The following is a 72,089-nucleotide window of genomic DNA, read 5'->3' as shown; positions in this document are numbered from 1 at the left end:
CCCTCACACATGCGCACCTACTGCATCCCTATCAGCCAAACCCCACTCACTCACGGCGTCACTCTCTCTCTAACCTGCTCACACTTAACGCGTCACCATCACCTTGACACTCCCTCACTTAGTGCATCAATATCAGCCTGACCCACTCACGCTTACTGCATCACTACCAGCCTGATCCCTTCAAATGTACTGTGTCACTATCAGACTGACCCACTCATAATTACAGCATCACTATCACCTTGACCCCCCCAAACTTAGTGAGTCCAGATCACACTGAACCTTTCACTCTTCTTGCGTCACCTTCAGCCAGACCCTGCACACTATCACTCTGACCTCCTCATACTTGCTGCATCACTATAACTCTATCCCACACACACCGTGTGTGTCACTATCTCCCTGACAATTCATACTCACTGCACCACTATTATCCTGACTCCATCACAATTAGTATATCATTATCAGACTGACCTCTTACACTTACTGTGTCACTCTCATCCTGTCTCCTCACATTTCCTGTGTCACTCTCAATCTAACATCCTCAAAGTGTCTGCGTCACTGTCACCCTGAACACGTCACACTTACTGCATGGGTGTCTACCTGAAACTTCACGCTTATTGCGTCACTATCATCCTGAGTGGCTCACACTTACTGCATCACTATTAGCCTGACCCGCTCACACGTTTTGCGTCACTACTACCCTGACCCCCTCACAATTGCTGTGTCGCTATTAGCCTGAGCCCCTCACTATCACGCTGATCAAGCTCACAATTACAGCATCACTCTCAGCCTGACCCCCTCACACATTCTCTGTCATTATCACCCTGACCCTCTCACACGTAATGCGTCACTGTCACACTGAGACACACACATTTTCTGCGTCGTTATCAGTCGGACACGCCAGCACACAGCGTCACTATCAACCTGGACCCTCACACTTGCATGCCTCAATATCAGCGTGAACCCCTCACACTTACGGCATCACTGTCCATCCGCCAGACAGTTACTGCACCAGTTCCACCTTGACATCCTCAATTTTACCGCGTCATTATTAGCCTGACAGCCACACACATATTGCGTCATTATCAGTGACGGCCTCGCACTTCCAATGTTAATATCACCCTCACTCCTAAAACCTACTGCATCACTATCAGCCTGACTCCGTCACACTGTTTGTGCCAGTATCAGACTGACGACTCACGCTTACCATGTTACTAAAACTCTGCCCCATCACACTGACTGCGTCACTATCAGCCTGACCCCACAGACGTACTGCGTCAATATCACCCTGACCCACTCACACTTTTTGTATCAGTTTCAGTCTGACACCTCGCACTTTCTGTGTAACTAAAACTCTTCCCCTCACACTGACTGTGTCACTCTCAGCCTGACCCCTTCCTACTTACTGCATCAATATCTGTCTGACCCCTCAGACTTACTGCGTCACTCACACTCTGGTCCTCTCTCATTTACTGCGTCACTCTCACCCTGACCCACTCACACAGTCTTTGCCATTTCACCTTGCCAGCCTTATTTTTATTGCGTCCCCATCAGCCTAACCACCACACACATATTGCATCACTTTCAGTCACGCCCTCACACTTCCCATGTTACTATCACCCTGAATCCTTACACTTATTGTGTCACTATCAGGCTGAACCCTCACACTTACTGTGTCACTATCAGCCTGACTTCATCACATTTATTGTGTCAGTATCAGACTGACGCCTCACACTTATCTTGTCACTAAAACATTGCCCCGTCACATTGATTGTGTCACTATCAGCCTGACACCCTCACATTTACTGCTTCACTATCGCAATGCCCCGCTCTCACACACGACATCATTCACACCCTGACACCCCACACTTGCTGTGGCACTATCACACTGAGGGCCGTACACTTAGTGTCACTGTCATCCTTACCCCTTACACTTACTGCGTCACTATCACACTGGTATCTCACATCCACTGTGTCACTATCATCCTGAGCCGCTTGCACCTATTGTGTCACTATCACTTTGACCCCAACACACTAACTGCATCAATATCAGCCTGACCGTTTCACACTTACTGTGCCACTACAATGCTGACTCCCTCACATATACTGCATCATGATCAGGCTTACCCACTCATGCTTACTGCGTCACTATCTCCCTGACTCCCCACTCTTACTGCGTGAAGATCATTGTGCCCCCATACACTTACAGCGTAACTATCATTCTGACAACATCACAGTTACTGCGTCAAGATCAGCCTGATCCCCTCAAACGTAATGTGTCACTATCAGCTTCAACACTCACATTTACTGCGTCACTTCTAGCACTACCCCTGCACACTTACTACATCCCTAACATTCTTACCCCCTCGCATTTACTTCATCACTATCAGCCTGAGACACTCACACTTACAACTTTACGACAACCTGGCCCTGTGAGTGCATCTACATCACAGTCACCCTGACCCCTTGCCCATATTGCGTCACTATAAGCCTGGCCCCTCAAATGTTCTGCGTCACTATCACACTGACATCTCACACTCACTGCGTCACTATCACCCTGACTCCTCACAATTACTGCATCACTACAACCTGACCACCTGAAAGCATCTGCGTCACTGTCACCCTGACCCCATCACACCTGCCATGTCACCATCACAATGACACATTCACACAGTCTGTTTCACTGTCGTCCTGACACTTCACACTCACTGGATCACTACCATCCTCCCCCTCATACTGACCTGTCACTATCATCCAGAGCCGCTCACACTTATTGCATTCGTATCACTCTGCTCCCAACACACTTACTGCGTTACTATCAGCCTGACACTCGCACACTTCTCGCATCACTATCAGCCTGACACCTCGCAATTTCACTGTGTCTATCAGTCTGACTCCTCACATTTCCTGCATCACTATCATCCTGTCACTTAACTCTTACTGGCCAGTATTAGCCTGACGCCCCCAACATACTGCATCAATATCAGCCTGAACACTCAGACTTACTCTGTCACCATCACGCTGACCCCCTCACACTTACTGCGTCACTATCACCCTGTCCCCTCTCACTTCCTGCATTAGAATCACTCTGACTCACCGACACTTACTGCATCACTATCAGCCTGTCACCTCACACATATTGTGACACTTCAGCCTGACCCCACCACACTTGCTGCGTCTCTATCAGCCTGACCCCCTCACAATTACTGCTTGACTATCAGACTGACCCCTCACACTTACCGCATCACTAACAGCCTGACATCTCAATCTTTCTGCGTCACCATTCCCCTAACACCTCACTTTTATTGGCCACTATCAGCCTGACGCTCTCAACTTACTGTGTCACTACCAGCCTGAACGCACACACTGACTCCCTCACTATCACCCTGACTGTCTCACACTCACTGCGTCAGTCTCTGCCTGACCCCATCACACTTACTACGTCACTATCACCCTGTCCCCTCCCACTTTATGCGTCAGGATCAGCCTGATACAGTAACACTTACTACATCACTATCAGGCTGATGTCCTTCCAATTACTGCGTCACTATCAGCCTGACCACTCACTCTTACTGCGTCACTGTAACACTGACACATCACAGGAAGTGCTTCACTATCACCCTGACCACCTCACACTTACTGCGTCACTATTGGTCTGATCCCTCAGACTTACTGCATTACAATCACTCTGACACCCCTCACGGCATAACTATTGGCCTGATCCACTCACTCAGTCTGCGTCGCTACCAAGCTGACACCTCACCCTCATTGTGTCACTATCATCCTCACTCCATCACACTTATTGAGTCACTCTCAGCTTGATCCCCTGTAATGAAAAATTATCATTTTTTGTGAAATCTGTGAAAGCATGGTTGAAACAAAGAAGTATGGACCCAACTTTGCAAAAAGACAGAAAAAATGTAAAGTTCAACCTAATTTTCAGCTCACTCTCAAGGCAAATAATCTATTATATCAACAGTCAATGATTTAGAAAAAGCAACTTCATGTGTGGAAAGGAACTCGACTGATCCAGGTTCCTGGCTTGAGGTGTGAAAAGGCAAGGCGATATATAGTATAAAGGGAATATGTGAAAACCGTCAGGCGTCCATTTTATGAGGCGTCTTGCAAATGTGTCGGGTCCATTCTTCAAATTTCAAAAATAAACTTTTTCTTTGCTCTTGGTAGCATTTGCGTCGAGTCGATTGAAATTCCACGTCAGTAAACTCAGGGGCTCGCCTGGGACCCTGCGAATGGGTAAGATTTTGAAGATTCCCAGGAGGTGTACGCGCCACTGGCTTGAAGGTCTTTCACTTCATCTCGAGCGCTGAATTGGCCCCTTTGACTGAGAGGACTTGGGATAAGTGGATCGCCCCAGAGTCGCGTTCCGAATCGAATAGGGTCAGGGTAAGAGTTGTAGCTAAAGTAATCCGACATAGAGACTCGTTCGAAGAGAATAGACGAACCAGGAAGAGGGGCCAGTGAACTCTCGTGCGGTATTCGAGTAAAACTCAAGGAAAAGGATTGCCGTCTCTAGAAAGTTTAAGAGACAGCAATATTAACGGTGGTTTGAGACTTGGAGCCACCATGGGCAGCGTTGGAGTCGCCAAAGTTGTACTGGTTACCTGGGTTCTTAGTTTGTGAAAATTAAGGCAATGAGGCAGTCGTGCCCAATGAGAGGGGACCTCCGGAGGTAAAAGCAAGTTATATTGGCAAAGAGAAGATTATGGTATCGTGAGAGAGAGAGAGATAGACAGATAGACAGACAGAGAAACAGACAGAGAGAGATGAACACTTTTCCAATATCCATGAAAATCGGCTCCAGCAAGAGCAAACAAAAAGAGGGTCGACAGACAACTCGGTATGGTCAAGAAAAAATACAATATATGCTAAATAATTATGGCCCAGTTTCTGTAAAGCAGTTAAAAATGTAAATCAAGGAATGTGTTTTTCTGGAGGAAGGAAGTTTCAGTAATATTCAGTTGCAAATGCTGAGGTCACCGTTGGAGGAGAGAGAGAAGGAGAAATGGAAGGGTAAAATAGAACCTGTGAATTGGAGTGCTTATCACATGTTGAAGGCTGAGCCTGATTTCAGGGAAAGAATATCTTGAAATAAAGATAGATCCAGTACACGTACAAACACCAGCGCACACGCACACACACACGGAAAACAACCTAATGAAGCTGGACCGTGTCTTAACACTGGATCAGATCCTGACCATAATGGGTGCCCTCGAAGAGCTACACCCCCCTTACGAGATCCACTTCACGAAGATTCCAAGTCAACAGTCGCCACCTCAGGGTCTGCTGAATCACCAATAGCATATCGTACCCACAATCAATTGAAGCAAGAATCCCAAAAGAAGTCGAGACAATGTCCCAGTACCTTAAGCGCCTCACGAAAGTCGATAACATCTATTGTGGACTGATACCCGCCAAGGACATAACGACGGCAGAGATCACACCGTATGAGGCACACCGGAGGAGCAGCCTCATCAATGGAATGAAGTACGAAACAACAAAATAGTTAATACTATACGTGTATTACCTGGGACACGGGAAAGTTGAATTTGATAGAACAATACGTGATACATGCTGAAAAACTACTGGCTCAAGAGAACCATAACCGGAAATTAAAGATGGAACAGCAATCACATGAACCTCAGCTTATTATGATGCAAATGGTCGTTCAGCCATTGGAAGGAGGAACTGGGGGAAAAGAGAGAGGCACAGGTGGAGTTCGCAAAAGAGGAAGGGATCGTGGAAGTGCGCTCGCAGAGATAGATCTGGCTGGTGCTTTGTTTGCGGAGCAATGGACAACTGGTCAAGACAGTGCACACACAGACAGCCTCAATCGGTCCTGGAGGCTGGACAGCATGGTGACCGACAGGGGGCGACTGAGGTTGACGTGGGCAGGCCACAAGGTACAGGTTAAACTCTGTCCTTTATACTTGGCAATGAAGAATCACTAATGCTAATCACTTCTACTAACCTAACGGGCACTGAGATGTATCCCAACTCTATATTGAACATTGAGATTGTGAAGTGTGGACAATATGTTCAATATAACAATGATGCATATATGTCGATGCCTACCTCTATGTTATATGTGGAAGGTACACCAGTTACCTTTTTGGTAGATACATGGCCAGCATATTCACTCCTCAAATCAAGACAGTTCAGAGAGTTGACGCCAATAAAGATGAGTGGAATGTTCCTGAACACAATGGAGTCATCAGGCATCGTGATATGAAAGAGTTTTACTGCACCTATATTGTGTGAAATCAGTAATGTGTATCCATTCTAATTCTCAATTTTGTTAGTGGAATTGTGTCCTTTACATTTGATGGCTTAGGATCTCAGAGTGAGACTGGGGTTGTATTTGCTCAGTACTCCGACGGGCTTGCAGGTAATTCAAAGGGAAGATTCACAAGTGTAAACTGTAAAATACAACCCACCACCCCTGGTGTATGTCTATGAGTGGCTATTAAGCCAGAGAGCAATGAGTTCAGTGAGCAATTCACTCGCCCTGGAAGCAGGTAACCATGTTAATCCTATTAACACCGATTTTTTTTTTGCGGGAATATGCTGCACTGCACAGCACACATAAACCACGATAGCCCTGAGGAACCATAAGAGAAGTATTAGTTCAGGAGATTGGTTATGCCAGGTCAGTTGTTATTGTGCGAATTTTATTGAAGGGATGACAGACGTGCAGTCAGTGTGAACTTATGTAAAGTACCTGCGACGGCAAGTAAACTCTATATTTTTGATATGGAAGGCTATGCTCCTCGGGTGTCACTGGCCAAAGGTGTCCAGGGACTGGTGGCAGGATTTGGGGCCATGGAGACTAAAGGCATAAAGAACGAAATATTGGATGTTCTGGGACGATGTGGGTATGTAGTTCAATGCAGATGTGTCGACATATAGGAAGAAATTAATTTGTCTAACTCAGGCAATAGAACAGTCGAGGTAACCCCCTCTCGCCCTGAAGAGCTTAGAAGGCTGGCCCGGCGTTTCCCTAAGGTAAACTTCTCAGACCCAAGATTAATAACGGTCCCTACTGAATTATGGGTAAAAGGCAAACATGATGTGCGGCATATACGAGATTGTGAACCAATACGAGTAACCACGAAGTATCGTCCTTGAAGAGCACAATACCCGTTAAATCCCGAGGCCATGGATGTAGTTACTCCGGTCTTTCAGTCCTTCCCAAAGGCTAGAGAGATAATCCGCTGTGTAGACTCACCGGTGAGAACTCCCATTTTTCTGATCAAAAAGGCAATAATTCCAAGTGAACCGGAGGAATGGAGGTTTGTTCAAGACCTGCAGGCAGTCAATAACAGTGTTGTCCCGCGCGCATCAAATGTTCCCAAACCCTATACTGTATTAGTTCAATTTCCACCGGACAGTAAATGGTTCCCTGCTGTGGGTTTCGCAAATACATTCTTTAGTGGAATGGTGCATCCAGATAGTCAATTCTGGTTCACTTGTTCGTTCAAAGGGAAATCTTATGAGTTCACACGAATTTGTCAATGTTACTGTAAGTCACCCACCACATATAATGAGACTCTACGCAGGAGTCTGGAGACTCTTGTTTTAACCCCTGGGTCTGCACTTCTGCAATCTGTAGACGATTGCTTAATAGTAACACGGACAGAGGAACAATTTGAGAAGGATTCCCTTGCGTTGCACGAGGGAAGGGCACAAAGCCAGTCTCGCAAAGCTTAAATTTATGCAACAACAGGTGAAGTTCTTCAGTCACTTAATATCTGAACAAGGGAAGACCATTGGTCAAGACAGAGTGCAAGTAATTCAGCAAATTCCAAGGCCTCACATGAAGAAACAATTGCTGTCCTTTTTGGGCATACGCTCCTACTGAAGAACGTTTATCCCACATTACACAAATCATGAGGCGCCCTGAGGTGACATGGCCCATGGAAAAGAGTAGCAGAACCAAAGTCCGTTGCAATGGACCCCAGCGGCCGAGTTGAATTGAAAAAGACGTTTCAAAGTATACCTACACTGTGGATTCCGAATCCAAACAAGCCTTCTGTCAAATGGTAGATGAAAAACATGGCTGCATGACATCTGTGTTGTTGCAGGATCTTGGGGGAAATTTCAGGCTGGCAGCTAATTTTTCGGCTAAGCTAGAGCTCGTAGCGGCAGGATTCCGTAAATGCCAGCGAGCTGTGGTTGCTATATATTCGGCTATGGCGACTTAACCAAACTGATCGCACATGCAGTATCCTTACTGCTTTCCGAGCAAAAGACAGCACATACGTCGGCAGCACGTTGACTCAGATACAATACTGTGTTCTTGGAGAAGCCTAACATTGTAATAAAACTATATAACGTCCTTAATGCTGCTAGTCCTCTCACTAGAGAAGGAGACGGAGACACACATGATTGTCTCGCTGTAATTAATGAAGTGTGCTGCCTAGACAAGACTTGCAGAATTCACCACTTCAGAAGCCAAATATGGCGGGTTTTTTTGTGGATGGGTCAGCATTCAGGAGCAAGGAGATAGGCCAGAATTGTATTGGGGATGCTGTAATAACTACCCAAAAGGTATTCAAAGCGGGATCACTCCGTTCTCAACTGTCAGCGCAAGCAGCGGAGCTGGTTGCCTTGACTGAGGCATGTAAATTGGCCAAGGGAAAGACAGCGAACATTTAACCGATAGCAGGTACGCATTCGGAGTTCCACATGATGTTAGAACCCTGTGGAAATGCAGGGAGTTCTTGACCTTCACCAGAAAGCCCATCACACAGCGTGATCAGATTTCTGACCTCTGGGAAGCGGTCCTATTGCTTAAATCAATCGCTGTGTGTAAATATGAAGCCCACATGAAAAATAACGATTCGGTTTCTCAAGGAAATGCAAGGGCAGACTCAGCAGCAATGACGGCAGCCCAGCAGCCGGTAAATGATCAGTTTGACATGGGAATGACAAAAATCCTTACCCCAACAGCAGATGTACGGGAGTCACAGTCGAAGTCCAGGCTTGAAGACACGTTTGAGTGGGAAAAAGCAGAGTGCAGTTTGAGGTAAGGGGTATGGTGTGGCCCCATTGCTAAACCTTTTCTACCACGATCATTATTTCCATTCTATGCCAAACTGACACACGGTAAGGAACATGTGTCAAAAGAGGGGAGATATGGCAGCATTTCAGCACAGTGGTACACTGAGGGATTTACTCATTACTTCTAGAAATATTGTGAACGATGTGTTATCTCTGCCACAATAATGTGGGGAGGGGAGTGCAGATGAGTCATGTAGCACTTCCGAAACACCAAAAACAATTTGAAAATTTACAACTGGATTTTACCAAACTAACACCTTGCAAAGGAAAAAGGTATTATCTGGTAATGGTTGATATGTTTTCCAAATGGGTACAAGCGTTCCCCACGGCAAAACAGAATGCCAGTGCCATAAACAAAGCTTTCCTAACTGAAATAATTCCGAGATGCAACATCCCTGAGAGGCTTATTCGTCCCAAGGTTTGTGAAGGTTTATAGCTCCGGTTGAGGTTTAGGGTGTAGGTTTGCTCGCTGAGCTGTAGGTTTGTAATCCAGACATTTCATTACCTGGCTAGGTAACATCGTCAGTGGCGACCTCCAAGTGAAGTGAAGATGTTGTCACCTGCTTTCTATTTATCTGTTTGTTATGGATGGGGTTCCTGTGGTTTTTGGTGATATCATTTCCTATTCGTTTTCTGAGGGGTTGACAGATGGTAGATCGATCTATGTGTTTGTTTGTGGCGTTGTGATTGGAGTGCGAGGCCTCTCGGAATTCTCTGGTGTGTTTGCATATACAGCAAACCGACAATCACTGACAAAATACTTAACTATACCAGCAACCATCCCAATACGCAAAAAGGAAGCTGTATCAGAACACTATTCCAACGAACCACCACACATTTCAGCTCAGACGAACTTCGGAAAACAGAGGAGAACCACCTATAAAACGTATTCAAGAAGAACGGATACTTAAAAAATACAGTCCACAGATTCCTCAGGAACAAGCCACGACAAGTAGACCTAACAGAGCCAGAAACCCTATCGACCTTTCCATACATCAATGAAGTCTCAGAAGTGGCAGCAAGACTATTAAGACCCCTCGGAATCCCACCAACAGTCTCAAACAAAACTAACAAATTTAAAAGACCCAGTACAACCCATGGACAAAACCAACGTCATATACAAAATTCGATGCAAGGACTGCCACAAAGACTACGTAGGACAAACAGGAAGAAGGTTAGCCACCAGGATACAGAACACCAGCTAGCCACAAAAACACACGACCCTCTCTCCCTCGTAGCTCTTCACACGGATGAAATGTAAACACCATTTCGACTGGGACAACACATCTATCCTGGGACAGGCTAAGCAAAGACATGCCAGAGAATTCCTTGAGGCCTAGCACTCCAACCACAACGCCATAAAAAAAATCTAGATAACATCTATCAACCCCTCAGAAAACGAACAGGAAATGGCATCACCACAAACCCCAGGAACCCCATCCTGGACAAATATATAACTAGAATACAGGAGCCAACAGTTTCTCTTCACTTGGCGTTCGTCACTGATGATGTTACCGAGAACACAGAACATAGAAAAATACAGCGCAGGCCTTTTGGTCCTCGATGTTGCGCCGATCCAAGTCCACTTAACCTACACTAGCCCACTAACCTCCATATGCCAGGTAATGAAACGTCTAGATATCAGACCTACAGCTCAGCGAGCAAACCTACACTCTAGGCTTAGTAGTGACAGTGGGACACCATTTGTCCATAATGCCCTTCTGCAGATTAGTGAGTATTTGGGACTAAACATGGGATAACACGGTGCCTACCACCAAACGAGCGGTCGGGCAGCGGAAAGAGAAAATTCTACCTTAAAAAATATATTGAGAAAAGACTGTGAGGAACTAGGGATGACATGGACAAAGGCACTTCCAATTGTGCTAATGTGTATGAGATCTAGGAGGAGAGGGAGAGCTAACATTAGCCCGTTTGAAATTTTGTTTGGTAGGCCGCCAAACACAGGAATTGTCCCGAGACGTAAGGAAAGCCAGATCACAGGCCACTGTGAGGATGAGGTGTTGTGTTACTGCATGAAACACTCTACACTTCTGTCCCAAATACAGAATCAAGTGAAGACAGCACTACCCCAATCAGCAGAAGGGACGATGTACGATCTATAACCTGGAGCTTGAATAGTGGCGAAAGACTTCAGCAGGGAAAACAGGAAGGCGAAGAGGTGGCTGGGACCGTTTCAAGTACGTCTTACAGCACAGATAGCTGTTAAGGTCGCCAGAACAGCCACGTGGATACACGCCAGCCATTACAAACTTGCAGCTGGGACTGAGGAGACATCGCACAACACCAAAGACAATTTAGAGCAAGTATTTATTAGAAGTCTTAGGCAAATGTGGGGCTGCCCCAGTTCACACTGTTGGCAAGCGCCCTGGTAGGACTATTCATAAGGGCAGGGGCGTCTGGGATGCAGCAGCTGACGGTAATCTTAACTGATAGGATGAAGTGGATCTTTACATGCGACCCATAGCCGTTCAGTAACAAGGACGACCATAAATTGGATAATTAAGATTTATGCAGGGATCCATGCCGCGCCAGTGGCTGGCATTTAGTTGTAGCCATCACGGCAAAAGGGGCACCTGACATGGGAAATAGATATTCTATAATCAAATAAGACTCAGAAGAGTAATGAGGGAGTCTCGTGGTGTGGAATAGATAGATGCTTCTCTGACATCTGTAGACAGGTGAATATAGTGGTGCAGTCGCCCCACCCCCGCCCTCCGAGATGCAGTGCAGAATGTACTACAGACGATAGGAGCAGTGGGGCATGGTAACCAATCAAACCAGACCATAGACCTAACCCCAAACCGGGCAAAGGTCATTAATGACACACCTCAATCCGAAGGGAGACGGCCGTGGCGAGAACGCGAATTTAATACAGGAGGGGAATTTGCCTGCTGGATATAAATGGCGTAATTGCGACGCCAGTAGGTTGGGAGCTGCGAAGGGCCATTGTTAGATGTGAAGGGAACAGAGCCTGTGCTTTGGTCATAAGTCAAAACGAGAGAATAGACGTTGGCTACACTTGTTGGATATGTTTGCACACAGCCCAAAGGTAGACTGCCCAGCAAATTACTGAGAGTCTGGCGAGAAATGCCAGCTGTCTGCTTCCACGGGAGGCGATTAGCCTGACCATGATAGTGGGGGGCAATTTGGGCAAATCTCGTGTCACCACCCGAATTCAGGCTAACTACAGCCCCAAGCCTGACACGCTACCGTCTACAGCATTCCAGATAGTGGATTGCAGGGGAGAAACGTGTACTTGCACCAATCGGGGGAGACTCCTTTTGGGTATCTCCCAGTGTACCTGGATGCTGTACTTGAACAATGACTCTTGCACAGCAACATAGAAAAATGGTACGACCATAAACATTGCTTGTTCCTTTATCAATGGTCAGACCATGAGTGGCATGGTGGCACAGCGGTTAGCATTGCTGCATCACAGCGCCAGAGACCCCGGTTTAATTCCCGCCTCAGGTGATTGACAGTGTGCAGTTTGCACATTCTCCCTGTGTCTGCGTGAGTTTCCTCCCACAGTCACCAAGATGTGCAGGTCGGGTGAATGGGTTATGCTAAATTGCCCGTAGTGTTAGGTGTTAGGTAAATGTATGGGTGGCTTGCGCTTCGGCTGGTGTGTGTGGACTTGTTGGGCGGAAAAGTCTGTTTCCACACTGTAAGTAATCTAATCTAATCAGGATGGCAGGTATAATATGCGTAGGTGGCGAGAAAGGGTAGCACCACTCCCCCGAGAAGAAAGGGGTGCTGCTATACCGTGATACTGTCCACCAACACAACAGTGTTCGCCCGAAAAGGCAGCAACTGCCGAACTCGAAGGGGCATCCCTCTGCATTGGAATGGGTACACACTCGCAGAACATCCTCGCATATGGTGTATTCGCAAATGAGATGGAGGAACGCCTAGCACTCATTAACACTGAGTTAATAGCGGTTAGGAAGCAGTGACACAAAATCGATTAGCACTAGACATCCTGACGGCCGAGAGAAGGGGCGTCAGCAAAACTTTTCGGTACTTCGTGCTGTATTAATGTTCCTGATGAGTACCAAAATATTACTGGTTTAATAAATGTTATGAAGGCAACTAAATGACCGCCTCCACGAGCAGATGACTCCTCCTCCCGATGGCTCACGTCCCTTATGGAGGATGGGGGTAATGGCCCCTTATCGTTCTACTAGTTGTAGGACTGGTCTTACTCATATTGCTTTGAATAAGACCCTAGTTGTGTACCTGCCTGCACCACTTGCTTATGAATGCAGTAGGATATGAAATGTTCAACTATCAGTGGCCCCAAAGAAGGAAGATCTGATTGCTTGTCCACACCCGACAGCGACGCTGACGAATGTGACGTGTGAAGATGGGCTGTGTATCGGGCAAACCAGGGAAATGGAAAAACCACCACAAAGCCTTGTTAGAGTTAGGTGGTGCCTGAGGAAATGCCTGGTGTTCATGAATTATTTTTGATATATAGCTATCTGGCTTTTTATTTGGTTGTTGTCCTTGTTGTAAAATGACAAAAATTTGGAAAATGTAATGGAAAATTAACAAAATTAACATTTACTGTGAAATCTGTCAGAGAATGTTTTGCAAAATTTAATACTTCGCTGAAATGTTCAAACACTTTGCTGAATTCTGCGTCGAGGAGTCAGCTTGTCTTTGTGGAACTTTGCAAACATTTCACTTGTCCTTGGGAGCATCCAAGTTCAGAAAAAAGCTTCGGAAAACATAAAGACAATTATGTCCAAGGCATGGGAATGAGAAAATATGAGCTTGAATATTTCCCAACACCTGTCCTTGAGCATGTGATAAGAATAGTAGAACATGAATATGTGAAGTTTGTTCATAGCCCTTACATAAGGTACTTTTGCCAAGTATATTGGCCGCTCTGCATGCACAGATTGCAAAATAAAGCCTTTTCTTTGCTCTTGCTAGCAGTTGATTCGAGTCGTTTAAATTTCCACGACAGGTGTCAGGCAGTGGGAGAATTGTTGGGTATCAATAAATGGGAGAATTGTTGCACAGTGCCATCACACTGGGAAATTAGTACAAATGGCCTATTCATTAAAGAATTGTGGCAGAATACCTCTAAATGGAAGAATAGGGGCAGGGAATCATTGAGAAGGAACAATTTTGCAAGCAGCAGTAAAGTCGAGATTCGAGTCCGCCCACCAAGAAATGAAAAAAAAAACTTTGGAGCAGGGAAGCCAATACGTGGAGGAAGTGTATCAGGAAACAACGTAATGGGACAATTGACGCAGGGCATCAACAATGGGGGAGTTAGTGCAGATGTCACGAAAGTTGAGAATTGGTGGAAGACGTGGGAGAACTGGTGCTGAATAATATTATATGTGGTGGAGGTGCAGTTGCTGATGAAAAGAAGATTCGAGCAGGATTCGAAAATGGGAGAATGGTGCACGGAAGTGAAGCTGTATTTGGGACAATTGTTGCACGAACCACAAAATGGAAAAATTGTGCAGTGGAGCTTTAACAGCGAATTGGGGTATGGCACCACTATCTCAGAGAGTCAGAGTCGCGTTCCCCACTCTGGGAGAAGTTGGTTTGGGTATCAATGAACATGAGAATCATTTCAGGGCAATATTGAATTCGAGAATTGGTGTGGGGTGCTTAAAGCATGCAGAGTTGGAACAGAACATAGATAAATGGGAGAACACAGGCAGGAATCAGTAAGTCGGAGAAATGTTGTAAAGTGCGGGAAAGTGGCCATTCGATGCAAGGCGCCAATAATGAAAAAACTTTGAGCAGTGCTCCATTATGTGGAAGATGTTTGTCAGGAAACAGCAAAACAGGAGAGTTGGGGCAAGGCAATACTCAGTGGGAAAGTTTCTTCAGTTCATGACGAAATGGTGGATTAGTGCAGAATTGGCAATTTGAGAATTTGATGCAGCAAACGCCAAAATTGGATAAATACAGCAGTGGATCACGACATGGGAGAATCATTGCAGCTACATAGTTAATGGAAGAAGTGGTGCGGAGTGGACCTCAATTAGATATTTTGTGCAAGTCACCATTAAAATGTAGAATTCGAGTAGGGCACTCCTAAATGCGAGATTTGAACTCGGGCATCGGAAAATGAGAGAATCATACTGGGATATGAGGAAATGGCAGACTTAGTATCAGAATATGAAAAAGCAGGAGAATTCAGTGTCGGAGTATGAGGAAATGGGAGAATAAGTATAGGGGTATGAGTAAATGGAGCTGCAACAAGATCTCACGGCTCTTAAACACAATCTTCCTGTTAATGAAAGCCAAAAACACCTTATGCCTTCTTAACAACCCTGTCCACCTGGGTGGAAATTTTAAGGGATCTATGTACCTGCACACCAAGATCCCGCTGTTCCTCCACACTGCCAAGAATGCTGCCTTTAGTCCTGTACTCAACTTTCAAGTTCGATCTTCCAAAATGCATCACCTCGCATTTATCCAGTTTGAATTCCATCTACCACCTCTCAGCCCATCTCTGCATCCTGTAAATGTCGTGCTGCAGCCTGCAACAGTCCTGTATACTGTCAATGATACCTCCAACCTTTGTGTCCTCTGCAAACTTGCTAACCCATCCTTCAATCTCCTCATTCAAGTCATTAATAAAAATTACAAAGAGTAGAGGCCCAAGAACAGAGCCCTGTGGAACACCATTCACCACTGACTTCCAGGCAGAATATTTTCCTTCCACAACCACTCGCTGTCTTCTGTCGACCAGCCAATTCTATATCCAGACAGCTAAATTTCCCTGTATCCCATTCCTCCTGACATTCTGAACGAGCCTACCTTGGGGAATCTTATCAAATGCCTTGTTGAAGTCCAGATACACAACATCCTCCGCTCGACCCTCATCAACTTTTCTAGTAACATCCTCAAAGAACTCAATAAGTTTCGTGAGGCATGCCCTGCCCTCACAAAGCCATGCTGACTATATTTAATCAAGCGATGCTCTTCCAGATGGTCATAAATCCTATCCCTCCGAATCCTTTCTAACACCTTGCAGACGACAGACGTGAGACTTACTGGTCTGTAATTGCCAGGGATTTCCCTATTTCCTTTCTTGAAAGAGGAATTACATTTGCCTCCCTCCAGTCCTCAGGTACGAATCCAGTGGAGAGCGAGGATGTAAAGATCTTTGCAAGCGGCGAAGCAATCACATGTCTCGCTTCCCAAAGCAGCCGAGGACAAATCTTGTCTGGCCCTGGCGACTTGTCAATCTTAATGTTTGTCAAAATTTTCAGCACATCAGCTTCCTCAATCTCTATCCGTTCCAGTATGTTTACCTGCTCCTCGATGGTTTCATTCACTACAAGGTCCTTTTCTTTCGTTAAACAGAAGCAAACAACTCACTTATGACTTCCCCTAAATCCTCAGACTCTATACACAAGTTCCCTATGCTATCCCTGATCGGCCCTACTGTTTGTTTGATCATTCTCTTATTCCTCACATATGTGCAAAATGCCTTTAGATTCCCCCTAATAATTCCTGCCGAGCCTTTTTCCTGCTCCCTCCTGGCTCTCCTCAGACCATTTTGAGCTCCTTCCTGTCCTGCCTGTAATCCTCTAGGACTGAGCAAGACCCTTGCTTCCTTCACCTTACATAAGTTGCCTTCTTTCGTTTGACGAGAAGCTGTTCCGCTCTCGTCATCCAAGGCTCCTTTATCTTACCCTTTCTTGCCTGACTCAAAGGAACACATTTGTGCATCACTAGCAATAACTGTTCCTTCAACAGTCTCCACATATCTATAGTGCCCTTTCCATGGAACAATTGATCCCAGTTCATGCTTCTCAACACAGTATAATAATATCATAGTTTCCTTTTCCCCAACTAAATATCCTTCTATTGTGCCTGCTTCTCTCCTTCTCCATGGCTATGTAGAAGATGAGTCAGTTGTGGTCACTATCACCAAAATGGTCTCCTACCGCAAGATCAGACACCTGCCCCAGCTCATTACCGAGCACCAAATCCAAACTGGTCTCTCCTCTCGTCGGCCTGTCAACGTACTGAGTTAGGAAACCCTCTTGAACACACGTTACAAAAACAGCTCCTTCCAAATCATCTGCTGGAAGGAGGTTGCAATCAATATTGGAAAAGTTAGTCACCCATTACAACTACACTATTCCATTCACACTTTTCCAAAATCTGCCGACCTTTGCTTTCTTCAATCTCCCTGTTTCTATTGGGGGGCCTGTATTTAATCCCTAGTGAGGTGATTGCTGCCTTACTGTTCCTAATTTCCACCCATACTGATCCAGTTGGCAGACCTTCCTCGATAATGTTAACTTCTGTAGCTGTGATACACTCTCCGATTAGCATTCCTACACCCCTTCCTCTTTTTAGCTCCTCGCTATTCTTTTTAAATGTTCTAAACCCTGGAACATCCAGCAACCATTCCTGCCCCTGAGAAATCCATGTCTCTGTGATGGCCACAACATCATAGCTCTAAGCTCATCACTTTTATGTACATTTCCCCAGTATTACCGAGCACTGTGAATCCGTTTTGGGGGAGGGGGCGGGGATGGGAAATTGTGTGTCAGTGGTTAGCATGGTTGTTTCACAGTACCAGGGACCCGGATTGGGGGACAGGAGGAGGGGGAGGATGCATGGTGTCTCAGTGGTTAGCACGGCTGTCTCTCAGTACCAGGGACCCGGTTTGGGGGGAGGGAGAGGGGGGCATGGTGTCTCAGTGGTTAGCACGGCTGTCTCATAGTCCTAGGGACCTGGTTTGGGGGGGAATGGGGAGGGGACATTGTGTCTCAGTGGTTAGCACGGCTGTCTCACAGTACCTGCGACCCGGAGTGGGGGAGAAGCGGAGGGGGTCATGGTCTCTCAGCGGTTAACACGGCTGTCTCACAGTACCAGGGACCTGGTTTGGGGGGAGGGGGAGGGGACATAGTGTCTCAGTGATTAGCAAGGCTGTATCACTGTACCAGAGACCCGGTTGGAGGGATGGGGGTGGGGAATTGGGACATAGTGTCTCAGTGGTTAATAGAGCTGTCTCAAAGTACCAGGGAATCGGTTTGGGAGGAGGGGAGGGGGGCATGGTGTCTCAGTGGTGAGCACGGCAGTCTCACAGTACCAGGAACCCGGTTTGAGGGGATGGGAGGGGGGATTGGTGTCTCAGTGGTGAGCACGGCTGTATCACAGTCCTAGGGACCCGTTTTGAGGGGAGGGGAGGGGAGGGTAGCATGGTGTCTCAGTGGTGAGCACGGCTGTGCCACAGTACCAGGGACCCGGTTTGGGGGAAGGGTGAAGAGGGCTTGATGTCTCAGTGCTTAGCAAGGCTGTCTCACAGTACTAGGGGTCTGCTTTGGGGGGAGGGGACGGGGTGCATGGTGTCTCAGTGGTTAATACGGCTGTCTCACAGTCCCAGAGACCTGGTTTGGGGGGGAGGGGGGAGGGGCATGGTGTCTCATTGTTTAGTACGGCTGACTCACAGTACCAGGGACCCGATTTCGGGGGATGGGGAGGGGGGGCATGTTGTCTCAGTGGTTATCATGACTGTCTCACAGCACCAGGGATCCAGTTTGGGGTGGATTGGGGGGGTAAAGTGTCTCAGTGGCAAGCACGGCTGTCTCACAGTACCAGGAACCCGGTTTGTGGGAGGGGTAGTAGGGTATGATGTCTCACTGGTTAGCACTGCTGTCTCACAGTACCAGGGACCCTGTTTGGGGGGAGGGGGAGAGGGACATGATATCTCAGTGGTTAGCACTGCTGTCTCACTGTACCTGGGACCCAGTTTGTGGGGAGAGGGAGGGGGGCTGGTGTCTCACTGCCTTTGACATCTTCCAAAACCTTTCTCCAAACACCTTAAAATTCTGCTCACCTCGTGACAATCATTCGTGGAAGGAAGTCTCTGGCTATTTACTCTGTCTGTAACTCTCACTATCTTGTTCAGCTCTATCAAGTTACCTCTCATCCTTCTTTACTCCAATGAGAAAAGCCATAGCTCCCTCAATCTTTCTTCATAAGGCAGGCCCTCTAGTCCAGGCAGCATTCTGGTAAATCTCCTCTGCACCCGCTCTAAAGCTTTCATATCCTTTCTTTACTGAAGCGACCAGAACATTTCAAATGTGGTCTCACCAGAGCTTTATAGGACTGCAGTATAATCTTGTGGCTCTTCAATTCAGTCCACCTGCTAATGACAACCAACACACCATAAGCCTTCTGAACAACCCTATCAACTTAGGTGGCAACTGAGACACCTACAGACATGGACCCCAAGAACCGTTTGTTCCTCCACACTGCTATGAATCCTACATTTGACCCAGTAATCTGCATTCAAATTCGACTTCCAAAATGAATCCCTTCACAAAATAGGAAATTGGGACAGAATTAGGCCACTTAGCCCCTTGGTTCTGCTGTGCCGTTTAATCAAGGTTAAAATGTTTCTCAGCCACATTCTCCTGCCTTCACCAACTGACCATTGATTCCGTTTTTCATGAAAAACATACTTATCTCTATCTTAAAGAAAACACGGTGTCTGTGTGTGGGCGTGTGCATGTGTTTGTGTGTAAGTGTCCATATCGGTATGCATGTGTGTTGTGTGTTTAATGTGTCTATGTATGTTTGTGTGCATCTCTGTGAAATGATAGCTCTGTGATTTTGGGGGTAAATCCATTGACATTGAGATAAACCCTTACTCCCCTCTTCCACCTCTCTGTCTGTCTCTGTTAAGTTTACAGTCATACAATGCCACCCTCTGCTGGTCTCCCCATGTCACTGCACAAGTGTCAGTCTTTTTTTCTATCAGAGGACATCAAATACTGTGAATCTCTCACATTGCACGGCTGTTTGGTTTTGCAAATATCTTTGGATGCACAGAAGAGTATTGTCTGATACCTAGATATATTACCATCACCACTGGGTGAGTTTCAGGACCTTTCAAACATTTATCACTGACACATTTTAGGGGGTTAATTAAAAAATATTTCAATTTAAAGAACATGTAATAAATTCATCGCATCACCTTACAGATGACTTGGTCAGAGTTGCTTGGATGCAGTTGCAGTGGAAATATTCTTTAAGGTGTACACTCTGTGTAACGAATAATCTTCAAAGACAAATCACTTTCACATTGCAGAGAGAGCACAGATGTTACTCAGGAGCATTCGTCACTCTGAGTGTCCTCAGTACAATTATGATCCTACCTATACTCAACTGTGTGTGTTGTAGTGCATGTGCAGATGGTGCTGTCAGTTTGATGGTGCTATGATCTACCTCCCTCTCCCCAATTCCACACATGGACGGGAGGGGGGAGGTGTTTGGATGGTTTTCACTTCCCGGTGTGCCCCATGTGGTGATCCATGCACAGGGAGGTTGTGTGTGTTGGGCTATTGTTCACTTCCCGATGTGTCATTTAAGATGCTCCATGGACAGGGGTGTGTGTGTGTGCTGGGCTATTGTGCACTTCCCGGTGTGTCCCATGTAGTGATCTATGGAGAGGGATGTGTGTGTGTGCTGGTTTAGTGTTCACTTCCTGGTGTGTCCCATGTGGCGATCTATGGAGAAGGATGTGTGTGTGTGCCGGGTTATTGTTCACTTCCCGGTGTGCCCCATGCGGTGATCCATGGACAGAGAGTTGTGGGCTGGGCTATTGTTCACTTCCCGGTGTGTCCCATGTGATGATCCATGGACAGGGAGGTGTGTGTGCTGGGCTAGTGTTCACTTCCCGGTGTGCCACGTTTGCTGAACCATGAACAGTGGTGTGTGTGTTTGACTGGTGTTCACTTCCCGGTGTGCCCCATGTTGTGATCCATGAACAGGGGTGTGTGTGTGCTGGGCTATTGTTCACTTCCCGGTGTGTCCCATATGGCGATGCATGGACAGTGGTGTGTGTGTGCTGGGCTGTTGTTCACTTCCCGGTGTGCCCCATGTGGTGATCCATGGACATTGGTGTGTGTGTGCTGGGCTGCTGTTCACTTCCTGGTGTGCCCCATGTGGTGATCCATGGACAGGGAAGTGTGTGCTGGGCTATTGTTCACTTCCCAGTGCATACCATGTGGTGATCCATGGACAGGGGTGTGTGTGTCCTCGGCTATTGTTCACTTCCCGGTCTGCCCCTTGTCGTGATCCATGGACAGGGGTGTCTGTGCTGTGTTATTGTTCACTTCCCGGTGTGTCCCATGTGGTGATCCATGGACAGGAATGTCTGTGCTGTGTTATTGTTCACTTCCCGGTGTGCCCCATGTGTTGATCCATGGACAGGGAGGTGTGTGTGCTGGGCTATTGTTCACTTCCGGGTGTGTCCCATATGAAGATCCATGGACAGTGGTGTATGTGTGCTGGGCTGTTATTCACTTCCCAGTGTGCCCCATGTGGTGATCCATGGACAGGGAGGTGCGAATGTGCTGGGCTATTGTTCACTTCCCAGTGTGCCCCGTGTGGTGATCCATGGACAGGGTTTCCGGCAGCTTTAGACACGCCTTTGAACCTTGGACTGTGCGTGGTCACTGAACACCTGTGCTTGTCCCTTTCAGATGATTCTGTCATCAGTAACACGAGGAAATGTCTCGAGTATAATTGTAAAAGAGCAGGCTTCTAAATTGTAGCTGAGGGGCTTCTGACTGATTCGTGTTATTGAAAAGTTAGTGGATGGTTTGCCAGAGGTTGTGCTCAGACATTCAGGGAGACCTGAGGATTTGGTGACCCAATTCTGGATGGACCATAGGGACTGTAGTTACAACACCTGCATCTGTAAGATGAACAACAAATGGAGCAGAGCCTGCACAGAGAGGAAGATCTGAAACCAGGGAGTGAGTGTCCTTGGGGAAACGGATCTGCTGTATCCACGCCGGGTTTTCCAGGAACAGCTTCCCAAGTTACATTTAACTCAGGAACAGAGTGTGTGTGGACACTGATTGAACAAGGAGCTGGTCACAGAGCAGTGTCAACTCCTTCAACACGATCTGCAGCTTCACACCAGCGGTAGGACGGTGCTGCCAGTGGCTGTTAGGATCACTGTTTCACTCAGCTTCTATGATCCCGAATTTTCCAGGCAGGAGTGGGTGACAGATCGATCATCTCCCAGTGTGCCGACGTCAACATCACCATTTGGAGACGGAGGATATATATGGTGGTTGAGAGCAGTGGGGTCCCTGAGAACATCAGGAAGATGGAGAAACACTTCCCGTGTCTGATCGGGTCAGAATGAACCCTCCAGTACACACTGCATCACTAAGTCCTGTAGTATTTTTTCGTTTCAGTAACATACTACCTACTATTCTTCCTAAAGAAAATGACAGATTATATATTATCTTTAATCCCCTTTGCTAAACTTTTATCCATTGACTTCACCTGTCCATATCCAATTACAGACTCTCCACCTTCCCTTGATAATTTAGTTTCCTGGTTATCTTAGTTTAATCGGCATACATAGTAACTGTACATTTGTTCCACTCCTCTTGATCATTGATTCAGATTGGAAAGAGCTGTGGACCCAGCCCTGCTCACTGTGTGACTCCACTGGTAACATTCTGTCAAACTGACTAAGGTTGATTTTTCCAGAGTGCCTGCTTCCTGTCTGATAACCAGTCCTCTCCCATTTATATGTAACACATTCGACGCGCTGAATAAGAATGAGGAGCATCAGTTCGGCAATCCAGCCCCTCAGGCCTCTTCCGACATTGAATACAATCATAGCTGATGTAATTGCGGCTTCAGTTCCGCCTTCCTGTCCGATCTCCATATTCCTTCATTTACTCAATATCCCAGCACCTACTGCACTCTGGGGAGGTGAATTACACTGATTCCCAACCCTGTGACAGAAGTATGTTCTCCTCACCCCTGCTTCACTTCTCCCCCACCTCATCCTAAAACTGTGGTTTTCGGATCGGTCGAGATTGTCCTACATGAGGAAATATCAACTTCACAGCTACATCGTAAATCACCTTTACCATCGTCCAGACCTCCGAAATTTCCTCTCATTTTTCTATACTCCAGGCAGTATTGTCCTGAACTGCTCAATCTCTCTTCAGAGGACAAACTCCACATCTCTGGAGTAAATCGAGTAAACCACTTCTGAACTGACTCCATGGCAAATACACCCCTCCTACAGTCAGGACACCAACACTGCACACAGAACTCAGTTGCGATCTCACACCTCCCTCCCTTTATAATCCATTGTTTTAGAAATAAGTGCCAAAGTTGCACTTGCCTTTCTCATTATCTGCTATACCTACAACGGAATATTCTGTCGAATGGACACGGACAGCCAGATCCCTCTACACCTAATCATTCTGAAGTCTCTCTACATTTGGATAATAATTTGCCTTTCTGCTACACTGATCCAAACGGATACACTCATACTTTTCGTTGTTCAGTTTCTTCTGTCAAATATTGCCCCAAACTATCCATATACATTTTCTAACTTCTTACATCTTCATTGCAATTTCTCACCTGAGTTAGTGTCATCTGTTAATTGGTTATAAAATGTTCTATCCTGTCAACTACTTAAGACCATAGATTGTAAATAATTGGGGCATGGGGACCAAGACATAGTTTCCTAAAAGGTGAATTTTGCCAACAGAAAATTACCCATATTTTTCCATCTCACTGCATGTTGTAGCTTCACTAAGCCTGTACCAAGTTGATAAATTACTTTTACCCATAAACGATCTTATTCTGCAGATTAATCATTTGTGCAGAGCTGTTCAATGCCTTCTGGAAGTCCAAATATTTCATCTCTCGGATCCCCATGATCGAAATCATGTTGATTCTGATGGATTGTGGTTTGACTTTGCAAATGTCTTGTCATTAATTCCTGATTAATGGACTTTAGCAATATTTCTTAAATTTGAACAGTTTTCTCACTACTCTATTCCATCGTGAAGGTGATAATTCTAAATTCTTACTGCTCTATAATCTCTTTGTTTGCTCCAATCCTGTGTAATTGTCACATGGCGTGAAATGCCCTGCTCTGATTGCTCTGTAAGAGGTCGGAGTCGCTGAATGGACTCATTCTCTTCCTTGTGCACAAAGTCGGTGGGCTGATGTCTTTCTGGTGTTCCACATCACACTCTCGATGGTCTGCCTTTCCTCCTCCTGTTGATGCATAAGAGTCGTGAGAGCTTATGCAACCTTCCTGTTGCTGTGTCACAGTTTGAGGGGCTGAAAACACCTTATCATATTCCTCCATCACAGGTTGGAGATACTGAACGGTCTCTCCTGCATCCCTGATATAGGACTGAGGGAATGATTGCCTTCTTCTGTTCCCATACACGAGACAGGTGAGGTAAATTTCTTTCTCCTTTCCCATAAGAAATCTTATAGGTTGCATCCTTCTCCAATTCCCGTGCAACAGGCTCGATGGGATTGAATATCCTCCTGGTATCCCAGTGCACCAATCTCCAGTCCCTCTTCCAGTTCCCATGCTACAGACTTGAGAAGGCTGAATAGACTGATCGTATTGCTGCATAACAGGATACTGGTGTGCATGGCCCTCTCTGGGCCCAGTGTTATCGACTCGAGGAGCTAATTGGCCTCCTCCCGTAACTGTATATGAGGCTCCAGGGACTGAATAGCCTCTTCCTGTGCTGTTGTAACAGGGTCAATGTCCTTTGAGGCAATGCCTCCTAATAAATGACAGAAGACGCTGAACGAGAGAGTGCCTCGTCTCCATATCTGACTGACAGAGATGAACTATTAATATAGACGTTTTTCTGTATCAAGTCCTGAAGCTGAAAGTAACAAAATAGGTCCCTCCCAGATACCTCATATTCCTGGCTCAGCTGCTCAAAATTCATCATGACCTCCCTGTCAAAAAATTCTCCCAAACAGAAAACTCATCTTGACTCCCAGAGCCTAAAGACAGAATCCATAAATCCCGCTAGAATCCTACCAATCCTACAATGGGAGTGAAAGCCGAAGTTTTTGTTTTGTAAAGTGCCCTCAACTTGTCCCACCATTCTCCATGCTTTCACTGTGTTAGGGACAATCGGTTTCTGCAATTCTTCATAACAGTCCTCATCTTGTCCATGAACAACAGATTAATGAGGGGACAATTTGCCGAGAAGGCCTCGATGTCCAGCTAAAGTGACCATGGGTCCTGACAAGTCCAATAAGCCACATCGGAAAGCAAGGAACTTGGTCGGTATTTCTTAAACTATGGAAAATCTACACGCCCCATTCAGTGTGGAAGCTGCAATTTGTCCAGGTTAATAGGCGGCCTTCTGTGACGCCAGATGAGAGATCAAAGCCAACTGTTAATCCTCCGTAGCGCCTGCCTAGGCAGCGTCAAAGGGCGAATTGGCATGGGGTAGCATAAACAAGCAAGGATATTCATTTTAACCAGAGCTAACCCAAACAGAATATTGGATGATTCTGTCTTATATTCTCTAGCAACTGCACGAAGTTAGCTTTATATAATTAATCGAAGGCCTGGATGATAAAAACACCTAAACCTCCTTGTGTCCATCTGGAAGGGAATCAGATTCCACCCCAAGGTCGGGTACTCCAATAAGACCCCCAACAGGGATGGCCTCCGATCTCATAAAATTGATTTTATACCCTGAGAAAGATCCAAATAAATTAATCATTCGTATTAAACAAGACAATTGGGTTAGTTAGAAAGAGAGGAACGTCATCTGATCTTATTCCTTCCTGGTCCTACCTCCTTGCCAGTGATATTGGCGATATTGGGTCCCCTGCATCCCCCCCGGGATGCCACCACCTCAATCATTAATGTAAATGATAACAGTGAAAGGGGGCAACTTTGTAGGATGCCACTGTCAATACTAAAATTGTCAGACGTTATACCAGTAGTGAAATCCGCTGCTTTCAGGTCACTATATAACACTGCCACCCACCTGGCGAAGACCCCTCCAAGACCAAACCATTCAAGGACTTAAAAGATGCACATCTACACCATCCAGTCAAGTGCTTTCTCTGCATCCAGGGAGACTACCGAACCTGGAATCGAACCTTGCTGGCAGACTGGAACCATATTTGCCACTCTTCTAATATTATCAGAAGACCTACGGCCCTTAATAAAAATGGTCCTCTTTCACAATGTACCTTCAAAACCAGCATTTTCGACAAATGTTTGAAGTCCACGTTTAATAATGAATAGGCACATGCAAAGTGCAATCCTCTGGAACTTTCCCTCTCTTGAGAATAAGATGAATATTTCCTTCTCTCAAAGAGGATGGGAGGCAGTCCTGACTGTACGAATAATTGTACATATCCAACACTGGCCCAGCCAGTATGTCTATGAACTCCTTCTAAAACTCACTCTGAAAGTCCATCTGGGCCGGGGGCTTTTCCACTCTGGAGCTGCCTCATTAACTCCTGTATCTCTCTGATTATGAGAGGGGCATTCAAAAGAGACGCCTGCTCTGAACTTACACGTGGGAGTTCCAAGGTCTTAATAAAGGATTCCGTCGTCGCCAATCTGTCCTCCCAGCCCGCTGAATGGAACAACCCTGAGTAGAGCTTCCTGAATGCTGCATTAATCGTTTTGGGATCGCGGGTGATAATAGCAGCAATCTTCTTTCTGGCCAAGTACGCCTCATATCTACCTTGTTATCACCATGGAAAAAGTGAGGAATGCAGATACTGTAGATCAGAGCTGATAATGTGTTGCTGGAAAAGCGCAGCAGGTCAGGCAGCATTCAAGGAGCAGGGGTATCGACGTTTCAGGCATGAGCCGGAGAATCGACGTTTCGGGTTCCTGAAGAAGGGCTCATGCCCGAAACGTCGATTCTCCTGCTCCTTGGATGCTGCCTGAGCTGCTGTGCTTTTCCAGCAACACATTATCAGCTCTGGTTATCACCATGCTCGAATACCTTCTGTTTCGCAAAGGAAATCTCTCTCTTTGCTCTCTGGGCGAGTGCAGCATTCAGAGCAGTCCGGAGGGCTGTAATCTGCTGCAATTCAGTTATAGACGGTCTGACAAAATATGGTGTGTCAGATCTCTTCAGCCAAGCCTCAAGCATACGCTACTGTTCTCCCTTCTGCCGCTTCTGAGTCACTGAGTAAGAAATAATCAAATCCCTTGTATAGGCTTTGGCAGTCTCCCAGAGCACTGTCGGATTACTGGTCGTGCACAAATTCATGTTCCAAAACAAATTAAATTCCCTCAAAAAATACTCAATGTATTTGCTATCCTTCAGGAGGAAAGGAATCACGTGCCAGTGCCGTGAGCCTGTCCCATCGCCACCATCCTTGACCTCTATGTACACTGCCACATGATCAGAAATCGTTCCCAATTCTAAAGGACAGCATCGAATTTGAAAAGACCAATGCGCAAACAACATGCCAATCCTAGTATAGCATTTATGTGGGTTAGAAAAAAAGGTGAAGTCCCTATCTTCAGGGTGAAGACATCACACACATTCACCAACCCAGCTACCTGTTCAGGTCCACCAGCTGGCTGGGTGGCGGGGAAAAACCTCCCATACCCCTCGACATCCTATCCACCTCGGGGTCCATACGTCAGTTAAATTCTCCCCTTAATTATATGACGTGCCCCACGGCTCAAGGGGTTTCCAGCACCTGTTGTTCTCTATCGTGCTGGAGTTGCAGAAGGACCGGACAGGGATACTGGTCCGATCCGGATCTGCACACTGCGACCCGGTGGGCCCGCTCGACCCTCACCCAGTCTGCCCTGACTTCTAGTTTCAAAAATTGTGTGAGCCATTGTTCCAAGAAGCTGACGAGCTGGCATTCTTGTTCCCGTTCCGGCAGCCTGACCAAGCTGATGTTCTGACAGCTCCAATTTTCGAGGTTTTCGACCTTCTGTACTAAGGCCAGGACCTACTATTCTAGGGCTTCGACCCGAACAACTGAGGATTCCGCCATGGTTTCCTAAGGCGCATTCCACTCTTCCACCTCCACGATATGTGGCCCGAGATGCTGGATCACCTGGTCCTGCTTCTGCAGCTTGGCTGAGATCAATTCCAGCATGGTTTAGATCTCTTCCATTGCTGAATAACTAGGGTAAAATTTGGATCCATTTCGAAACCAAGGGGGTAATCAGTATGTGAAACTGGGGATCATTGATAGACTGTAACACGAGAGCTTCACATCTGTTTTAGTTGGGATAAGGAAGATGCAGGTACAGAATTCAAGAAGATGGACTGGTAAACTCTCGAACAGTTTGATATAAGATGCAAGTTGGGATTGATGGTTTTGGATAATGTAAAGTCCAGATGAGTTGTATCGCAGGATGCTATTGGAGACAGGAGAGGAAATGTACTGAACTAAATGTTTTGGTCGAATCTGACCACACAAGGAAGATGCTAGAGGACTGGAGAACAGCTATGTGGTCCCAAGTTACTGGAAAGGTGGTAGAGATAGACCAGTGTCTGGTGGTGTACCACAGCGAGCAGTGCAGTGTATCAAATTATTTGTGGTATTCATAAATGATGTAAATGTGAATGTGGAGGGGGTGGTGGGGGGTGGGGGGCTAAGCATAATAAGTAATTTTGTGTTTGACACAAAGATTGGCCAGGTGGTTGGCAGTAAGGAGGAAGGCCTTATGTTACAGTAAAATGCAGATGGAATGGTCAGATTGTCAGATCAATGGCAGATGGAATGGAACCCTGATAAATATGAGGTGATGCACTTTGTAAGAAATAACCAGACAGGGAGGAATTCAATGAATAGCAGAACACTAGGGACGTCAGAGGGTGTTTCTCCACATATCCGTGAACGTGACTGCACAGTATAATAGCCAGTTAAGAAATCACACGGGACTATAGGCATAGTGTTTATACATCGAGGCGACAAAATATGAGTTAAACATGCCATTGGTTAGGCCATAGATATAATACTGTGTGCAGTTCAGGCAGCCACATTACAGGAAGTATTTTGGTTTCTCAGTAACACCAGAAACTATTGAGGTCTCCACAGCGTTCGACGCTTCAGTGGAAGTCTCCTGGCTGCAACTTTCTCTAAATTTTCACTTCATTTGTTTTCCCTCCTCGATTGGAGCACTGCATTTAGAACTTGTGTCTGCTCTTTCCTTTTTGCCAAGTACATGGATCAGAACACTTAATTATTAATAGAGTCGAGGCCAACGCCTTCAAATATTTTTGAGGAGCTCTGCTGTCGTCCATAACACGTGACTCCTTCACTTCCTGTAAAATTGGTTGGAGGCACTAAGTATGTTATCTCGACTCTTGTCCAATAATGTCATTGAGCTGAATGACTTCCTCATATTCCTGTGAAGCTAGCGTGAGGAGCTGAATAATCTCCTCATTTTAACTGTGGAAATGTGCAATGTCCAGCAGCACTGTTGCATGAATGTTACCGATACTTCCAACAGCACACGCCTGAATGTTGTTTAGGTTGTGCTGCACATGGACACAGACTAGTTCAGGAGCTGAAGGGGGACATTGTTTTCCTGAATATTGTGTGACCTTCAATGAACACCCTCACTTCTAATCTTATGGTGGGTGCAAGACATTTATAAAGCAGCTGAAGATGTTTGTGCTGAGGAAGCTACCTTGAGGAAAGTTTGCAGATTTCTCGAGGACTGCATGGATTTTTGTACCCAAACCACAATCATTGTGCGTTATGCTTTTTAATCACCCTAACCAGGGAAGTTTACAACTCATTCCCATTTAGTGCAATCCTGGTCAGGCTCCTTGAAACCGTCCTTAGTTAAATGATGCCTTGATGTCAGGGCCAGTCACTCTTCCCTGAGCCTTTGTGTTCACGTCTTTTGCTCATATCAATAGGTCACAGTGTGGGGGCAGGGAGTGCATTTTGACCAGTCTGAGTTGAGGGCTCAGACACGAATTGGACACGAAAGAGGATATTAGACCTTATGATCTTATTGTGGGAGAAGATCTGCTTGTGGTTTGGGGGGGTGGGCGAGGGGGGGTGGGTGGCCCGTTGATGAATGACATATCCCTGTTTGTGGCCTTCTCACGTTCTATTATTGGAAAGTAGAGGCTGTTATTTTCCTGGAAGCTCTGGTGTTGAATATCACCAGACTGTCTGGACCATCTCTGGGTGAGGAATGGGGGATGCATTCACAGTGAAACTGGATCTAAAATTTGACCAACAAACGAAGCACAGGTTGCAGAAAGGGGAAGCTCAGTTAGGAGTGATGAGGAGCCTCTTTCATAGCCCTGCCTGGGTTTTACTAATACATTTTAAAACCAGACCAAACTGGGTTTGACAGTTTTGAGGGGCTGAATGGTCTCCTCTGTTTCTGTGAAAGGAGTAAATAGCCTCTAATTGCTCCTGTCCAGCAGGTTTGATGGGCTGAATGGAACACAGAAACATGGCACTGAGGAGCAGGAATGGGTCATTAGACACTTTGAGCCTTCTCTACCAGGGACTAAGATTATGGCTGATCAAGTTGTGGTCTCAGCTCCACGTTCCTGTCTGTGTGCTATTATCCAAGATTCACTTCTCTGTCCAATATTTAACTAACTCAGCATTGAATAAATATAAACAAAGTGACATCTCAAACTTGTGGGGAAGACAATTCCCACTTGAAATGCGTGTTTAGAATTTCTGTTCATCCCTCTGATAGAGTTATAAAGCCTGCAAATGTGTGAGTGCTGACCAGAGATCCCATTATGATCGAGTCTGATTTGAGAGTATTTGGCTCATACTGTTCTAAACCTCCTTGTTCAGATACCCATCAAGATGCCAGACTCCACCACTTCCTCTGGGAGATAATTCCATGTGCACACCTCCCTCTGTATGAAAACATTGTATCTAAGTTCCCTCTAAAGTATTTCCCCTCGTACCTTAAAACAGGCCTCCAGTCTGAAAAGCAATCCTCTACCAACCTCTGTCTCCTCCCTTCAATCTAATTTTGTGTTCAATTGGCTTGGTTGCGCTGGTGTCCATGTGACCTAACCTTACTAACTTGCTTAATATGCAGAATCTTGCCGAACAACTTGTTCCAATCTGTATGGAAAACATCTACAACACTGCCTTCATCAATCTGCTTTGTCACCTCTTTAACAATCTTAGGCAAATTCGTGCAACGCGATTTCTCATGCAAAAAGCCATGGTGACTATCCCCAATCAATCCTTGCCTTTGAAAATGCATGCAATTGGCTATCCCTCAGAATCCTCTCCAACAACTGACCCACCACTGATGTCAGGCTCACTGGTCCAGAGTTCCTTGGGTTGTTGGGTTACTGTTTTATTTTCTACTGACACTGCTCCATTGGTCACAGCAAATTATCGGTGTAACCATTTTGATGATATGGCCAATGTTATAGGTCTCACATTGGATCAGGGTCATCCTCAGAAGAGGTCAGGTTGATTTCCTTCATTTGTTAAAACAACAGATTCATGACGAAAACAAAGTTCCTCAAACTATGATGGCAAGGTGAATGTCAAACAGAATAGAAATAAAAAAAATGTACATTGACATTTCCATTTCTGAAAATACAGAGGAGCACAAATATACACAGACACAAACACAGATGCATACACAGACAAGCACACTCAGACACACAAACACAGAAATATACACACAGACACACTCAAACACACAAAAACACAGACACAAAAACACGGACACACACGCACAAGTATGCGCACAAACACAGACAAATGCATGTACCGTAGACCGTAAATAATTACAGCAGAATAAAAGGCCATTTGGCCCATCCAGTCTACTGAGCTATTGATCATGGCTGACATGCTTTTCAAGCCAATTCTCCTGCCTTCTCACAACAAGCCTTGATCCCATCATTAAGCATACCTTATCTAGTTATATCCAAAGGATGCTAATGTGTCTGTGTGTCCGTGTGGGTCTGTGTGCATGTATTCTCTGTGTGTGTTCCAGTGTCCTGCCCTGTACTCCATGTTGGAGAGTGGGGTTTTAGCAGTTTTGAGGCACATCGTTGTAACTTGCTCTGTGCCTATACATTGAATGCCTGCGTCAATCATTATCTGCTGCTCATGTGCTCAGTAACATGAGGAATCCCAACAACTGTTAGTGATTCAGACCAGGCTTCTCACTTGCATTTTACTGACATTTGACTTAACTATAGTTTTTGTATGCTCGTGGAAGTGCTGGGGATGGTTTCCTGGAGGCTGTGTTTTAAAATGCTGTGGAAATTCAGGAAGACCAGAGACTTTGGTGACTCAATTCTGGATGAAACATGGTGACTGTAGTTACAGTATCTGGATCTGCAACATGACCAACAAATGGAGCAGAGGCTGCAGAGAGGGGAATCTCTGTAAAGTGGAGTGAGGGAATCACAATCAGATCAGTCATGGTTTTGAAGAATGTTGGAGCAGGATTGAATGGCTTGCTCACGCAACTTATTCAGATATTTCTGTTAGTAACAAGCCAATCTCCCTTTTCTCCCAGTGTCCAAGACTGGTGGGTAGTGAGTCACCTCCTCCTATTCCTGGGGAACAGAAATCTAGGCTCTCACTAGCTTTCAGATTTCTCTGTATCCCAGTCTTGAGCAGTTGAGTGACTGCCTCCTGTTCCTGTGTCTCAGTATCGAGCAGTTGAGTGACTACCTCCAGTTCCTGTGTCCCAATCTCGAACAGTTATAAGACTGTCTCCTGTCCCTGTGTCCCAGAATCGAGCAGTTGAGTGACTACCTCCTGTTTCTCCCTGTTCCTGAGCAGCAGTTTGAATGCTCTGAATGATGTCACAAGGTTAAGAAAGGACTTGATAACAGGGAATTTTAAACTTGGAGCAGCATTAGACAAAGGGATCTAGAAACTTCTCTACCAAACATTTTATGCAGCCCGTCTGTTATTTTATTCCTGCCCTCTTTTATAAACAGGGTGAATCATATTCAACAGTGCATTGTACCGACAATACTCCCACATACAGGGAAGACAGATTAAAAAGATTAAAAAATTTATAATCTATCCCTCAGCAACCCTCATCCATTCCATCCAAACCGAGGCTGCATAAAACTTTAAACCGGATATTGTAATGAATTAGTAGAGTAAATGTCACACTTTAACACTACAGTCACTGACTACAGCCCTGCACTTTTCACCAAGATCTTCTTCAGAAAGCGCGCGGGCTGATTGACCACGTGATGCCGATGCGGAATTCCAGTTCTCTCCAAGATATTCCCCTCCCGGTTTGAAATTAATTTCCTTCTAAATGTAGACTACAAATCCCACATTCAAGCTCAGTTGCAAGGCTTGCAGAGCGGATTATATTCCTGCTTTAGCTGAATACACTGAGGGTGCATTTGGCAGACAGAGGGATCCTGAGGCTGGGATTTGCTGTTCAGCTGGAGCCAGAGACAGACTCCCATAACAGTGAACGGGAACTCGCTTTATAATGAAAGGGGCACAATTCACTAATTGTGTTGCAGCGAAATTGCGTTTAATAAACACACCTTTACTGGATAACTGTCTGTATATTGAATGGAAGATCAAAATTGATGGACCAAAGCGAATACATTAGTTCCTATTTTACATGTTCCGATGTTTAAACATACTAACGGATATGAACACTGTGTGGGGGAAACTGAATTGACGAGATTTTCACCATGAACTAGAATGGAGGATGCTCAGTGTGTTGAATGACCTACTCCTTTCCCCATGTTTCTGTGCAGTCTGTGGGAAAGCTCTGTAAATCCTGCCACCTGCTCTCAGATGTTAGGAAGGAACTCTCTGCAGAGTGAACACGGTAGTGTTTCCCATTCCAATACTGATTCTGGTGCCGGGTGGTCTGTACAGGTTTATCCTTTAAGACCCCGAAACAGGATGATACAATTGATTGTCTTGCTTGGCCGTTTCCGAGACCATTGAAGAGTGTTTCACATGTCTGTGTACCTGGAGTCACGTTTAGGCCAAACCAGGAAAGCACGGGAGATTCACTTCCTGAAAGTAAATTGAGGAAGGAAAATGGTATTTACCATCGACATTGGATTCAAGGTCACTGTTAATGACTTCAGGTTTTACATCTCGATATTTTATTAATTATAACGTCCACCAGCTGCCACAGCATTAGTCTGGACTGGATTAGTAATCCAGTGACTTTTCCACAACAACACCATCTCTTCATGGGGACCACACTGAGTTGGTTACATCTGTGCTGCTTGACATCTCTGTCAAAAAGAACTCCCACCAATGTGACTATCATGACAGGACTCAGGGCGTGGTAAATGGTCAGACTGTAGTTATTCCCTTGTTATGGGATTGGACATAGCTGAGATATTTTCCACATTGCCAGGGTAATGTCAGAGTTGCACCTGGAATGAAACAGCTTCCCCAGGGACACGGCTTGTTGTGCAGCACAAGTGTTCAGTCCCATTGCAGGAATGGTGTCAGGGCCCATTGCTTTTGTCGTATCTACTGTGTTAAGCTGTTTCTTCATGTCACATACAGCAAATCAGATCGATTAAAAACTGGCATCTGTGATTCTGCGGGTAGCATGGCGAGGGTGAGGTGGATCATCAACTCAACACTTCTGGCTGAGGACGATGCAGGTAATACAACCATGTCTTTTACACTTATGAACAAGGCTGTCCCGTGATGTAGGATGGCGATATTTATGGAGTTTGCAGTTTGAATGTTACAATCCATGTTGCTTTGAGCATCTTTTCCCACCAGATTATGGACTATAAAAGTTAAGTCAACATTATAATCACTGATCAATAATTTCAGGCTGTACGTTTCCATTTATAAATGGCGAAACTGGTTTATGTTCCAACAGTCCTCTGTCATTACTCTCATATCCAAGGCAGATTGAATGATTAGACACAAGAAATATGCTATTTCCAACATCCTTTCCCTCAGTCACTCCCATATATCCCTTGCTGAATGTATAAATTTTAAACGTCATTTTGAATTTTAGTAAAATCAATTTCGATTGAAAGGGGTTAACTGGAGCTATTTGTTCACCGACTGTGATTCCTGTCAATCTCTGTGGATCCTAATTATCCCAGTGGAGGTTTCCATCGATAAACGATAAATGGGCTCTGTCAATGTGCTATCCCATAGTGTGAGAGGCAGCATCACCGACAGAAGGGGTGGAGAGATCAGAATCTGAGAACATTAGACTCGAAAGTTCCAACAATGGATCAGAATCTGAGAACATTAGACTTGAATGTTCCAACAATGGACAGGAGTTTATCCTTTGGTCTTTACTATCTTTCTCAGCCTTGGATATCATTAGCATGGCGGATCCATGGCATCCTTTGGATTATTCAAGGTGGTTCTTATCCCATCCCCGCTATAGTTGATATCCCTGTTAAGTCATTCTCTTTGACTGCTAAACTGGGTTAAACTGAATGTCTGCTCATGATATGTTTAATTTAGAAAATGGATATCAATGTCTTCACTTCCAATCAAAATTCCTTTCCCTGTGAATTATATAAAGCAAATTTCTATTTACAAATTACTCACTGACATGCGAGAAGGAACCAGACTGTTCTCAAACTACATACCCTTTCTGTCCTGCACAGATTTGCATTTCCATAACCTCCCCACATACAAATCCTGTCCAATACCACCATTATGATATCCCAGTCTCCTCCTCAGCCTCAGTGCAACTGCTGAATGGACCATCGTTTTTGCTTTTGTTCAATCCGATACAGCTGTTTCTTAAATCTCTTCAAACCACGTGTCCGTTACAAAATAATTGCATTTGAGATGTTTAACTTGTTCTCTGCACAGAATCTGTCAGATGTAAAGCAGTGTATCGTGCTCAAGTCATTGACTCATAATCTACTGCCAACAAATAATAATCCAATGATATCTAATGAAGGAAATTGATGTAATTATACTGAAACCATTATCATTTGTGAGAAAAAGCCCATCTGCTTGTCTCATGTCCTTTAGAGAAGCCAATGGGTCATCCTTGCCTGGTTTGGTCTCTGTGTGACTGAAAACTCACAGCAAAGTAGTTTACTGCTAAATGTCCTGTTGAACAGCTGAAACAGCCACTCAGTTTTAGATCGGTATAAAATGCTGGCCTGACCAGGGCTGCACACATCCCGTGAGGGAACAACAAATGGAAAGAGAGCTCCTCCCTCTGCCTGTTTACCATACTCCGACAGTTCATTTCCATTGAGGTAGGTGACCATACCTTGTTTTAAGTGTATTCTATCTCTTTGAAATTCTTCATAAGAATGATGTTCATCTCCATCTCTGGTGTTGGCCTTATTGATGTTGATGTACAGACAGAAGGAACTTGTAAATTTCACGTCAATCTCAGGGCATAGAGAAGGAATGACTTTTTCACACCACAGGAAAGAAACAGAGACGGCAAAGTGAGGGAAGGGAATTATTGTGATCATCCCTGAGAGTGTTGTTGAGGTAGTATTTAGGGTATTGTGGGAAGATTTTCACTCCTTTATAAGGAATGATCTCCTCGTCACAGAGAAAGTGTGAAAGAGTATAAACAGACTAATCACTGGGATCATGGTACCATGAGGAGTGAGTGAAGATTAATCTGTAACGCTTTGAGAGAATAAGAGGTGATTGCATTTAAACTTGAGGGGAATGGACAATCACTCATTATGTTCTAAACAGATACTATGAACGTGATAAATTCCGTAGTTTGTTTTGTTTTACTCGGATTATAATTCTCGATAGTTTAAGTGCCTCTGAGAACGTTTCCCCTACTTAAGCCCCACTCTCCATTTCGATTGACAGAGACAGGTTCAGGCTTTGCATACAGTCTCCCCACATTAATACAGTGCAATAGGTGTGTGTGACTCTGCACTAAACGTCATGTTATCCACAATCTCGACAACAGCCACAATACTTTCACTTTAAAACAGTTAACTATTACCAACAGCCTCTGACCTCGATGGAGAACATGGGTCTGTCTTCTCGGAGGTGCAAGATGCCTTCTTGAGACTTTGAACAAAGTATTTAACTTATCTCCTCACTACCAGGAAACCATGTTAAAATAGCACGCGTTCCACATGCAATGGGGCCACGAGGAACATCATGGAGCCGTCTCTGTGTGTAGTCTCTGCTCCATTGGTTTGTCACGTTGGAGCATCTATTACATCCTCCTGTTCCTGCATAAGTCCTTGAGGGGCTGAATGTTCTCGTCCTGATCGCATGGAAAACGTACAAGGGTCTGATTGGACTTTGTATCTTCCTGTTTAGCAGTTAGATGCACTGACCAGACTGCTTCTTTTCCTGTGGAACAGGCAGAGGGGTTGAATAATTGGCCCTCTTATTGTTAATTCGTTTCGATGGCCTGAATTACTTCCTCATATCCATGCGCAACCAGCTTGAGATGCTGAATGAGCTCCTCTTTTAACTGTGGAAATGTGCAGTGTCTGGCTGTGCTGTAATATGAATGTTACCGGCACTTTAATAGCACAAGCATGAATGTTTTCCGGGTTTTGCTGCTCATGGATACAGACTGGTTCAGGAGCTGACAGGAGACAAAATGTTCTGAAAATTGCCTGATTTTCAGTGACCATCACTACTTATGATCTGATGGTGGAGGAAAGACATTGATGCAGCAGCTGGAGACGTTTGTGCCACGGAATCTACCCTGGAGATCTCCTGAAGGGATGTCCTGGGAGTGAAATGATTGATGTCCACAAACCACGAACATCTTCCTTTGTGCTAGGGATGGCCCACACCAGAGGAGTTTTTGTGGTTGATTCCCATTAAATTTAATTGAGTCAGCGTTCCTTGATACCATCCTGAGTCAACTCCTGCCTTGATATCAGGGTCTGTCACTCTTAGCTGGGCTCCTGTGTTCACCTCTATTGAACATATCAATAGGTTATTGCGTCAGTGTCGGGAGTGTTTACTTCTCACAAAGGCTAGTGAATGTCAGGAACTATCTGGACTAGAGAGTTCAGGAAGCTAGACCACTGAAAATGTTTACAGAGGAGGGAGATTGGTTTTTGCCCTCAATCATTGAGTTGAGGGGTGTCAGGAATGAGAATTGAATGGGGTTAACGCCAACAGTGGATCAGCCATGATGGTATACAATGGCACAGCAGGATTTACTGTCTGAATTACTTGACCCTGTTCCTTATGTTCTCATATTCTGCTAGAAAGTTAATGGTTGTAATTTTCCTGAATGTTCTGTCATTGAATGTTGCAGTCAGAGAGAGCAAAGTCTTTTGTGTATCATCTCTGAGAAATGTCTGTGGGCTGTATTGACAGTGAATCTGGGTCCACAACATGACCAACAAATGAACCACAAGTTGCAGAGAGGAAACACTCTGTAAAGAGATCAGAGGCGTCTTTCGAACCCAGCTTGCATTTCCCAATAACATTTTCTAACCCACACCAAACTGTGTATATCAGTCTGGAGGGACTGAATTATATCCTATGTTACTGTGGACCATGTATTTGGAGCAAGTGGCCTCCATCTCCTTTTGTGAGTGGGCTAAATAGAACATTGGAACATTTGAGTGAGGAGCAGGAGTGGGTCATTCGCCGCTCTGTCACTGCTGTACCAGGCACTAAGTTCGTGGTTGATCTGGTTGTGGTCTTAGCAGCACCTTTCACTAGGGGCACCATTTTCCTTCATTCACTTGCCTGTCAAATATTTAACAGATACAACTTTGAATAAATGCAAACACCCAAACATCACAAACTTTGGGGAAAGGGAATTCTCATTGGTACAGCTCTTTCAGAATTTCTCATTCGTGTTCCAACCAATGTTACAGGGTCACTGATAACTTTTGCAGTCACATTCCTCCACTGGTTACAACAAATTTCAAAGTTTACTGATAAAGCCAATGATATAATTGTAAGCCTGGCTCATCTTCAAGAAAAATGTGACAAACACACAAACATACACCTGCATGCACACATGAACAGACATATTTTAAGACAAAACAGAAAAATGAAAGCTTTCCAGAGTTTCATAATAGCTGAACTCTTAACAAATGGAAAGATGTCAGAGTGTCCCAAATGTTATTCAGTCCTCGGAAGTTCTTCCGCTCACACAAGCTTCTGGGAATAGTTTATCTTCCCGGAACAATTGGATTTGGTCCAATTTGCTTTGCGTCAGATAGTGGAAAGATGCCAAAGAATCTTTCAACACGAAACCTCCACGATTGGTAAAGATGATGCAAGTTGTTTTATCTCTTGTCAGGCCGAATAAAATGAGAGAGAGACGAAGCAGTAGGCTGCTGCTTCTGAGGCAGGTAACGTTTTTCTCCCTCCCTGTTTTAATATATGCAATAATGTTAAATGAACACCAAAAGAGACCATGTGTGATTTCTTTGAAATTTCTCTGGAATGGAAGAAAATGGGCTATGTGCAACTGCATCATTACTGCTGTTGTACACAGTGCCTTTACTTCGCAAAAAAAAATCCCAGCTTTACAATTTGACGGAATGTTTGCATGTGTCTGCATAATTTTAAGAAATCGGTTGATGTTTTCTTTATATCTGCGTTAAAATCAATGTTACAGCACAGTGTGAAGCCCTTCTGCTAATTTAAACCAGATACACAAAAAAAGATCACCGCGCCTCATAGTCTATAAAAGTGTGAGTGACAAAGAACGACCAAATCCGACTATTTATTGTTCCTTCTTTAACTCCAAGAAAAATCAGAACATTAAGTAACAACCTTCTGCACTGTAATCATCCTTATCATCCTTGTAATCATCAATTTATCTACTTCCCACTCTACAGCAATATTCTGATCCGATAAAACCACCCGATTGAGATTTTATTTTAAAATTGAGTTTCAAAACCCCAAGCGAGTTATGTCGATTTTCCTGTGAATCTTCCTCAGTAGGGCTTCCTGGGACTTTTCTTCGGTCTTCTGCTCCACAGATTTCATAGATACAGGTCGCTTTCAGAGAGCGATTCTGAAGGCAGTCTGCGTCTGTTCGTGCTCTTTGTCGCTGTGTCTAACTGGTCAAAGTGCCCGATTTTATACCCCAAAACATCGGATTGTATCATTGGTTCCATATTGTTAAAATTCTAATTCGTTTGGATTTTGATTTCTTGCGGCGTAAGTTAAACTGATTGGCCAAATTCGAATTTATTGTATACCATAACACTTACCTCAGCAATTTGTTTCAGCCAAATGTTACTTTTTAAAAACTTTTCAGCACAGTCTGTGCTTGTTAAGTCCTTGCCAGCTTTCACTCTCTTTAAAAGGTTCTGTACACCCCCATGCATTTATAACAATTAACACATCTTATTCTTGAAGTGTATTCCGTAGTTTTAAACACCCTGACAAGAGAAAATATGTATCCTGCTGATTGTTCTCAAAATCGTAGATGCTTCAAAAAGATTTCTCATCCAATACTGAAACTGATCATGCTTCGTATCAAAAGAACTTCCAGGAACCTGTGTATAGAGAGCAGGAGAGTCATGTTTCGGACACATTCTTGATGAAGGGCTTATGCTTGAAACATTGACTTTCCTGCTCCTCGGATGCTGCCTGACTTGCTGTGCTTTTCCAGAGGCACACATTTCGACTCTGACCTCCAGCATCTGCAGTCTCCCTGTGCAAATGCAGTTAAACGTTCCTACAATTAAACCCGATACTATTTCCCAGAAACAACAACTTTCCCAACTACTTGCTGCATCTGCAGACTAACTCCATGGGTTATGGGCAGCAGTTGGCCATTCGGCTGCACCATTCAGAATGCTCATGGCTGATCCGAGTGTGTACGACAATCCGTCTCCTGTCTGTCCCCAATATGCATTGACTCTCCTGTCCAGCAAAGATCAGTCGAGCTCAGCCTTGAATATCTTCATTAACCGAGTCTTCTCTTCTCCCTGAAATGAGGGCACCACAGATAACACAACACTAAAGTGAAAGGGACATCCTTATTTCATTGCAGGACCCGTTATTATAAAACTGTATTAACCTAACATCAAAACGCCACCTTTCTTGAAACATAAGAACAGAATAGTGAGGAATATACCTAATCCATTCAGCCCACTAAACCTGTCCAACATTGTCAGCGACGGTTTCCAATCAAATATGTATTAAACTCATTCTCTGCTTCTGTCCCAGGAAGAGAATACCTGATAGCATAACACCACACGAGCACTAGAAAAGGAGCAGAATTAGGTCATTCGGCACATCGAGTCTGAATGCCATTTCATAATGGATTAGAGGTTTCTCAAAGTCATTTTACTGACTTCTCTCTGTAAGACTTAAGACCCTTATTCATCAAAAACCTATCTATCTCTGTCTTATAGATACACATATCTGTGTCTCTGTGTGTCTTCAAGCATGTATGTGTGTTTGTTCATTCGTTTGTGTGTCTGTGTAATTGTGTGTATACATTTATCCTTCCGTGTCTTGGCCTCTGCGTTTTATCTGTGTTTATGCCTGTTTGTGCGTGACTGTATATGTCACTGTATGCCTCTACATGTGTGTGGGCCCATTTCTGTGTATGTGCTGTAAGTTTTGTATATTGGGGTGTTTACATATTTCTCTGAACATTTCTTTGTCTGTATCGTTCTGCAATTTGTTGTTTTGGGACGGAGGGAAATAGTGGAACAGACAGAGTGGTATTTCCCTCCATTGAACATTGTTTCTTACTCAGTTGTTGGGATGTGGATATTACGGAATCTCCACACGATTCACTCCGGTCTTCTCCTGTTTGTGCGAGGGTCCTCCCAACATGGCGGGGTGGGGGTGGGGGGTGGAGGGAACGGATATCGGGCACTCGACCACCCGGTTTGGCCCATTCTGTCCTCTTCCAGACTGTTCATCCTAGAACGTGAGAAAGTGCAGGGGGCAATAAGCTGTTAGTACTGTTGTAGGTGGTGATGGGAGTGGTGGTGAATGGTAAGTTGTCCAGAGGGAGTCACTCCAAAGTGCAGAATCGATAAGGTGTTGTTAGTGTGGGGGTATTGAGTATGCGACAGGCAAAATGATGGAAGGAAGGTGCTGAATTTAATAGTGAGAGTCATAGTGAATGAAACCTATTTGGAGATAGAGCATCAGATTTGTTCGGGCGTAGGTGCTGTAGCAGATATACAGTAAGTGTGAGACAGCAGGGAGAATATGGTGACACTTATCCTGACAGAACGGGGATGCAGACTGTCCTGTGTTACTGGGCATTTCTTCAGATTATTTCAGCGTCGAGGTGAGCCTCCCCGAATTTCTTGTCCAAGTCTATCACTAATAACGCCACAGACCTTGTCCCTCAGATTCCACGGAATCAATTTGGAAGGATCTTAGCAACGAGAAACAAACATTGGCGTGTTATGTCGTGCAAAACTCTCGTGCAAATTTTGTGCATCTTATGCTCTGGAAATTAGATGTTGTGAGTGCTGCAGTAATACTGAAGTATCTCAAGTTGCATCGAAACTGTGTTATCTTCGAGACTGCTCATGCTGTACAAAATAAATTCCAGAGGTGCGTATTAGACAGTTTGAAGAGAATGTTCAGATCCAAACTAGAGACAAGGTTAGTTTGGATTTGGTGTTGTGTGGTCAGAAGGTTTAATTAATAACCTTGTTCTGAGGAAAAGTGACATTAATATGTTGCATTTCAAATGGCTGTCGGCATACAATATCGAATGTTTAAACATTATAGTCAAGCATCATGGAAGCCTGGAGGCGAGAGAGTCAAGTTCGCTCAAGTGAATTGGGAAAATGCGATATAACATTCAGTGGGAGACAAGCAATGGTTGTTAGAGTCATAAAGTCCTAAAACATGGAGACAGACCCTTTGGTCCAACCTGGTCCATTCCCATCAAAATGCCCATCCACACTAACCCTACTTCCCTGCCATTGCCCACTATCCTTCGAATCCTTTCCTCTCCATGTATGTGTCCAAATGCCTTTTAAATGTTGTTAATATACTCGCCTCAACTACTTCAACTGCCAGCTCATTCCATATGTGCACCAGCTATGTATTAAAAAAAGTTGCCCCACAGGTTCCCTTTTGTTCTTTACCCTCTAACATTAAGTTGATACCCTCTAGTCCTTGATTGCCCAACCCTGGGAAAAAGACTGAGTGCATTTACACTACCCTTGCCTCCCATGATCTTATACACTTTCTATAAGACTTCCCCATATAGTCTTACAGTGTCTTACAGTCGAAAGAAAAATGACTTGGCCTGTCCAAACTCTTCCTACAACTCAGACCACTGAGTACTGGCAACATCCTTTTGAATTTCTTCTGCACGCTTTCCAGTTTAATCACATCTTTCCTGGAGCAAATTGAAAAAAAAAACCGAACGCAATACTCCAAGTGCAGTCTCACCAGCGGTCATATAACTGCAAAATAACTCCCCAACTTCAAGGCCAAAAGACTTGTTAATTCCCGTCTCGTTGTGACTCTACTTTGAGAGAATCGTCACCTGAATTCCAAGGACCCTCTGTTCCATTACACTCATTAAGGCCCTGCCATTCACCATGAAACTACTACCTTGACTTGATTTTCCAAAATGCAAGACCTCGCACTTATCTATATTAAATTCCATTTGCCATTTCTCGGCACTCTTCCACAGCTCACCAAGTTCCTGCTGCATTTTCTGAAAGGGGCAGCACAGTGGCTCAGTGGCTAGCACTGCTGCCTCACAGCACCAGGGTCCCCGGTTCGATTCCTGCCTGGGGCAGCTGTCTGCGTGGAGTTTGCACATTCTCCCTGAGTCTGGGTGGGTTTCCTCCGGGTGCTCTAGTTTCCTCCCACACTCTAAAGATGTGCAGGTCAGGTGAATTGGCCGTGGTAAATTGCCCATAGTGTTAGGTGCCGTTAGTCAGAGGGAAATGGTTCTGGGTGGGTTACTCTTCAGAGGATTGGTGTGGACTTTTTGGGCCGAAAGGCCTGTTTCCACACTGTAAGTAATCTAATCTAATTGGAATGGGAAATAAATCCTGATCTAACCAGCAATGCCCTCATCCCATGAACAAATTAAAGCTTCATATATACGCCCATATAAACTTACTGCCCCAGAGGGCAGTGGAGGCCCAGTCTCTGGATTCATTTAAGAAAGAATTGGATAGAGCTCTTAAAGATAGTGGAATCAAGGGGTATGGAGATAAGGCTGGAACAGGATACTGATTAGGAATGATCAGCCATGATCATATTGAATGGCGGTGCAGGCTCGAAGGGCAGAATGTCCTACTCCTGCATCTATTGTCTATTGTCTATAACCTTCCTCAATGTCCACGATACTGCCTGCTTTAGTGTCATAAGCAAAATTACGAATCATGCCTCGTACATTCTCAACAAAATCATTGATATAGGTAACAGCAGTCGTCCCAGCACCGATCCCTGAGGCACTCCACTTGTCACAGGCCTCCAGTCCGACATGCATCCTTCCACTATTACACTCTGCTTCCTACTATTGAGCCAATTGGGTGTTCACTTTGCCAGTTTCTTCGGGATACCACGCGATCAAAACTTTCAGAGTAGCCTATCATGTGGAATGTTATCAAAGGCATTTCTGATATCTATATAGACTACGTCTACCACCCTACCTTCGCCAACATTCCAGGTCACTTCATCAAAGGACTCTAAAACATTTTCAAGTCATGAAGTCCCACACACACAGCTGTGCAGACTGTTCCTAATCTAAGGCTGTCTTTCCAAATGCATGTCTCCCTTATCTCTCAGAGTCTTCTCAAGCAACAGACCTATCACAGTTGTTAAGCTAACTGGTTTATAGTTTGCAGGTTCTTCGTTGCAGCCCTTCTTAAATCCGGGCACAACATTCTTTCCCCACCAGTCTTCTGGGACTTCATCCATGGCTAACAATGATGCAAAAGTATCAGACAAGGTCCCCGCAGTTTTTTCTGTTGCCGATTGCAGTGTTATTGTATATATCTCGTCTGGACCAGGAGATCTATAGAAATGCTGCAAATTCTGAAAAATACGTCTATTTCTTTAAGGCACAATCACAAAGGAAAGGAGAAAGTGACTTAATGATAGTGAAAAGAACAAATTAAATGTTATATTAATCATAGAAAGTGACTTCAGAAGAATTCCAGACATGTTTGAAAATTGAGAATTCTCAGAAATTTGTCTGTGTGGAGTTTGCACATTCTCCCCATGTCTCTGTGGGTTTAATCCAGGTGCTCCAGGTTCCTCCCACAATCCAAAGAACAGCAGGTTAAGTAAATTAACCATGCTAAATTGTGCCATAGTCTAAAGGATGTGTAAATAAGGTACATTAGTCTGGGCTAAATGTAGAGTCGGAGTGGAATAGGTTTACGTGGACTACTTTTTGGAGGGGCAGTGTTGGGCCCAAGGACCTTTTCCACACTGTAGGCATTCTAAAAGCACAAACAATTGCATAAATCTACAATCAGTATTTCAAAGAAAACAAAATAAAGCAAGGTCAAATGTGGAAATTTGTAATCGGGAGAGGAGAATGTTGGGAACATTGAAATGGCCGAGAAATTAACCAGTTACTTTGAATCCGTCTTCATGGAGGAATATCGAGACAATCATCCAGAAATGCCAAATCATTCTGCAGAACATATGCAGAAACGAAAGACATAAAGTCAATTTATATCAGCGACAGAGTGTACTTGAAATGCTGCTGGACTGAGTGTTGCTAAGTCTTATGAACCAGATATACTTCATATCACAAATAAATTAGCAACAGAAATGTTAATTATGCTATCAATGACAGTGTTTTATTTCCCTGTATATTCTGCACAGAGCGGAAGCTATTGGGGACAAAGTATCATAGAGTACAATACCCCCATCCCCACCCTCCTCTCACTTATCTCTCCACCATTCAGGCTATCTGCCTGTATTCCTGATGAAGGGCTTTTGCCCGAAACGTCGAATTTACTGCTCCTCGGATGCTGCTGACCGGCTGTGCTCTTGCAGCACCACTAATCCAGAATCTGGTTTCCAGCATCTGCAGTTATTGTTTTTACAGTGGACTCAATGAATGGTAGTACACTAGGAAGCTCAGAGGATGCTTCTCCACACATCCCTGAATGCGAATAAACAGGTGAATGCACAAGTTGAGAAAGCATAGGGGACTATAAACATGGCCTTTCTTAATCGGGGCATAGATTATAAGAGCTTTGCGGAATATTGGTTAGGCCAAGATGGAGTACTGTGTGTAGTTCTGGGAAACATTACAAGAAGGATGCGATAGTACTGGAGGGGGTGTAGAGGAGATTCACTAGGATGTTCCCTGGGATGGAGAAGAACAGCTATGGAGACAGGCTGGATAAGTTCGGGTTGTTTAGTTTGGAGCAGAGAAGGCTGAGGGGGGCCTGATTCAGAAGGATAAGATTGCAAGGAACATTGATAGGGTGGATAGACAGCAGCTGGTCCTTTTTATCAAAGGGCAACAACAAAGAGCACATTCTTAAAGTGAAGGGTTTGTGGTTTAGTGAGAATTGTAGAAGTTCTTTTAATCTAGAGGGTATAGAGGTCTGGAATGCACTTCCTGAGAGAGCAGTTGGCTCACCTAAAATCACAACCGTTAATAATTACACGGTCGTGCACTTGAAGGGACATAACATACATGACTGTTGTCCTTGTGAGGAAACTGAGACGAATGAATACCGTGCTGTATTTGTGACGGTAGTGAGTCTATGCTCCTGCGGTTGTATGGCTGTGGAATGTCAATCATTGAGCAGCTTAAGACAGGAATTGATTGGTTTTTGAAAAGTATATTTACGAGGGTTATAGAAGTGAAATGATAATAGGTTCTAAATGTATGTCGATTGTAAAATTAAGGGGCAAATGCGCAGCTTCCTAACAGTCTGAAACCGGAGAATGGAGAACAGGAAAATGGCAGAACGATGAAGCAAATACTTCAGTTATGTCTTCACAGAAGAAAACCAAAACAAAACAGCAATCTCTCCAGCAATTCTAGGGAATGTGAGTCTCGTGACAAAAAGGGATTAGAATGAAATTAGCAACTAAATCGTTTTAGAGCAAGTCTTGGAACAGAAAGTAATAGACATAGACAAAGTCAACAGAAATTTATCAAATGGGAATCATATTTGAAAAAAACTGACTTTTAGAAAAAAATATGGAGACACAATCAATGCAATAGGATTGGATTTTCGGAAAGACTTTTGATAAAGCCCCAAGCCTATTGTGCAAACTCGAATCGTTTGGGACAGGAGCCAATATTGGACAAGGTGTTAGAGTGAGAGAGCTAACAGAGTAAGAATAAAACAATGTATTTTTAGCGTGGATGGCTTAGGGATTATAGCAGGGATTGGGGCTTGGGATCCAACTATCCGCAATACACAACAACCCTTTGGTTGAGGGGCTCAAATGAAATATTCCAAATCTGCTGATGGCACTAAACCATGTTGGATTGTGAGCGGGTGAGTAGGATGTAAAAAAAGCTCCAAGGTGATTGAGACAACTGCATGAATCGGAAAATACGTTGCAGATGGAGAGCAATCGGGAGGGGATGTGACGTTGTGTACTTTGGTGGGAACTTTAGAACGGCAGCCTATCAATTGAAAAGGGATTGGTTGAAAAATGTTGATCTTTCATGGAACTTAAGCTGCATTTTTGTTTACTTCTACGCAGACCTGTGAAGGCCATGCTGGGCTGTGAGGTCAAGCCAAAAGTCAATATTGGGAATGGCACTGACACACTGACCAGTGTACACAGACCCACCAAGTGGGTAGCTGTAACATTGAAAAGGATAAGATTTCCCTGTACACCAATCACTGAAAGAAATATTGCACGTGCAGAAAGCAGTTCGGAAGATAAATGCTTATTCACCTTCATTTCACAGCGATTTGAGTGCAGGAGTAAGGGTGTCTTACTGCAGCTGTACAAGGCCTTGGCGAGACACCATTTCAAACATTGTGCAGCATTTTGTGCAGTTTTGTTCTTCTTACCTAATAATGGACAAACCTGACATTGAGGGAGAACAGCGAAAGATGGCCAGACTGATCTCTGGGATGACAGGCTTGTTGTGGGAGCAGAATTTAAGGCAACTGGGCCTGTATTCCATGGGTTTCAGGAAAATGAGTGGAGATCTCAGTGAAATATATAAAACTCTGACAGGCTGAGACAGATTGGAAGCAGGGATGATAATTCCTCTGGCTAAGACGTCTAAAAAAAGGGGCCACAGTATTAAATACAGGCAGGTCACACTGCATTGAGATGAGAAAAATTGTCTGCACTCAGAGACTGGTGAACCTGGGGAATTGTCTCCCAGATCAGCCAGTGGAAGCCGACACTGAATATAAATAAGGACTTCGATACACTAAAGGGATAGGGAGAGAGCAGGAGTGTCGTGTGAAGATAGAGGATCAGAGACCATTACAGGTTATGCTCCAATAACGCGGAAGTTTTATTCATGTGTTGTAGGAAATCGTGCAATATTAATGACATGGCCTGTGGGTAAAAGAGGGTAAGGGGCGAACCCCTCAAAATATCAGTAAAAAGCAAAAACTACATTTCGTCTAACACATACACTAGCACAGTCTAAGTAAATCTTTAATTCATATATTATAATGAAAAAGTTCATTGAATGTAACACTTCAACAATACAGTCACTGACTGCGGCACTCTGCAAACACTTCACCAGAAAACGCGTGAGACAACTCACCACATGATGCCGACGTGGAATTCCAGTTGGCCCCAAGGTTCTCTACGCCGGGTTGAAACAAAGTTCCTTCTAAATGTAGACTACAATTTCTAATTTAAGTCTCAGTTTCAATGCTTGCAGAGCGAATTGCATTCCTGATTTAGCTGAACACAGAGAAGGTGCATTTTAAAGAGAGAGGATCCTGAGGCTGCGTTTTGCTGTTTATCTGGTGCCGGGCAAGGAATTGTGTCACAGTGAATGGGAGTTCACTTTATAGAAAAAGGGGCACAATTCACGAATCGCAATGTAGCCAAATCACATTTAAGAAACATACACTATTTGAGAACTGACAGTATATTGAATGGAGAAGCAAAATTGATGGGCCGAAGGGACAACAGCAGTTATTACTTTATATTTCACAATGTTTAAAGGTATTAAGGAAAATGAACACTGTGTGGCTAAAAGTGCATTGAGGAGATTTTCTCTATGAACCAGAAGGGGAAGGCTCAATGTGTTGAATGACCTTCTCCTTTCTCGAATGTTTCTGTGCAATCTGTGGGAAAGCACTGTAAATGTCATCACAAGCTCTCAGATGTTAGGAAGGAGGGCTCTGCAGGGTCAACATGACTGTGCTTCCCATTCTATTTTCCGACACCGAGGCTGGGGCAGGCTGTTCTGTACAGATTTATCCTCGGAACAGCTTGATACAACTGAGTGTCTTGCTTGGCCGTTTCAGAGATCACTGAAGAGTTTATGACATGTCTGTGTGTCTGGAGTCACTTTTAGTCCATACCAGGGAAGCACGGGAGATTCACTTCCTGAAAGTACACTAGGGAAGGAAATTGTTGCTTACAATCAACATTGGCTTCAAGGTCACTATTACAGACAGCGGGTTTTACATCTCGATAGTTTATTAATTAGTATTAGCTTACACCAGCAGTCAGAGAATTAGCCTGGTATGGATTAGTATTACAGTGATATTTCCATAGCAGCACCATCTCCAATTGAGAATCGATCGGAATCCACACTAAACAGATTATTTCTGTGCTTCTTGACATCTCTACCAAAAAGAATTCCCACTAATGTGACTGTCGTAATGGGACTGAGGGGCAGGTAATTGGTCAGATTGTAATTATTCTCCTTTTAAGGGACTGGACATAGTTGAGTAATTTTCCACGTTTCCAGGGAGATCTCAAGTTTGGAGCTGGAAAGGCACAGCTTTCCCAGGGACTCGGCTTGTTGTGCAGCACAAATCATCAGTCCTATTGCAGGAATTATGTCAGGGCCCATTACCATTATCGTATCAACTGTGCTCAGCTCTTTCTTAATGTCACGAATAGCGAATCGATTTGGTTGAAGACTGGCATCCGAGATTCTGTGGGCATTATCCAAGCAACACTTCTGGCTGAGAATATTGCAGACACTGCATCCTTGTCTTTTACACCGATATGTGGCATGGTTACATTCTTTGGGGGATGGCAACACCTAGTGGTGTTGGTGCTGGGCTATTAGTCTCGTAACTCAAGATCCATTCTTTCAAGCAATGGTAGAGCAATAGCCTCAGCAATAGCTAATAGTCTAACAACCCCAGTAATGTTCTGGTGACCGGAGTTCGAATCCTGTCACAGCAGAAGTTGGAAATTAAATCCAACAAATGTTTAGAATTAAAAGTCTAAAGATGATCATGAATCAATTGCTTATTGTGGGAAAGGGCCCATCTGTTTCACTAATGTCCTTAGGGAAGGAAACAGCCATCCATACCATCTCTTGCCCACATGTAAAACCAGGCCCACAGCAATGTGGCTGACTCTTAACTGCCTTCTGGGCAATAAATGATGACCTAGCCTGCGACGCCTTAATCCATTGAACATTTTTTTTTAACAAAAAGTAGTATTTGTGGAAACCTCTTCTCTCGTCAGTTGTTTCATATCTAAACTTCATTTCTGACTGGATGTGGCAGGATTGCAGAACTTGGATCTGATCTGTTTGCTTTGTGATCATTTTACCCTCTCTATCAGATATTATTCCTATTGTTTGGCATGTAAGTGCAGGGTCGAGTGTGGTAGCTTTAAATGGGTTGTCATCAGTTTTAGCGACACATGGTTCTGACCCTGTATATTCACCCACATTCGTTACTGAAATATCGATCACCTTAACGGGGATGATAAACTGAGGGATTAAACAGGGCGAACAGTTACAGATTGTGATTCAATGCAATGCTCCTTCTGTCCAGCTGTCGTCGAGAGTACCACATGTATTTCCAGTTTTCAGCTGCAATTTCTGCAATGCAATTCTTCTATCTGTCCCCCAATTCACACCGAGACCCATTCACACATCACTCCTTGACCTACTCTGGTTTCTGATGTAGTAACACTTCCATTTCAATATTGTCATTCCTCTGAGCGTCTGTCCATGACGTCACACTTCTTACTTGTCATTTGTTTCAAAACTCCTAAACCTATTCCGTGAGACAGCACCATGGCTCAGTGGTTAGTGTTGCTGCCTGACAGCACGAGGGACCCAGGTCCGATTCCATCCTCTGGCGACTTCTGTGTGGAGCTTGCACATTCTCCCGTGGGTTTCTTCTGGGTGCTTTAGTTCCGTACCACAAACAAAAACGGGGAAGGTTAGGTGAATTGTAACGTTCAGGGATGTGTAGGCTAGGTGCGTCATTCAGGGGTCAATAAAAATAGGAGAACGGGTCTGGTTGGTTTACTCTTCAGAGGATCGGTGTGGACATGTTGGGCTGGAGGGCCTGTTTCCACACTGCAACGATTCTAATTCTGACATTTATCTGAATGTTTTGCCTTCCAGTCATACCACTTTCGGTGTTTAACTTGAATGTGCTTCCCTCTGTTTTCTTCCATGGTTTTCATTAAGAACTCTGAAGTGTCAATGATTCCAGTCTTATGTAGTTTCAGAACCAAGGTATTTGTGCATCTTGTTTTATTATTCGCTTCCAAGTGTACGGCACTCCATGTGGGTCTGGACATTTGAGCAGCTTTGATAACCATCTTTGAACATGTTCAAAACCAGATATTTCTGGAGAAACTCAGCAGGTCTGGCAGCATCTGTGGAGACAGAGAAACAGAGATAGCGTTTCAAGTCCAGCGTGGCCATTGTTCAGAACTGAAAAGGGCTCCTTATTGCCTTGGCAAAGTTGGAAGAGGGATGATGGGAAATCGTACATGTGGAAGTGCAATGGCACAGAGGAATGGGCTTTTAATTGTGGTGAAATAGAAACAGATGTAAAATGGGTGTAAATTAAAGCGTGGATGGGAAAAATGGTTGTCTCTGTTGAGTGCAGGATAAACAGATTAGATCATTGGGAGGCCAGGAAGCAGAATGCATGAAAAATGGAGAACAGCCATAATGGGGTCAGTCTGTGAATTTGAAATTGTATATTAATACCTACAGGCTGTAACACATCATAGTGTAAAGTGAGATGTTACTCGAGCTTGGGTCGTGCTTCATTATAACATTGCAGCATCTCAGGACCGAAATGCTAGGAAGGGGGCAAGGTAGCTTATTGAAATGGGAAACAATGGGAGGGTCAGGGTTATTCCTACAGACAGAATGGAAGTGTTTCTCAATGCAGTATCTGTTTGGTTTCCCCAATGTAAAGGAGACTGCACTGTGACAGGAGACCGGATTGAAAGAGTAAAAGTAAAATACTACTTCCTCTGGGAGGTGTGATTGGGACCTTGGACAGTGATGAGGGAAGAGGTGAATGGTCGAGTGATGTAACTTCTGTAATTGCATGGGAAGGTGTCATAGGGAGTGCGGAAGTTTTTGGGGTGATGGGTGGTGTCACAGAGGGAATACTTCCTGTGAAATGCTGATAGTGGACGAGAGTGGAAGATGTGTTTAATGTTGCTGTCCTGCTGGAGGTGGTGGAAGTGGCGGTAGATGAGTTAGTGAATGTAGATTCTAATGCAGTAGGAAGTGACGACAAGGGAGGTCTATCATTGTTCTGAGAAGGAGGGAATGGAGTGAGGGCAGAAGGTTGAGAGAAAGGGAAGTCACAGCTGAAGGCCCCGTCCACCGTAGTTAGGGGATTTCTGGTTTGAAGGAAAAGGAGGTCACGTCAGAGGAAGCTCACTGGAATGTGGTATCATCAAACAGAAACAACAGGGATAGAGAAACTGGGAGAATGCAGTCAGCCTCCGCTTATCATGTGTTTAGCTACATGCAGAAGTACCCCTGAATTATCTAAAAGAACCAGGTACTTAAATTGAGGATTTATGTTTCACATCTTGTCTGAAGCGAGATGTGGATATAGACCGAGAAGAAGTTCCTGCGAATACGTGGGCAGACATTCAAGCAGATATCCCATAATTCTCAGCAATTATTGTTTCTCTTCAAAAAGAAAGACTCGGTAAGAGGAGGAAGCACCCGTGGTTGACAAAAGTTGGCAACGATACTATTGATGAGCATTCGTGGAGGGCCAGAATTAGGATGTTTCTTCTCGGGACCATAAGCCGATGCCAGGCATGACTTTAAGTTGTGCTTTCTGAATTATCCCCAGAAATCCCTGCCATTGCTACTCCATCCTCTTCCCTGCTCCTCTCCCCTTCCTGATTCCAGGTTCTCCCTCTCAAATTACTGAGTACATTCTCTTACATATGGTCTCTCCCCACTTCAGTTGAAGCTCTTTGATCGAGTCTACTTTCCCTGCACGAGCATCAAGCTGTGTTTTTTGCTGCCACTTTGCCTCTGGTCTCAATCTGGCACGGCCTCTCCATTCACATCTGATTCCAGAAAGTTTCCTTCTTGGAGTAAACCTTATTGAAAACACCTCTCCATTTTTGCACTGAATTCACACTGTAATCCAAATTTCAAAGGTATACTCAGACTTCATCTCACTCTGCTAAAGGCAAACGCACGCTGACCGTGTGGTCTAAGAATTCCCTTTCTTAAATAGATCTGGCCATAGATACGTTTTCACTGGGGAGATCACCACCCACTTTAGAGAAAGAAATTCAGGTGTTTGACTTCCTATTGGTACGAGCAAGAGTTTCATGCTGCCTTAGTATTGTAACATGGAGAAATACAAATGACAGTATGAAGTTTTGGTCTAAGTGTTGTTCACCTGTCATTTTGAACATTGTTTCAGATTTACTGTGCTTATCTTTAAATGTTTGTTCTTGACGTTAGTATCAGATGGAGTGTAGGAGGTTGAGGGGTCGCATTATAGAAGATTATAAAATCATGAGAGGCATGGATAGCGTGAATAGCCAAGATATTTTCCACAGGATAGGGGAGTCCAAACATAGAAGATATAGTTTTAAGGTGAAAGGCAGATTAAAAACGGACGTTTTCACACAGAAGATGATGTGTGTATGGAAAGAGCTGTCAGAGGAAGAATGGTAAATGCAAGTACAGCTACAACATTTATAAGGCGTTTGTACAAACATAGGAATAGGAAACGTTTAGAGACACATGGACAAAATGCAATCAGATGGGACTAGTTTACTTTGGAAAACCTGGTCAGCATGGTCAAGTTGGAACAAAGGGTTTGTTTGTGCGTGATATGACTGTATGAATCGAGAAAGCGAGGTATAGGGGAAAAAAGATATGATGTAAGCAAATTAGCAAGAAATATAAAAACAAGCATCACAAACTTTTCCATGTATATAAACAATGTTCAAGATGACTGTGTGACCTTAGGTAGAAATTATGTCAGGAACGCATATTGAGTCCATTTGGAGAGTGTGACTGAGGAAGTGGCGATAGGAAACAGGCAGATAATTTACCCCAGTTTTTTACATCATTCCTCACAGGGAAAGGCACTGTAAGTATTTCAGTGATACAACAAAACTGTAATAGGAGGGAAGTTCTTGAACCGTCTCGAACAGAAGGAATAAGGTTTCTAACAATCAGATAAGAACAAACGTAGACAAATCAGCAGCAATTCTTAGTTGCTTTGAAAATAAGTGGTCATAGTCTTGGGATCATTGCACCGTCTCTATCAGATATTATTTCTATTGTTCGTTAATGTCAGCAGTAAGTGCAGTAGCTTTAATGCGTTGTCATCAGGTTCAGGTACATAGTTTTCTGACCCTGGCATGTTCTCCCACACGCATCACTGTAAAAAGATCAGCTTCATGGTAATGTTAGACTGAGGGATTATCCCGGGGAAAAAGTTACAGATTGTGGTGGAATATAATTCTGGTTCTGCTGATGCTGCTGCTACTGCTGCTGCTATGATTTGCAGCATCTCATGGATTCCCAACCTTAGCTGCAATTTCTGCAATACAATTCTGCTGCTAGTCCTCAATTCACACCGGGACCCATTCACCTATCACCCCCGTACTCCATGACCTATCCTGATTCTTGATGTGGGAACGCTTTTTTATTAATTCTCGTCCTGTTAAGGTCCCTCCATGATGTCATGCCTCCAATTTTACGTTCTTCAAACACATTTAACATTTTCATCTGAATCTGAATCTGTTCCCGTCCAGTGGTGCCTTCATCTATTGAAAGTGAATGTGTCTCTCTCCCTCACCATGATTCAGAACTCAGCCTTATGTAGTTTTAAAACAAATGATTTTGTGCACTTTGCACTGTTGTTCACTTCCCGGTGTATGGAACTGCATGTTGGACAAGGTGTTTGAGCACTTTTGACACACGTTTTTGAATCTTGTTCAAGAACACTAAACAGGTGTGGCAGCATCTGTGGAATGAAAGCAGAGATAATCTTTCGGGTACTGTGACTGTTCTTCAACGGTCTTGGTGTCTGCAACAATTTTTGTTTTTGTTTCGTATTTCCAGTATCCACTAGTCTTTGCTATATTGAAAATAAGTTCTGTGACTTTTCATTTTTGAACGAACTCAGTGAGTCTGGCAACGTCTGCCGAGACAACGAAACAATGTTAAACTTTCAAGTCCAGTGTAAAGCTGCTTCAGAAAGGGTTAGAAATTGAGCGTTTTAGCACCTTGGTAGAGGTGGGAAAGAGTGTTTGGAGGCCCAGTGCAAAAGACAAATGGGCTTTAAATTGTGGTGAAAGAGACACAGATGTAAAATGAGTGCAAATTAAAGTGCAAGTATTAGAAATGGATTTTTTCTGTTGAGTGCAAGATAAACAAGACACAATCGTAGAGAGCCGACGAGGGAGAGTTTATGAAAAATGGAGAACAGCAATATTGGGGGCAGGCTGTGAATTTATGGAACTGAATATTAACCCCTACAGGCTGGAACGTACCAAAGTGCAAAGTGAGGTGTTACTCGAGATTGGGTTAAGCTTCATTGGAAAATTGCAGCAGTCTGCACTTTCTTAGCATCCCTACAGTGTGGAAACAGGACCTTCGGCCCAACCTACTTATGCTGACTATCGAAATGGTATCCTAACTAAACCCATTCTCTACCTTATTACTATGCATTGGCCCTTGACTATTGCACCTAACCTCCAAATTCGTGAACAGTATGGGCAATTTCGCATGGTCAATTCGCCTAACCTGCACATCCTTGAACTGTGGGAGGAAACCAAAGCACTTAGAGGAAATCCACACAGACAATGTGAAATCCCCACACAGGCAGTCACCCGAGGCTAAAATGGAACACATGTCCTTGTTGCGGTGAAGCACCACTGCAAACCACTGAGCCCGCGCTCCTTCCAGGACTGAAATTGTATAAGCCCACAAGACTATAGGAGCAGAAAAGAAGACATTCGGTCCATCGAGTCTGCTCCACAATTCAATTATGACTGTCACATTTTCAACTCCATTTCCCTGCTATTTCTCCGTAACCTTTGATCCCATTGGCAATCAAGAACTTACCTTCTCTCTATTAAATATATTCAACGATCTGGTTTCCACAGCCTTCGGTGGTAAGGAATTCCAGTTTCACCACTCTCTGCTTAAAGAAGTTTCATCTTGTCTCCAGTTGAAAGAATCTTGCCTTTGCTCTTAGCTTGAGCCCTCATGTCCTTGTCTCTCATGTCCTTGTCTCTCATGCCAGTGCAAACATCCTCCCAATGTCCTCTCTGTCCATGCCATTCAGTATTCTGTGAGTTTCAATCAGATCCCCCCATCCTTCTAATCTCCATCGAATATAAACTAGATGTCTGCAAACACTCCTCATGTGTTAAGCTTTTCATTTCTGTTGAACCTTCTCTCGAAACGCACCAAGTTTAAGACATCCTTCCTAAGGTATGAGGTACAAAATGCTGGCGATGTTATCTGACCAGAGACTTAGAAAGCATCCAAATCCTCACCTTTATACATAGTACTCTCGAGATGGATGAGAACTTCATATTAGCCTTCGTCACTACTGACTCAACCTGCAAGATTCACTTAAGGGAATCCTGGACTTGTAATCTCAAGTCCCTTTACACTTCAGATTTCTGAATTTTCTTCTCATTTAGCAAATAGTCCATGCCTGCATTCTTCATAACAAAATGCATGACCTCACACTCTCCCACATTGTATTTCATCTGCCACTCCTTTACACATTCTCCTGAACTGTCGAAATATTTCTGCAGGCTCCCTGCCTCCAGAACAATACACGCTCCTCCACTATCTTTGCATCATCTGCAAACGTAGCCAGAATGTCCTCAGTTCTGCCATCCAGATCATTAACCTCTAAAGTGAAATGTTGTGGATTAACACTGACCCTTGTGGAACACTACTAGTCACTGGCTGCTACGTTGAGAAGGACCATTTTATCTCCACTGTGCTTCCTGCCAGACAGCCAACCTTTTATCCATGTTAATACCTGGCTAATTACATCACTGGCCCTTGTCTAACTTTGCAGCCTCCTGTGTGGTACTTTATCAGATGCCTTCTGAAAGTCAACATAGTTAACTCACATTGACTCTCCTTTATCTAACTGCTTGTTGCCTCTTCAAAGAATTCTCATTAGCTTCAGAGCAAGGTAGATTATTGAAATGGCGAGCAATCAGAGGGTTGGGGTCATTCCTACAGACCGAGTAGAGATGTTCCTCAAAGCAGCTGACAGGCCTGCTAATGTGAAGGAGACTGCATTGTGAGCAGCAATGACAGGAGACCGGATTGAAAGAGTGCAAGTGAAATGCTGCTTCACTTGAAAGTTGCGATTGGGGCCTTGGACTGTGAGGAAGGATGAGGTCAATGGGCAAGTGTTGCAGCTTCTGTAATTGCATGGGAAGAGGCCATGGGGGTCAGTGTGGAAGTGTTCGGGGTGGTGGAGGGTGTCACAGAGGGAATGGTCCCTGTGAAATACTGACAATGGACGGGACGGTAAGATGTGTTTGATGGTGCTGTCCTGCTGGAGGTGGTGTGATTGGTGGAGGATGATTCTGTGAATGTGGATTATAGTGCAGTAGAAAGTGAGGAAAGGAGGGGACAAAATTAGGGCAGATGTGAGGGAGATGGGACAGACACAGCTGAAGCATCAGTCCATCAGAGTTGGAGGATTTCTTGTTTGAGAGAAAAGGTGCTCACATAGGAAGCTTCCCACTGGAATGTGGCATCATCGAACAGAAATCACAGAGCCAGAGAAACTGGGAGAATGGAGTCACTCTCAACTGATCATGTGCTCATCCATATACGGAGGTTCCCCCAAATGGTTGAAAAGAGCCAGGTATTTCAATTGCCGATTTATGTTTTATATTTGGTCTAAAACAGAATGTGAAAATAGACTCAGGTTAAGGTCAGTAGATGCATGGGGGAGACATATAAGCATATACTGCTTCATAACGCTCAGAAATGATGGTCTCTGGTCAACAAGAAGAAAAATAACCGCAAGAGTTTTCCCCTATCGAATAAAACACGTTTATGATGTGTGTGTGACCCTTGGAAGAAAAGCAGGAGTGGATATGTGGGACACCTGGAGGATGTGAATGGGGATTTGGTTTCAGGGAACAGGCAAAGAATTTAAAACAGTATTTTGCATCGTTCCTCACAGGGGAAGGCGCAAAATCGTTCAATAATATAAACACAATTGTAGTCGGGTGCAAGTTCTTACACTGTCTGTAACGAAACGAACAAGGATTTCCTCAAACAGAAAATACCAAGGGTAAACAGGTCATCAGCAATTCATAGCTGGTCTTAATAGAAGTGGTTACAGAGGGTTTGGTGGCACTGTGTGAAATGTTCTATAACTCTCTGGTTTACAGAAGTGTTCTTGCGAAACTGGAGACCCACCAATGTGGCACCTGTCTTCAAGAACAGAATGAATCTTCAAGTATTTCAGTGCTCCCTTTGTCTGAACAGTGGAGCATATTTGAGAGGATTAATGGCCTCATGATGCACTTTCATCATAAGTGGTTTAAAAAAAGGAAAACTCTGCTCCTTTCTCTGATGCCATACATATTTTGGGATGAACACTTTGCTAAAGTTGGGAATTATTTTGAAAATTATCTGGAACATTGTACAAATGACATCATTCGGAGAATTCTAGAAACAGCACTCATGATAACATTTCTTCACCATATGGGGGCATTCCGCAGGTGACAGTGAGAGGAGTTGCTGCATACAGCAGTGAGAATGATGGAGCCTTATTTTGTGGGTAGGTGCTATTACAGATATGCAGTGAGCTTGATGGAGCAGAGAGAATACAGCGACCCTTATCCTAACAGATAACATGGAAGGTTATTGATGCTTGTCCTATATTGCTGGAAATTTCTTCAGACCGCAGATAGTGCACTAAGCTGGATGGTGAGTTCAGACCATGCTCGGTGGGTCTGGTGGTGCGACCCCTCTGGGAAGAGAATGGTTCCCCTCTGCACGAGCTCATTCACCAGGACCTCCATGCCCCTGTCGACAAGCTGTGGTGTAATTTCCCCTTTTCTGCCATGCTCGGGTAAACTGTGCAGGCCAACTCGAAACTGAGAAAGCTCAACCGTATACCCATTGGCCTTTTGAAGATGGCACCAGTGCCAGAGATCACGGAATATCCATGGTCATACCGACGATGGCGAGTACCTCCAGCCATGATGGATGGGAGAATAGGGCTGGCATTGAATGAGAGCAACACCATGGAGTGGGTAGGTAGTTAATGAGGTGAGTTCGATAAGATAGCACCAGGAAACTAGCTCGTCCTCGTGCAGACATTCCCTCTGTCACACTCAATGAAAATGGCACTGAGACAAATTATTGTTAGGTTCAGCCCAATGAGGCGAAGACTCTGCTGACCCTACTCCCAGTTACAAATGTGCAGGACAAATGCTTATTCAAACCTCTCCATCATCTTAACTTACACCAATAGCCTGATCATTCATCATTCCTGGAAACAGTGCACTGTTGGACAAATACGTAGTGGATTGGTGAGCTTTAAACAGTGTTCAATCCTGGTTGGATTGCTGAGCAGTGCATGAGCCTGGTCTACGCAGTGCTTCATGCTGAGCAGGTATCACATCTTGGCTTATACGTGCCTGGGCTATATCTGTGCGGTGGATTGAGTGACAGAATTATCACTCCTCCAGCTCAGCCCATTCCGCTGGTAAATATGAGGAGTTGTGTTTCAGATAGAATTTACTTGGTCAAAATATTCGACATTAAGCAAAACACAACTTATTCAAACACAAAAGACAACTAAAGGAAGAGGAACTTGCAATAACTTAATTATGTTGGAAAACTTAGCACAATAATAGGTTATTTAACTACACTACAGTATATGCTCCAATATGGTAGCATCCAATAAATATACATATGTCAAAAACAAATTCATGAAACCGATTGTCCGACATGCAATTCTCCAATCTAGGCGGAAAGAACATCAAAAGACGTTTCCGAGAGAAATCACAGAGAGAGTGTATAGCACTGGCGATAGATTTCCTGCCTTCCAACCCTGCTGAAACACGAGCAATAACTGGCAAAAGGTAAAACTAAGAATCCTGGATCTGTGAGAGTTTGACCATCACTCCACAGGAACAGGCCACAGCTTCAAGGACCACAAGGAAATGACTGCATCCACACCATCTATGGCACTGTAAGTGTTTCTGAAAAATGCCTAAACCCACCTCAGCCGTTTATTGCTGAACAGATAAATGTCAAAGTTAAACATAAATATATAAAACAAAAAGATGCAGCAGGCCTGGTGATCAGGTACAAATGGCCTCGGGAGCTCAGCAATTCCTACCCTGCCAAAACACAGTAAAATATTTGAACTTCTGAAGAAAAGCATTATCTCTCTCCTTCACCTCTATGTTTACAGATGGAGATATGCCATGAGCCCAAAAATCAGTGATACCAAAATCCCACCCACGTCAAGTATTATTGTGAAATGTCAGAGTTCCCGTGAAAGGGGTTAACTGGAGTTGTTTGTTCAGTGACTGTGATTAATACCAGTCTCCCTGGACCTAACTGGGTCAATGGAGAGTTTCCCTCTTCCATTATTAGGGGATTCTTTCAACCTGTTACACCATGTATCAGGGGCAGCGTCATCCTCAACAAAACTGAGATCAGCAGTTAGAGAGAAAGAGAGAGAGACCTGAATGTGAGAACATTAGAATGTTCCAACAATGGATCAGAATCTGAGAACATTAGACTGGAATATTCCAGCAATGGATCAGAATCTGAGAACATTAGCCTGGAATGTTGCAACAATGGACAGGAGTTTATCTTGGGGTCTTTACTGGATTTCTCGGGATTGGGTATGGTTAGAGTGGCGGATACGAGCTGGACTGATGATTATTCAAGCGGGTTACTATCCCATTCTCGCTATTGTTGGTGTTCCTGGTAAGCTTATCTCTGTCAATTCTATAAATGATGCTGCATGTTATTGTCATTCTGGTTAATAATATTTAACAAATACATAAAATTTCAGTCACAAACGTCACTTCCTTTTCATGTATTTCCAACCTACTTACTCGTAAACATCTGAGAAGGAATAAGACTGTTCAGAATCTTGAGTCTCCTTTTTACCGTCAGCTGTTTTATTTCTCCATATTATCTTTGTCATCAAACCTGCCGACACCCACCTACATAATATCCCCAGTTTCCATCTCTGCCTGAGTTCTGTTGCTGATTTCGCCATCATCTACCCCTTCATTAATGACAGATTATGTGGCTCCAGTACTCTTCTGACTTCTCGTCCAGTTACAAATAGTTTGCCCACAAACTTGCTCTATTTTTACTTAACGACAGGGACTCTGTATCAGAGTAATAATGTCACTAACCGTGTAACGCAGAGGCACAGGTTATGAATGTAAAAGCATTGTTTGAAATCTCACCAATGCCGATGATAAAATTTAAATTCCAGTGACTAAAAATTGGAATGAAACCTAATTTCACTCATGGCAATCATAAGCCATCAGGATTTCTTTTCTTATTTTATGGATAACCTTTGCTGAAAAAACCTAATATTTTTGCCCTATTTGGACTAAGTGTCACGTCAGACCCACAACAATGTGGTTGGTTCCATATTGCCATAACAAATGGCCGCGTGGTCAAGGGCAGTTAGGACGGACAACATATGCTGCCCTTGCCAGTGATGCTGGCATCCTGGGAAACAACAACATGAAAGGTGAAAGAAAAAAGGAAAGGTGGAATTTGGAGAATTGAAATTAAATTCTCCTCCGTCTGAAAGAATGTTGGAGAATCTCAGCAGGTATGGCAGTCTGTCAGGAGAAACACAGATAACATTTCGAGTTCAGTGACCCTATCAAAACTGAATGCAACTGGGAAATAATATTATTATATCAGGAATGATCGGAAGGTTTAGCGGGAGGTTCGTGTTGAGTGGATCATGTGCAGCAAGAGAGAGAGAAAGAGAGAGAGGGAGAGAAAGGCAAAGCAATCAAAAGGATTGCTGATGATAGACTAGAAGGAAAGTAGAATGGGAAGTTATCTGAACATTTCCCCTTTTCACATATTCCTGAATATCATAGCTATTACGGGATGTTCCTGCTTAACATGAGTTACGTTCCCCCTATCTGTTGTCTCTTAGTGTGGTGATCAACTCCATAAGCAATACTTATAGTTGCTGAGATGTAGAGAAACATAATGTTACATTGTCAACTGCTTCTTTGGAAAAAGGAACTGTTATTGTGCGACTGTGTGGAGATGTGACAGCTTTCTCCACCAGGAAGAGAAACTGAGGAGACCGAGGCATTTTCAACACAGAATGGATACACTGTGGGAGTGGGGAATTGACTTGCTGCTGTCATCGAGAAAGTCAGTGGGGGCTCTGTGGATGGTGTTCTCAGGATTGTGATGTCAGCTACTGGATTCATTCAGGAAGCCCCGAGGGTCTGGGGGCCCCACTCTGAATACTGCAATTACAGTGTTTCTGGGTCCATGGGAAACAAATGGAGCTGCGACTATAAAGAAAGGAAGCTGTGTGAACAGTGAGGAGCACAGCACTGTACTATTCTCTCTGGGATTTCCAGGAACATTTGTCTAAGCTGTACCCATTCAGGTGTAAAGTGTAAAGCAAGCTTGTCTCAAAATTGAGGTGATCATTGAGCTGTATCCCCTCCTTCAGTATAACCTGTAGACTCATATCAGGGACAGGACTGTGCTGGCACTCACGATGAAATGAAACTGGATTGATTCTGGAACATTGCAGGCAGCAGTGGGTAATATAGCCACCACCTCTGAAGTGCAGACCTCTAATGTATTCACGAGCTGACTGAAACTATCTGAGAGGAATGCATTGGTTCCACCTCCACAGAGGAAAGTATAGAAACTAATTTCCAGAAATATTAAGGGAACATAGTGACTGGTAAAAATGGGAAACTGCTGGAAATCAGAATTAATGAAGAGTATGTTAATGAAAATCTATTTGAATTGAAGTTTCATAATTTGCTGCATCTGATGAACTCCATCCCAGAGTGATTGAGACGAGATCAGAGCTAATGGAAGAATTACTGATTATTCTTCAAAGCTAACTAGATTCTGGAAAGGATGCTGCAGAGTGGACAACAGCTATTGTAAACTCAAATATTTAAAACAGGATGGAGACGGAAAACAGAAAACTAACTAGCTTGATATCAGCTGTGAGAAAAAAAATAGTGGAACCTTTTATATGGAACGTGACAACTAGATACTTGGAGAATAATGATATGATTTGGTACATTCGGCCTAGCTTCAGGAAAGGGAAATGTTTATTGATAAACCTGTTTGTGGAGATCATCCATTGTGAAATCGACAATTGAGAACCAATGGGAGTAGAGTATTTTTATTTTTAGAAGACGCTTGACATGTTTGAATACAGGTGAATGTTAGAGTCCATAGGTCGGTAGGGGTGGAATATATAGTACATGGATGGAAAATTGGTTAATGGAGATACGCGTAGAATACTGCTTTTCTCTGTACTGAAGGATTGATGGGTGGCAACAGGATCAGTGTTTGGGCAATAGCTGTTCACAAGGTATAAAAATGATTCAGATGTGAACAACAGATATCATCATGTACAATTATATTTATTAAATGGTAGAGAAGTTGGCTAGTGCTTTTGTTGGAAAGGGCCTGGTTGTCCTTGGTCATAAGTCAGTGACAAAATTCATACAGGGGCAGGAAGTAAACGATATGTGGCTCTTCATGCAAAATTATTGAAGTACAAAAGTTAGAATATCTTTCCCACTGATCGTGCTTTGTTGAGAGAGTATTTGGTGCATTGTGTAAAGATTTGGTCTGCTTTATAAACAACGATCCGTTTGTCACTGAGAGAGTGCAAAGTAGTTTTACCAAAGTAAACACTGGCATGATGTTACCATGAGGAGAGTGCAGAAACTATGTTTAATCTGTAGCGCTGTGAGAGAATAAGAAGTTGAAGTTTGATGGGTATGGACAGAAACTCATTATGTCCCGAACAGCTAATAGGGTGAAAATTTCATACTTTTCATTGGATGTTTGATTTACGACAGTTCACATGCATCTGCAGAGCCCCCATGTCGATTGACAGAGAGGTACAGGCTCTGAATGAACTCTGAAAACTTAATTGCACAGTTACTGTGTGACACTGCATTGAATGTCACTTTGTACACAATCTATCAGCAGCCAAATTACTTCATTCTGAAACAGTTAGTTATTTCCCAACGGCTTCTGACCTCCACGGAGACCATGGGTCTGCCTTCTTGGAGATGGAAGATAACTTGGAGAATGGCTAAAAACGTTGGCTTCATTCCGACTGCCAGAAAACCATGTTAAAGTAACACATATGTATCATGAATAATTAAGCCAGGTGGATCAATTTGAAGCAGTCTATCTGTGCAGACCTTGCTCCATTTGTTTGTGATGTTGGAACATCTCTGACACCTTCCTGTTCCTGCGTTGGTGGCTTCACAAACTGAATAACCTCTTCCTGTTCCTTTGTAAGTGACTCCGGGTGTGAAATGGTTCGTTCTGATCCCATGTACGTCACATGTGGGAGACAGCAGACTCCCTGTCTTCATGTGCAACATGCAGGAGGGACTGATCGAGCTATCCTTCTTCTTGCCTTGTAGTTTTGATGGGATGAATGGCTTCCCCATATTCTTGTGAAACCACATTGAGGTGCTGAATGAACTCCTCCTTTTACTGTGGAAATGTACTGTGCTGTTACATAAATGTTACCCAGACTTTAACAGTACGATCTTGAATGTTGTCCAGGTCTTGCAGCACATGGCCACAAACTGTTTCAAGAGCGGAAGAGGGACAACTTGTTCTGAAAATTTTAAAAACTTCAATGAATGCCCCCTCTTCTGCTGGCACGGTGGCTCAGTAGCTAACACTGCTGCCTCACAGGACCAGGGTCCCAGGTTCGATTCCAGCCTTGGGCAACTGTCTGTGTGGAGTTTCCACATTTCCCTCTTGTCTGCATGAGTTTCATCAGAGTGCGCTGGTTTCCTCCCACATCCAAAGATGTGCAGAACAGGTGAATTGCCCATGCTAAATTGTCCATTAAGTTAGGTGCATTAGTCAGACAGATATGTGTTTGGGTGGGTTACTCTTCGGAGGGTTGGTGTGGACTGGTTGGGCCGAAAGGCCTGTTTCCACACTGAGTGGAATCTAATCTGCTCAATTTGAACTCAATGGATGTGAATAGCCTCCTTCCCCACATTGTAGGGATTCTATGAAGACAAATTGGAGATGCCAGGGCTGAGGAAGCTATGCTGAGGATGTCCTACAGATGTGTCCCACGGCTGAGATGATTGATGCCCACCTATGACAATCATCTTCCCTTGTGCCGGGAATGACTCCAGAAAGGGTAGACGTCATAATTAATTCTCATTAAGTGCGATTTTGTTCAGGCTCCTTGATGTCATCCTCAGTCAAATATTGCCTTGAGTTCAGGGCCAGTCTCTCTTACCTGAACCCCTGCGTTACCTCTTTTGTTCATATCAATAGGTCGTGGTGTAGAAGCAGAGAACGTTTTCTTCAAACAGAGGTAGTGAATGTCAGGAATTCTCTTACACAGAGAGAGAGTTAGGGAGCTAGATCACTGAAAGGGACAAGTGGTGTCCAGCAGGGATCAGTCCTTGGACCTCTGCTGTTTTTTACTTTTATAGGTGGCTTGGAAATGGGTGTTGAAGCGTGAGTTAGTAAGTCTGCCGATAACACAAAGATGGTTGGAGTGGTACAATATGTGGAGGGCTATTGTAGGTTGCAACGGGACATTGACAGAATGCAGAGCTGGGCTGAGAAGTGGCAGATGGAGTTCAAAGTGAAGTGATTCACTTTGCAAGCTCGAATATGAATGTAGAATACATGGTTAATTATTGGCAGTGTGGAGGAACAGAGGGATATTGGGGTCCGTGTCAACAGATCCCTCAAAGTTGCTACCCAAGTTGATCGGGTTGTTCAGAAGACGTATGGTGTGTTGGCTATCAGTTGCAGGGGGATTGAGTTTAAGAGCCATGAGGTTATGCTGTAGCTCGATAGAGCCCTGCTCAGACCGCACAGGGAATATTGTGTTCAGTTCTGCTCTCCTCATTACAGGAAGGATAAGAAAGCTTTAGAGAGGGTAAAGAGAGATTTACGAGGATGCTGCCTGGACTGGAGGGCAGGTCTTATGAAGAAACCGTGAGCGAGCGAGGGCTTTTCTTACTGGAGGAAAAATAGATGAGAGGTGACTTGATAGAGGTGTACAAGGTGATGAGAGGCTTGGAGAGAGTGAATAGCCAGAAACATGTTCCCTGAAATGTCTATCACGAGGTGGCATAATTTTAAAGTAATTGGAGGAAGGTTTGGGGAGATATCAGCGGTAGATTATTTATGCAGAGAGTGGTGGGTGTGTCGAATGCACTGCCAGCGGTGATAGTAGAGTCAAATACGTGAGGGACACATAAGAGACTCTTGGATAGGCACATGGAACACAGTGAACAGAAGCATGTAGGTTAGTCTGATCTTAGAATAGAATAAACGGCACAACAACGAGGGCTGAAGATCCTAACTGCATGCATTCATGTCGAGCTCTGAACTCAAAAACTGCATGAATTCATGTAAAACTCCGTTACCGAAACTATCATGGCATTCTAACAGATGAAAGTGTTAACAGACAATTAATTTGTCAATGTATAATTTCAGTTAAATCACACTGATAATTTCTGCGATAAATTCTGTGTTAGGATTGAGCCCTCCACTATCACCTGATAAAGGAGCATTGGTCGCTCCAAATGTTTCTAATTAAACTTGTCGTACTATAGCCTGGTGTTGTGTGATTTTTAACTTTGTACAGCCCAGTCCAACACCGACATCTCCAAATCAGTACTGTTCTTTATTCTGTGTCCTGTGGAAGTGCTCAAGAAGACTTGGACATTAAGGAAGATTTGAGAATTGGAGCAGGTCAGCCTTGATCTTAGTGAAGGGCAAGGCAGGCTTCAGATATGAATGTTCTGCCCCTGTTTTTGATGTTCTCCCATTATGTTATTGGAAAGTTAGTTGGTGTTATTTTCCTCGAAGGTCATTTATGGAATGTTGCAATTAGGGAGACCAGTGGATTTAAAGAGCCACTGCTGGGTGAGATTTGAGGGCTGTATTCACAGTGAATCTGGGTCTCAAACATGATCAACAAATGAAGCACAAGTTACAGAGAGAGGATGCTCTGTAAGAAGAGATGAGGGGCCTCTTTATATCCAGCCTGGGTCTTCCATTTACATTTTCCAAATCTCCAAAACCGTGTGCAACAGTCTTGAGGGACGAAATGGTCTCCTCTGCTTCTGTGCACCATGCTATAACATTAAGTAGACTCCAACTGCTCCTGTCTATCTGGCTAGAGAGGTTGAATGGAACACAGAAACATGGGATTGAGGAGCAGGAGTGGGTCATTAGAGAACTTGAGCCTTCTCCACCAGACATTAAGATTGTGGCTGATCATATTGGGGTCTCAGCCTCATCGTCCTGTCTGTGTCCTATTATCCGTGACTCACTTCTCTGTCAATTCTTTAACTAACCCAGCTGTGAATACTTGTTATCAGAGAACCACCACAAACTTCTGGGGAAGAGAATTCCCATTCGAATGGCACTTTTACAATTATTCCTCTTATCGCTGTGAGAATAAGATAGTCGTACAGAGTGGAAACGGATCCTTTTCTCAACATTGTCCACGTCAATCAGGCATCTTAATCAGATCTCGTCCCACTAACCAGCATTTGGCCCACATCAAATGATCCATTCCTATTTACGTACACATCCAGATACATTTTAAACGTGTAATTGTACCCGCTTTCACCACTTCCTCTGACAGTACACCCACCAGCCTCTGTATGAAAAGGTTTCCCCTCAGGTCCCTTCTAAGTCTTTGCCCTAAGTTACCTTCACCCTATGCCATCTAGTTCTGGACTTTCCTACACTGGGAAAAAGCTCTTGCCCATTCAGACTATCCATGCCCCTCAAGACCTTTTAAAACCTCTGTCATGTCACCATTCAGTCTCTGACAGTCCAGGGAAAAAAGCCTCAACCTGCTCATCATTTCCCTGTAGCTCAAACCCTCATGTTCCAGAAAATCCTTGTAAATCTTTTCTGCACCCTTTCAAACTTAACAACATCCATCCTTTAGCAAGGTCAACTGACATGTACGCAGTATTCTTAAAGTGGCCTCACCTACGTCTTGTACAAGCGCAACACGCTACCCCAACTCCTATACTCAATGTTCTGTCCGATTAAGGCAAGCATGCCAACTGCATTCCTCACCACTCTACCGACCTAAACTCCACTTACAAGGAACTATGAATCTTCATCCGTAGTTCTCCTTGTTCTGCAACATTCCCCAAGGCACTACCCTACTTTAACTTACCAAAATGCAAAACCTCACAAATATTTAAATTAAACTCCATCGGCCAGTCCTTGGCTCATTGATGGTAAATGATCCCGTTATATTCTGAGATAATCTTCTTTACTGTTCACTGCACCAATTTGGTGATGTTATCTGTAAACTTACTAACCATGCCTCCGATAATCACATCAAAGTTGTTTATATCCGTGATGAAAAGCAGCGAGCTCAGCACTGATTCTTTCAGCACACCGCTGGCCACAGGTCTTGAGTCTGCAAAACAATCCATTACCTTCAATCAAATTTTGTATCCAAATTGGTAAGTTTTTCCTAGATTATATATAACCTAATTTTAGTAATCTGTCTATGATGGGGAACCTTATTAAATGCCTTGTTGAAGTCTGTGTAAAAATTGTACACCACAGTGTCTTCTTCAATCTTCTTTGTCACCTCTTCATAATACTCAATCACATGAATTAGACATGATTTGCATCACACAAATCCATATTGACTATCCCTAATCAGTCCTTGTCTTTCTAAATAGATGTAAATCCTATCCCTCAGAATCCTCTCCAATGAACTCTTCGGCAATAACGTTGGCTGATTGAGTCGATAATTCCCTGTGTTGTTTTGGCTCACTGCTCCCTTTTCTAGTCCCACTCCTCCACTGGCCACAAGAAATAATTATAACCATGTTAGTGATATGGCCAATGATATAGTTCTCAGAGTGTGTCAGGATCAGTGTTAGGAACAAGTCAGGCAGATTTCTTTAATCTACTAAAACAACACGTCTATGACTAATAATGAAGTGACTCAAACTATGATGGAAAGAGGAATAACGAGAGTATATTGCAAATATGTACATTGATATTTTCCTTTGAAAAATGCTGAGAAACACACACAGTCTCACACACACACACACACACACGGACGCACGCACACACACACACTCGCACGCACACACACACGTATTGTCGATAACAAACTGAAAAGCAAAATATCTGCAAAGTTAACTTGAAAGAACATTGTCCAAATATGATTCAAACTTATGACCAAAGGAAAACTGAGTGTTTGACCCAAATGCTGTTCTATTTGTAGAGTCATCAAGTCCTACAGCATGGAGAGAGACAGAGAGGCCCATTGGCCCAAACTCGTCCATGCTGACCCAAATATCCAACCACACTAACCTCATTTCCCAGCACTTGGCCCATTGCATTCTCGTCCTTTCCTGTCCATGTACTTGCACAAATGCTGCACATTTCACCTCTCACCTTTAACTGATGCCCTCTCCTCCTCGATTCCCCAACTCTAGGAAAAAAGGCTGGATCTATCCTATCCATGTAAACTTCTATAAGATCGCTCTCAGTCCCCTATTCTCGAAAGAAAAACGTCCTCGCTTGTCCAACCTCTCCCTATAATTCATACTGTTGAGACCTGGCAATATTTTTATAAATTCCATCTGCATACATTCCAAATTAAAAACATCCTTCCGATCGCAAAGTGACTAAACTGAGCACAACACTACAAGTGCAGCCTCACCAACTTCCTGTATAACTGCAACATAACTTCCCAACTGCTCTTCTCCATGTCCTGACCGATGCTTGCTAGTGTGGCAAAAGCCTTCTTCACTGTCATGTCTAACTATGACCCCACTTTCAGAGAACAGTGGACCTAAACTCCATGGTCCCTCTGCTCAACTACACATCTTAAGGTCCTACCAATCACCATGAAACTCCTATTTTGATCTAACGTTGCCAAATTATTCCTTGGCGCATTTCTCCAGTTTGATCAAGGTCCTGCTGCAATTTCTGATATACGTCCTCACTGTCCACGATACCACCTATTTTAGTGTCATCTTCAAGTTTCCTAATCATGCCTTGTACATTCGCAAGAATATCATTGATACAGATAACAAACAGCAATGGGCCCAGCAGCGCCCCCTGAGGCACTTCATGTGTCTCAGGCCTCCAGTTCGAGAGCATCCTTCCACTATTACCCTCTACTTACTACCATCATCCAATTGTGTGTACACTTTGCCACCTCGCTCTGGATTCCAAGCGATTCTAACCTTCCAAACCAGCCTATCAATAGTAAACTTGTCAAAGGCCTTCGTGAAAACCATACAGATGACGTATACCGCCCTACCCTCATTAACATTTCTGGTCACTTCATCAATGAACTCAAACAAATTTGCGAGGCATGATCTTCCACTCACAAAGCCATTCAATCTTTCCAGTCTAAAAACATCTATTATTAAAATTAATAATAACATACAAATTAGTAAATAATAATAATGTGACATTTTCAGTGGAGAATAAATTATCCATGTTATGTGATATTGAAACATGCATCATGGATGAAGGGCAGAATAGATTTTGTACCTGTGTCATTGAACTGTGTTGTAAAAGGCAAGGGTGGCATTGTGATTCAGTGGTAAGTACTGCTGCCTCATAATGTTATGGATCCGGGTTTGGTTCCAGCATCGGGTGAATGTCTGTGTGGAGTTTGCTCATTCTCACGGTGTTTGTGTGTGTTTCCTCTGGGTGCTCCATTTTCCTTCTACAATGCAAAGATGCATAGGTCAGGTGAATTCGCCATGCTAAATTACCCAGAGTGTTATGAGCATTCGTCAGGGGTAAATATGGGGTAGGGGAATGGCACTGGGTGGGTTACTGTTTGGAGGGTCGGTGTGATCTTGTTGGGCCAAATGGCCTGTTCCCATGCTGTAGGGAATCTGTCAAAAAACTATTTCTAAACAAACCTTATCTTCCTAAATGCATGTTTTTCTCATTCCTCAGAGTCTTCTCAAGTAACATACTTACCACAGTTGTTAGGTTTACTGGTCTGTTGAACCCAGATTTTTCTTTGCTTCCCTTCTTGAATAATGGTACAACATTTGCTAATCTCCAATATTCTGGAACCTAAACTGTAGCTAACGATGATGCAAAAACATCAACCAGGGTCCCCGTAGTTTCTTCTGTAGCGTCTTGTAGTGTTCTTGGATGCATCTGTTTAGGACGAGGAAATTTATCCACCTTCATATATTCTGATGTATGATAACACGTCTTCTCCTGTTATCCTTTGTTAACCTCCCTAGTCTTCATGTTTTTCTCCACGGTAAAGGCAGAGGAGAAATATTCATTGAGAATCTCCCAAATCTCCTACAGTTCTAGACGTGCATGTCCACTTTGGAACTCGAGGGGTCATATTCTCATTTAGTTATTCCTTTTTCTTGAATATTCTTAAAAAACCTGTTCGGATTCACCCTAACCTTCTCAGCCAAAGCTATCTTGTGCCCCCTTTTCGCCCTCCTGATTTCCTTCTTCAGTAAATTACTGTATCCCTTGTACACCTCCAGGTATTCCCTCGATCCCAGCTGCCTGGACCTGAGCCACGCCTCCTTTTTTGCTGGTCAAAGCCTCAATATCTCCTAACATCCGAGGTTCCCTCTTCCTACCAACCTTGCCTTTTACCCTCACAGTAATATATAGACCTTAAACTGTAGACATT

This window comes from Chiloscyllium punctatum, chromosome 18 (genome assembly GCF_047496795.1).
Source record: "Chiloscyllium punctatum isolate Juve2018m chromosome 18, sChiPun1.3, whole genome shotgun sequence".
NCBI lineage: Eukaryota > Metazoa > Chordata > Chondrichthyes > Orectolobiformes > Hemiscylliidae > Chiloscyllium > Chiloscyllium punctatum.
The sequence above is the reverse complement of the archived record's forward strand: the minus strand, read 5'-3'. Positions refer to the sequence as shown.